A 71,164-nucleotide genomic window follows, 5' to 3' on the forward strand; every position below is an offset into this window, starting at 1 on the left:
CTATAAGTCGCTCATACTTTTTTCTTTACGTCAATTTTGTTATGTATCTAGATATATCTTGGGGCTGCTCTGTTGGTTGTCATTTCGTCCATTAATCAGTTAATAGTGCAACACATGTCATGTACATTATTTCTTACTTCTTGTTTATACTGGCTAATTATGCTGCAATGGCCATTGCTAGACTAAACTCTCTCTATTGCTACTCATGCTAGTGAAACATTTACAGGGTTTAGGTTAAGATCTTCTGATGAACTTTTTTATTTTACTCCGAAGACTCCCCTAATTGCAATTTTTCCACTTTGGTTTTCCCTTTCTATGTCTTCGTTCCCACCTCTAGATTCTAAGATTTTGTTCTACTTGCATGCTTTCATATTTTACTTACACCTTGTAGTTAACACTCCATTGCCCCATCTCATTAGTGCTTCTGTTGAGAGATTTTGATGTTTTTTTCGTGTTATCAGTTTGTTTGTATGAATTAGCTTTGCCAATTGGGGGCTTGTCTGTTCACACTGCTCTCTATTTGGTTGCAGGTTCTTATTTGCTGATTTTCTTTGTACCGTGTAGCACATGCCTTGTGTATGTAATTTAGAAAGGTATAAAATAGCTCTCGGTTCATTTTAATGCCTCTCCTCCATCTAATTGGACCCATCTAGTATTTTATTAGCATTTTTTTACTACATGTCATGACTGGGTTCTGCAGCAAAATTGTAAATTATGATTATGAAAGTCTGCAAAATTGTCGAAAGAAAAGCTTAAGGTCTGCCTGCTGTAGCATGCACTAGCCCATTTTTGTCTCTAATTTCTGTTCTCCAGATCTTCGTCGATGGTAATTAATTAAGAGACTTATGACACAACCTCTGAATTGAAGCTGCTTGCGTTGGAGATATTGTCCTCTATACCGCGAAATGCAACCTCCTTATTATAGGCTTGCCATATATAAGTAGATGGCTTGTGGCCAGGGGCGGATCCAACGGGGGGGGGGGGGGGCTCGAGCCTCCCCTACTCATACCGGAGCAGTGGAACCCCTGTAGAACACCCATGAATTTTTAGATAAAGTTCTATTGTGTAGGGGGGCTGAGACTTAAGATCGAGCAGCAGTGTTATTCAGCCCCCCTGAAATATTTCCTGGATCCGCCGCTGCTTGTGGCATCACGCAACAGGGTCTCAGTTCTCCAATGGCACGTCAATATGATAGTTGGCACCAAAAACAGTAGGCCACTTCTGGGCCGGTTACGACTTACGCGCGCCATATGATGCCAGCCAAGGAATTCCGGCTGAGTAAGATCATTGATCATCGATCTGTTCTATATATGTAGATGCCCTCTCCACACATGCACATGAAGCTGTTGCGACTTGCACAAATCGAAGGTACAAAAGTCAATGAAATTAAATAGGCAGACACCAACTAGCTCCCTAAACTCACATACATACATTATTATATATGCCCAGTACAGAGGTAAGGCTAATCCATGCCAACATTAGGCAAGGGGAGAGTACGCACGCTAAGAAAACGTACTACTATAGTAGTGTACAACTGAGAAGCCTTCACAAAACCATTTTAAGCAATCACCATAATTCCCGAAATAAACTGAGTTGCTATATTTTCTTCCGATGCTCCTCTGTGGATTTATGTTCACATTCATATATCGCATATATGCAAGAGCCCTTAGCTAGCTTTCTTAAAAAAAAAAAAAAAAAAAACTCTGTGCATTTCATTACTAATAAACGGATCCAGCCAAATCGTCGGTCACCAAAACCTCAATCGCTTGAGGTACATATATCATCCCAAGTGGATATTTGTCCACTGAGCAAAGCACAACTAAAAGCAGTTAAGTTAATCATGAGCTACCTTATTACAATTTACAATCACGTACGCTTGCACACACTAACTTTACAGAATACAAAATCAAGACTCAACATAACATGCTTGATCTCAGTAATAATCCCGCCTCCGGTTGCAGATAGTCTGTAGGAGTCCTCCATCCGTCAGTGCTGCTTTGACAAGGGTTGCATCCGTCTCTACGCATACACACGCGCGCCATCTCCAGTCTTGCTGTTTCCTGCATTCCTGCCTGGCACGCCAAGAGTTCCGCGTGGAAAGCATCAAGAAGGAATTCCTCCCGTCCTACACAGTACACACACCTGCCCTCACCACTCGGCCTCGCTCATCTCTAGTCCACAACCCCCTTGTCAGCAAGTAGCGCTGTCAAAAGCCCCATCAGAGTTGATTTTCAGTTCCCCAGCGCACGGGTCTTTGCCAGTGGCTTTTCTGACAATTATCCGACAACAGGCTGTTACAGTAATCTGTTCCTTCCCTTTGACTTTGAGCTTCAAAATCAACCTCCGTTGTCCCTTTTGCGGACAACGCTTCTGCATGCTAGCCTGCCTCTTATTACAGCTTCGAGGTTATATTCAGCTCTCTCCAAAGCTTCTTCACTTGTTTGACCCATACCAGCCTCGAACTGAAACCCTCCAGAGCATCTGGTGCATTATAAATACGCCCCTTGGGCGCCGGCCTCTCTCCACTCTCCTCCTGCGAACCCAGGCACTCACCATAGTTCCCAGTCCCTTGTGCGCGCTAGCTAAAGCAATGCGCACCATGAGTCTCAGCCTCACCGTGGCGATGCTCCTCGTGGTCGCCGGCCACGTCGCGCAGCCGGCGTGGGGCGACGCATCCCTGGGCAACTCCACCGTACCATGCCCGTCGTCGAGGACTCGAGGTCGAGGCGCAGCTCCCCAGGAAGACGACGCTGGCGCCCGGCAACGGCATCATGTGGTGGCCCGGCAACAACGTGTCTGCGTGCCTTAGACCCCGACATTATCAAGTATGTAGGATACGATCGATCGAGTGGTTCTACTTGTATCCTATCCATCCCTCTTTGCATTGCATTGTTTGCCTGCGGGCGGGAGCTTCTTTCTACTACTCGAGCTTTATACTTAATTACCTAGCTACTAGTTTTTGTCCCCGCCTAGCCTGCTGCTGTCAATTTTCTAATTTCTGCCGCCGGCGTTCGTTCGTTCATGTGCAGGACCACCATCGTCTCAGACTCCTTCGACCTCATAACAAGCACCAGGGACAAGTACATGGCCTTCATGTCCGATTTGGACTACCACGTGAACGCCACCATGCTGTTCTCGGGCCGCAAAACCTCGGACACGCGCCGGCGACCTGGTTCACGCTCACCTTGACCGGCCTCGGCGGCGACCGCCTTATTTTCTTCATGAGGTCCGACAATTTGTACATATCAGGATTCTTGAACAAGCACGGCTTCTTTTCGTTCAAGCCTCAGGATGGCCATTACGGGATTCCCGAATCCACTGTCCTCTCGTTCGGCGGGGGCTATAAGGACTTCTTCGGAGAAGGCGTCGGCGCTCGTCAACAAGGGTATGGCGGTACTGTACCACAGCGTCCTCGCCAACTTCCATGGCGGTGGAGCAGACGACCAACACCTCAAGATCCCATCGGCGTTCTTCGTCCTCATCATCTCAGAGGCGGAGCGCTTCATTATACTCCGGCTCGCTGTGTCTCTTCTCTGGGCCAGCACAACGCCGCGCAGCATTGACGCCCGGTATTCACCGCAGACGTACTACAACCTCGTCGTCAACTGGCGGACTTTTTCCTGTGCAATACTGAGCTGGAATGAACATGGTCAGGCCAGGGGTGCCTGGGCTCGAAACGTTGAGGCCACAAGGATCACAAAATTTGATGTCCATACCCCCGAAAGCGCCATAGCCATGTTGAACCCCATCCTCCAGCCAGCGCGCTCTAGATGCACCTGGACGCCAATTAGGCCATAATCCTATGTGTGCTTGCTTCTGACGACAGCAGCGGCGCAGCTGTAATTTGCTGCTGAGTGAGTATGTATGCTCTTCGTAGAGCGAATGATAATTAAGTAAATAAAATGATTTGGTCCGTGAATAATTCTTTGATGCGAAAATTACAGCTGAAGTGCAAACCTTATTATTTCCGTCTACTTCAAAAATATTCATTGTAAAGAGAACGATCACATCGAGGGCTTTGTACGACAGGTGTGATCTTTCATCGTGTTCTTTTTTTTTCTTTCCACTCGGGAGAACCCATTTCCATTTCATATAAACGGAAATACACAGCAGTCAGATAAGATACAGGAAACCGGAAGAAAGGTAGAACCTGAGCTAAACTCTCAAACTGAAAACTGAAACAAGCAAACCCCTGATGCAACAAGCATCACCCACCCAGCTTTTCCAGCAAACTGATCACCTCGATGAAGAAGTTTGCCCTTTGCTCTTACAACTTGATTCAGACCAGTTCAAGGAAGAGAAACCAGCACCCACTAGGGCCACACCCTCCTAGAAACGACTTCATTATATATTACAAGACAGGTGAGGTGATTCGTTAGATTTGATCTAACTACCTCAACAAAAGTTTAAAGACGACAGTCAGAATTCTTCAGATTGACCAGAATAGAGAGCTTGGAGTCCTGGCCTCCAGACAGGCTGCACTTGCACCTGGAGATCTTCATGCCCGATCCCCATCGGAGTCAGTTGAGTCTCCCTCATGTAGCAACAGGCGATCCACCTGTCTGGAGGTCTGAGCCGTCATGACTTCTTGCACAATCCTCAGCATTGTTTTGGCTCCTTCCATCTGTTCTTTGTCAAGTTCATTATACAGACCTGACCAATACATCATGAGTGAATACACATAACAGATAATCTCCATTGGATTTTTTATTAGCTTTTTGTCAAAGACAGCTTTGTTCCTGCACTTCCATATTGCCCAGCAAACTGCTCCAACCCCCCAGGAGTGGAATTTTTCCCCAAATGGGAACCATTGCTCACACCATAACCAACATTGATCCAAATTCAGAGGCACATTTGTAGCACCCAGACATTTAGCGATGATCAGCCAGACAATTTTGGAAACAGGGCATTGGAAGAATAAATGATGTATGGTTTCTACACTATCACAAAAGACACAGCTAGGGTCCCCATCCCAGTTCCTCTTTCTTAAGTTTTCTCTTGTTAAAACTGCATCATTAGCCATAAGCCATAGTGTCGGTGTTTCGTACAAGCACCGGCAAGTAAATTTATAGTAATGCGCGTTAGGCTCGGATGGTGCGCTAAAGAACACAAGATTTATACTGGTTCGGGCCGAATGTCCCTACGTCCAGTTTGCTGCTGCTCGTGTTATTAGCACCGTGGACGGTCTGTAGCTAGGGGTACAAACGATCGAGAGAGGGACTGGTCCCAAGTCTCTGATGGAAGGGTTCAAAGGAGGTCAAGAGCTTCATAGCTGCTTGACTATGTGTCTGTGTGTTCTTTTGTTCGGTCACAAGTCCCCCCCTTTTATGGAGGAAGCGCATCCCCTTTTATAGATGAAGGGGCTGGCTTTACAAGGGTGAGGGCTTTAGGATGCGTACTCTACTTAGTCTTGTGACTCACGTCTACCCGACCTGGTTCTTCATTCTGATGAGTGCGAAGGAAGATAAGCGCCTACAATACTGTTGATGCCTCTGTAGAATGTCAGGTCGATTACAGAATGCTGCCCTGCGCAGGGTGTGGGCTGTAGTACCATGGTTTTGACTTATTGGCCTCTTCCAGCCTTGCTCCGCACGCCTTCTGGTTCCTGTGAGTCTTCGTCGGAGGGACGAGGGGTCGGGGTCCGGAGCGACGACGTGGTCAAGGCCTTCTGACTTGGCGGACCTGAGGGGTCGGGAAGTGGGTGCCGCTCCCTTAGGTCCATAGTATGATGATGGAATGTCCGTCGTGCGTGGAGATATCAAATCCTTTTCTGGAGCGTAGCGGTTCTCGTATATCTTCGTCAGGTTCCGTGTCCCAGAGCGGAAGGCGGCGCCTACAACTCTACAGGGTGGAGTGCACGCACCCGTAACACCTTTCGGGCTCTGCGGCGCCTGGAAGGGCCTAAAGCGCCCGTCCCGTCATCCCCTAGCAGTACTTTTCCTGCCAGGGCGCAGGGTATGGTGCTTGGAGCCACGGTTGACCTGAACGTCTTGTCTTGCCCTGTCTCTATCATCTTGAGGGAACAGGGAGAAGTGGTCAGGTAAGATGAATCCAATCCTTAGATATGGAGCAGGGTGAGACTCGTTCCTTGCCATCGGGCGAAACGGAGACCAATTCCTATCTCTCGGGTGAGACCGACCTCGCCCCCCCCCCCCCGGGGGGTCGGGCGAGGCGGAACCTATCCCTCAGCCCTCGGGCGAGACCGAGCCCGCCTTCAAGGCGTCGGGCGAGACGGAGTTTATCCCTTGGCCCTCGGGCGAGACCGAGCCTGTCCCAATGGCGTCGGGCGAGACGGAGATTAACCTTGAGCCCTCGGGCGAGGCAGAGTTATCGCCCAAAGGCGTCGGGCGAGGCGGAACCAAACTCCCGTTACCCGAACAAGAGATGAAACGGCGCCCCTATGTGTCTAGAAGTTTTTCACGTTTGGTGGTTATTGGTTCCACCTTCTGGGGTACCCCGGTATTAGGTCCCCGACAGTAGCCCCGGAGCCTCTAGGTAATTCGAGTAGAACCGCCTGGAGAGTGTTTTTTGACTTCGTCGAAGTTACTTCGCCAGAGGGTGTAGCCCCCGAGCCCCCGGGTGATTCGAGTAGAGTCGCCCGGGGGGTTGTATCGGTCCCTTCGCGGGCAAGGCTGAAGGACTTAGTTTTTTATCAACTGGATGTTTTTCCGAGTGGGTCGCGGCATCCCGTTCGCTGGGAACTGATTCAGGGCTGACCTAACTGGTGCTTCTGCCCTTGATTTCGGATCGTTCACGGATCCCTTCTTAGTTGGGCCGGCCGGCGAGCTTCTGGGCCCTAGGTGGGCCAAAGAGAAAAGAACAGGCCTTTGTGGCTTGCGTTTCCCAGGTGGGTAGAGAGTCCGGATTCGCCTGGGGAAGGCGAACCGTCCGCCGAGATTTTTTGGGGTGAGAGGATAGGGACTGCCGGCGCGTGTCCCGCGACGTGACGCGGTGGCGCGCGTGGCAGGCCCGGAGATCGAGGCGGACGGTTGCCCTTCTCGCGTCCGTAGCCCCCTATAAAACCACGGGGTTCGCCCCCAAGGTTCCGTATTTCGCTCCCCTGCCTTTGCGTTCTGAAACATCCGCCGCCAATCGTCCCAGCCTCTCGCGCCCGCATCGCCACCATCGACCGGCCTGCGTTCGTGTTCCAGCCACCGTCAAGCTCGCGCCTGCCCTTCCCCCCTACTGCTTTAATGAAGTTGTGGGGCAGATCAAGCATCACCTCCCGGCGTTTGGAGGGCCTCGTCCGCCGTGGCCTTCTCCGCCCACTGTCCGCCGTCCAGGAGTGGTTGCTACCTGGCGATGAGGGTGAGCCGGTGCCGCCTGAAGGGTATGTCGTCTCTTTTGCCATCTTCCATGAGCGGGGATTCGGGGTACCCGCGCATAGATTCCTTCGGGGGCTGTTGGATTACTTATGAGGTAGAGCTGCAGCATCTAACTCCCAATGGGATTCAACACATGGCAGCGTTTGTTGCCCTGTGCGAGGGTTTCCTGGGGATCGATCCCCATTTTGATCTGTGGCGGTATTTCTTTAATATTAGTCTGTCAAAGAGGAAAATTGGGGGAAAAGATATGAACGCGCTGATGGGATGTGCCAGCATCCATCTGCGCCATACCCGGTCGAGGGGTTACCCATACATGCGTCTGGCGACATCCAACAAGGGATGGCATTCGCAGTGGTTTTATGTTAGGGATGATATGAGTGCCACCCTACCGAGGTACACTGGACGCCTTATTGTGGATGCTCCGGAGTCGTGGAGCTGGGGCGTCCAGTCCAAAGACAAGAAACACATCTCCGACCTTCTTTCCGCCCTCCAAGCCCTGAAGGATCGGGGTGTGAAGGGGACGGGGATTATCGGCGCCTACCATGCGAGGAGGGTGGCGCCACTGATGGCGCACGTGCTTCCCCTGCATCGGATGATGCCCGGGATGTCGTTTGAAGGGACGGTGCTTGTTGACGAGGCGCTCCCTTACTCGGAAGTGGCGCAGCGCATCAAGGAGGCGACGGAGCCGACGAAGGATTCCGCCGGCAGGGTCCTCGACATCGTGTATCCGGTGCCCGGACATCCCCCAATGCGGCCGGAGCCTGGGTTCTTTGAATTCGTAAGCCCTTTTGTCCCGTGCTCTTTTCTTTCTCCTGAATCTCCCTTTTTTAATACTTGCTTTTGTGACGTTGGGATCAGCCGAGGGGGCTAATCTTCAAGAATAGTCCGGTTTCGCTGCCGAAGGACAAGGCCGTGGCGGCGGCGAATCGACTCGCGGCCGAGCGGGACAGGAAAGCAAGGGAGGAGATGAAGAAAGCGAAGCGATTGAAGCAGGAGGCACGGGATCGGGGGGAGGATGTGAGCAGTGAGGATGAAGACGACGACGATGATGATGACGACGAGGTAGCCGTCGGCGTGGATTGGGACGTCCTGGAGGACGAGGACACGCTGACAAGTGACCACCCATCCGTGCAGGGGCGCTTCCCTTTCCACACGGAGGGATGCGAATCGATGAGGTCGGTGGAGGCCGGCGAGTCCGCCGCTTCGCACGGCGTGCCGGCCGAGGACCGGTGGGTGGAGGAAAGCGGGCCTGCCGCTGCCGACCCCAAAGCGACGGGGGAGGGAAGTGGCTCTGGTGCCGCGCCCCATGAGACGATGGGGGGGAGCGGCTCCGGTGCCGCGCCCCATGAGACGATGGAGGGGAGCGGCTCCGGTGCCGCGCCCCATGAGACGATGGAGGGGGGCGGCGGGTCTGGAGCCGCGCCCCACGAGGTAAGCCTCCCTGCCCCGGAGCAGGGAGTAGGCTCGAAACGGTCCCGCCCAGATGAGTCGGGGCAGGGATCTGGGAATCCGTCCTCAAAACGCTTCCGCCGGCCGAGGACGTCAACGTGAGCTGCTGATTCCCCTGTTTCCATCCTTTTTCCATTTCTATTTTGACTCTAATGGTTATTACCTTTGTGCAGGTTCTTGCGGACGGGTCACCCCCTGGGGCTGGCGCCCAAGAAGAGTCTCGCCCTTCAAGCGGGGCAGACGGCATCGCCTAGGGTCACCCCCGTTTCGAGCAGGAGTGGTGCCGACGTCGGGGCCGCATTGGCCGACCCGACGGCGCCTGTGGTGGCTTCCACGCCCGCGGAGGTCACTGAGCGAGCGGCCTCCTTCGTGGCGGACGTGAAAAAGCCGGCCGAGGGGCGCATACCGCCGGTGGAGGTGGTTGTGACCGCGCCAAGCCAGGATCAGCCGGGCGCGGTCGTGGTCGCGTCCGAGGGCGTAATGCAATCCGCGCCACCAGACGCCCAGGTGGATCCGTCCGTGGCGCTCGAAGCGGCCCAGACGGAGGAGGGTCCAGCCGGAGGGTCCTCGAGTGCGGCGGTGGTGCCGCACAGGGTCAGGAGGGAGCCGCCCCGGCCCCTTTGTCGGGAGGAAGCCGCTCCCCTGCGCGGGGGGAGCCGCCGCTCCAGTGGATGGCCGCTCAGGACCCGACGTCGACTCTTTTCTCGCTCGATGATCATTCCGAGAGCATGGAGCGGGAGGGTCTTGACATCGGGATCTCGACCATGCTGAACGCCCTGGATCAGGCCAGAGGAGCCCTCCGTGAGATCGTTATCCCTACCACTCAGGTATTTTCTGGGCTTTCTTCTTTCTTCGTATGTTTTTGTGTTTTCGCATTTCTGATGCCAGTCTTCTTCCTCTTCAGGTTCTTGTTGCTCGTAGCCGGAATAAATCCCAATTCCTCCGCGAGCAGAAGGCGGAGTGGGATCGCCTCTCCGAGGAGGCCCGGCTGCGAGCAGACATGGCCGCCCAGGAGCGGGAGGCCCAGGCGCGTCAGGACGCGGAGGAGGCCCACGGGATGTTCGAGGATTTGTCGGCGAGGTCCAAGCTGGACGGGGAGATCGTCAGGCTCCAAAAGGAGCGAGACGAGCTGCTGCAGAGGAATGCCGCGGCCAATGAGAAGGCCGGCGAAGTCCTTAAGGAGCTGGAAATGGAGCGGGACCTCCGGCGGAAGGCCGAGAGTAGGGCCGCAGCCCTCCAGCAGAAGGTGGACGAGGACGTCAAGGTGGTCCGCTCTCTCCGGGCGGAGCTCGGTGACGCAGTGAACCGAAGGTTGAGCGCTGAAAACGTCTCCGTCAAGCTGGAAAAAGAGGTTGCCCATGCACGAAGGGCCCTTCAGGTTGAGAGCGATGAGCACGATCTTCTGCAGGCTGCGGTCGGGGTGGTCCTTAATGCCCTGAATGTGACGGAGCCGGTGGAGACCAGCCCGCTCGTGGCTCGTGTCGCAGGTATCACGGCTCGGGTGGGCCAGCTTGAGGAGAGCGCCTTTCACGCCGGGATCACCCAGGCCTTCACCGTCGCCCATGCTCATTACGAGAAGGAAATCAACCTGAAGGTGATGAGCGAAGGCTTCCCGTCCACCTATGAGGATGAAGAGCTGGAGAAAATGGAGGAGATGGTTGCTCCCCTTGCGAAAAACCTAACAGACAATCTGAAAGAGATGGTTCTCCCTCCGCGGGAGTAATTAGTCGAACAATTTTGAGAACAACTTATATGTAATATGTGGACAAGTGTCAGTATTTTTCGAGTCTGGACGCTTTTCGTGATTTTGCGTCGTAATTTCGTTTTGTTTGATTTTTTACGATCTTACCAATCTGTTCCCCTGAATTATACCGCTAGTTATAATGCGAGGAGATTGTTCCGAAAGAAAGAAAGGAGGTAGCCGTACCTTAACCAGCCCCCGAGTAAGGTCCGACCCCCTGCATTTGCTGGGGTCGGGGGTTACTGGAGATCGGAACTGTGGTTTTGGTGACAGGGTTGACGAAGTCCATGGATGTCATCGCAATATTCCCCGCCTTGTCTTCCAACAGAAATCCCCAACTGGGGACTCTATGGGCTCGGCAAGGTGGGGCCTTCGAACCTGTGTCCCTGTATTGTTTGGCTCAAGCCCCCGAGCCTTGTTAGGGTCTAATAGGGGTCGGCCGTTATTTGCGTGTTACCCCATCCTCGGTTTTCGCAATCGGAGGGGCTGAGTGAACGACACTTGCCTCGACGGCTTGAGTGTCGTGCTCAACGAGCTCACTAACGGGTACGTTCGTGTGGAATCCGGGTCCATCATTTGCTGATGGGGTCGGCAGAGCCCTCTGGTGGCACTCCACAACTTCTTAACCCGCCTCCCGGCAGATGCCTGAGTCGTTCGATAAGCTCAGGGGGCCCGATGGCCTCTCCTCGATGGAGATTCTGTGGGTTTGGCTCGGGGTTAGAATCGAACGAGAGAAGGTCGAGACGTCCCTGTTCGCTTCTTAGCGGGGTCAGGCAGGGCCGCTGGGGCTTGTCTCGGTTATCTCTCCCTGGCTCTGTTCGGCGTGAGGCGGCCTCGAGCCCTTCGCGGGCCGACCTTCGAACCTCGGCCTATGGTCGCCTATATCGAATGAGGCGACAGCCGTTTCGTGGTGCGACACGAATCGTTGGGATGCAATGTTTTGCATATGTAATGTTTTGAATGCAAAATTTAATCGAAATAAAGGCGGGGTCGGTAACGTTACCTTGGTGGTATGAGTGGCGGAAAAGCTCCTACCAGATGGGTTCGGGCCCTGACGTTTGTGACAAGGTTGGAATAACCTGCATAAGAATTGCTATTCTTTGTTTTCGTGTCTCGGTGACGATCCGAGCCGTTCGATTAACTTGGGCAACCTGACAGCTTCTCCTTTGGGGGAGATTCTGTAGGCGGACCCCTCCGATCCCTTCTTTGAGAAGGCAGACGTCGAAACTAGAGACGCGGGGGGCGTTGAGTATGATTTTTCTGGTGAACAGAAACACCGTAGCTAACAGGGCGTAGGGTTTGCTAGTTCGTCCAGTTTTACTCAAAGCTTTGTGCCCGTATGTCACGCCCTTAGTTTCAAGCGTACGGAGGGGTCGGGTGAGGGGGATGTCTAGACTGGTTGACATCCTCGGCATCCCCTGAGTGATGTTCGTGTCCCCGCCGTTTGACGGGGTCGGAAGCTCATGAATTAATTTTAATGCATAAAGTAAGAAAGCTGAGATGCTTATCTTTCTTTGGACGTTCGTTCGTCGTGTCTTCTGGGCCGAACGGCCGGCCCAGGAGATCCGAAAGGTCCTGTCGTCGGGGCGTCCGTGGTTCTGCATGGGGAGGCGAAAAGTTGTTTGCCTATGTGGGCGCCTTAATCGCCGCGTCCGGAGCGGGTCAGTAGCGGGCCATACCCAGGCAGTGATCAGTTTGACCAAAGAGGGACGCCTCGTCGACCGGGGTACGTCCCGTCAGTTCCGACGCGTCCCCTCAGATATCAATCAGCATTGATTCCGTATTTAAAGAGGGGAAGGGAGAGGGTTTTTCGTCCAACCTTTCGTCTTTCCTTAGCTACCGCGTTTCCTCTTTAAATAGGGAGGGGGCGAGGAGTTCTCATCCCACCTCGTCTTCTGCCTCCGAGCCGCTATCTCTCCTTCTTCTTCCTTTCCGCCGAACGCGTCTGTGCGTCGCGGCACTTCCTGAGTGAGGAAGAGTAATGCTAGAGAGAGAGAAAACTCACAAATTTGCTCGCGAGTCTGGTGTGTGATGTCGAGCCGGAGGTTATCCAATGTAGATGAGATGGTGCGTGCTGCCCTTGCTGAGGAGTCGCTGTTGTCGAAGGAGAAGAGGCGCCGGTGGGCGTCGTACGTCGTCGACTGCGCCGTTGTCCGTTGTGCTCCTCCTTTGGCGGGAGGCGTTTCCTGCTCATACGCCATTGTCAGGGTTAAGGCTGGGGATGATGGCGTAGTCCCCAGACGCCATGGCGGTGGCGTCGCTGTCGAGGTTGCGGCTGACGACGATGGCGTAGTCCCCGGACGCTCCGACGGAGGCGTCGTAGATGGTGGCGCCTTCGAGGATCCAGCGAAACGGCGGGATATCGGGATGCCGCCGATGGAGAGCGTGGCGCGGCGACCGCAGTAGCACTTGTAGTAGAGCTGAGCAGAGACTGTAATGAAATAACCTTGTGGGGAAGCCCCCGAGTAAACAGTCCTCTGAATTTATAAGTATATTGTTCCTTTTTGTAATGAAATCACTTTGTAAGTGATGAATTTGTGCAAAAAACGAACAAAATTGCATCCTTTGCTTATGGCAAGCAATTTTTTATCTTTCTCCCTTCTGTAGGAATAATTTTAGCGCTTTCCGACCCTTCTCATGGTCTAAGTCATAAGAAGCTAGGAACGTGGGTGAACTAATTCTGATTGAACTGGTGAGCAAAGAGGTTGCAGCCGCTGGGGCGTGGGTGTCTCGCAGTCCTACCAGTTGTATTCAGAATTGGTTCCCAAAATCTTAGCCCTTGGGACTCGTTTATGAGGTGAATGAAAAACTTAGAGAATGTTTGTAAGTATAACACAGGAGTTTTTTGCAAGCGCAATATTTATATCACATATGTCACATGTTATGATCACATGCCAGCCCCCGAGTGAGGTCTGACCCCTCGCCACTTGCAGGGGTCGGAAGTCACTAAGGGTCGGGGTTTTGTTATGACAAAATCTGATAAGGAAAAGTGTAAGCTTATTATTAGGCAATAGGAGATTGTATATTGCATATATTAGGCAATAGGAGATTGTATATTGCATATTTAGGCAGTCCAGTCAATTAGGATCAGAGATTTACTCCTGTCCTTGTATTTGTAAACTGCCATATATAGCAGCAGCAGCTGCCCTATAATACAGGCGCCCCTCTCCCATTGAGAGTGTGGCTTATTGCCCCAACATCATTTTCTACATGGTAATCAGAGCAATCTGATCTTGGCCCTCCCTCTCCTCCCTCAAGCCTGCGCCGCTCTCTCCCTGAGTGCCGCCCAACCTTGCCGCGCCGCCAAACAGCCGCGCCATCATGACCACAGAATCCTCCACCACCTCCGCCACCTCTCCAGCCATGGCTGAAGCCATCAACCCAACCGTTTGCCCATATGCTCTGGTAAACGTCAAGACCCACATCCCCATGACCCTCGAGCTGCGACCCTCCAACTACACCAAGTGGTCCACAGCTTTCAACGCCATGTGTGGCAAATTCGGGCTGCTCTCGCACCTTGACGTCGTCTCCCCTACGCCCACCGATGATGCATGGGTGCAGGCTGACTTCTGCATCCGCAGTTGGATCTTCGGCACCGTCTCCGACTCCGTCCTCAACCTCGCTATGACCGGCGCCCAGCAGACCGCCGGCCAGCTCTGGACAGCCATCGCCGCCCTATACCAAGCTAACAAGGCGCCCCGCGCCGTCTTCCTAAGTCACGAGTTCCACTCGTTGACCCAGGGCGACTCCTCCATCGACGAGTACTGCGTGCGCATGAAGGAGGCTGCCGACAATCTTCGCGACGTCGGGCAGACCATCACCGAGCCCAACCTCGTCCTCAACCTGCTCCGCGGCCTCAACGAGAAGTACCAATCCTGTCGCCGACAACATCGCCGCCCAAGAACCTCTCACTTTTGCTGTTGCCAGGAACCAACTCCTCCTCAAGGAGCTGCGTCTCAAGAACGAGGACAAGGTCCGCGCCGCTTCGGCCCTTCTCGCTGCCTTCACCGGCGCCCCTAGTGGCGCCCCCCCGGCCGGAAGTCCCAGCAGCAGCAGTCGCGCCAGCGGCAGCAACCGCGCCAGCAACAGCAGCCGCGCCAACACCAGCACGGCAACGGCGGCCGCCGCGACAACCCTCGGCGTGACAGCAAGCGTCAGCCCTGGGGTTTTGATCCTTGGACTGGTGCACGTGTCAACCCCGGCGAGCGCGTCATACCTCCCTGGGAGCGCGACCAGGGCGGTTCCGGCGCCCCTGGCAGCCACACATGGCAGCCCCCACGCCAACAGGGGGTGCTCGGTGCCTCTCCTCAGGCGCACACGGCGTTCGCCCCCGTCCAGGCTTCCTCCAACAACACTGGTGGACCGACATGGGACTCGGCCGACCTCATTGCTGCCCTGCAGCACTTGACTGTCCAGGGCAGCCCCTCATGGGTTGTTGACTCCGGCGCTTCATCCCACATGACGTCCTCCGATGGTATGCTCCTCCAGCGCCTACCCCCCTCCACCTCCTCTATAACAGTAGGCAATGGCACTAGCATTCCGGTCACGTCTAGAGGTCACTCCATCCTTCCCACCGCCACAGCAAACTTCTCCCTCAATAACATTCTCGTCGCCCCTTCCCTCGTCCGTAATCTTTTATCCGTTCGTCAATTCACCCGTGAAAATCGCTGCTCTCTTGAATTTGACGCTCTTGGTTTTTCTGTTAAGGATACCCAGACGGGACGCGTGATTCATCGCTGCAATAGTACCGGTGATCTCTACACCATACCTGCTATCCCTCCGACCGCTGGCGCCTCCTCACATGCTCTCCTGGCTGTTTCGTCGACCCTGTGGCACCAGCGTCTCGGCCATCCAGCCCCTGCTGCATTAGAACAGTTAAATAAAATACATGCTGTTTCCTGTAATAAAGTAGACCGCTCCCTCTGTCATTCATGTCAACTAGGCAAGCATACGCGTCTACCCTTCAGTGCCTCTCAGTCTTGTTCTCATGCCCCGTTTGAACTAATTCATTGTGATGTTTGGACCTCTCCAATACCTAGTATATCTGGTTTTTCATACTATTTAGTCTGCCTGGATGATTACAGTCACTATTGTTGGGTTTTTCCTCTCCGACGCAAATCCGAGGTCCACCAACACTTAGTTGAGCTCACAGCTCTTGCACAAACCCAATTTAACCTCCCTGTAAAATGCTTCCAAACCGACAATGGCACCGAATTCGTCAATACAGCCACCACCACCTTCTTCGCTGCTCGGGGAACACTTCTCCGTCTCTCCTGCCCATACACTTCCCCTCAAAATGGCAAGGCGGAACGCACCATCCGCACCCTCAACAACTCAATTCGCACCATGCTGCTCCACGCTTCCATGCCGCCTGCATACTGGGCTGAGGCTCTTGCTGCCGCCTGCTACTTACTCAATAGGCGCCCTTCCTCCTCCATATCCCATGAGGTTCCCTTCACTCGCCTCCATGGACAGCCACCCACCTACAGCCATCTTCGCGTTTTTGGGTGCCTATGCTACCCAAACCTACAGGCTACCTCCCCACATAAGCTCGCACCTCGCTCCGCGGCATGCATTTTCCTTGGGTATCCATCCTCTCATAAGGGTTATCGGTGTCTTAACCTGGAAACTCAACGCATCATTATTTCTCGTCATGTTGTGTTCGATGAGACTGTTTTTCCTTTTTCCACCGCCAGCGTCCTCCCATTCCCTCGCTCCCTGGATTTCCTTCTAGACAACGATTCGGTTTCGGTGCCTTGCTCTACTGTTCCTGCAGGTGGAGGTCCCTCCTCAACGCCCACGGTTGCTCCGTCCACCCTGGACGGTGTGCAGCCGCCCCCTGATGATGAGCCGGACCCGGCTCTTCTCCTGCCTGGGGGGCGCGGCCCTGTGCCCCCTAGCCCCTAGTTCGGCTTCTCCACCACCGGGCGGGTGTGGTCACGTGCCCCCGCCTGGCCTTCCTGTGGCTCCGTTCCCACGGACCTACAGTCGACGACCCCAGCCGGTGCCAGCGCCATCGGCTGTCCCTACAGCACCGGCTGCCTCAGGCTGCAACCCCATCTCCGCCACTCACGCGCACCAGGACCGGCGCCATCCCGCGTGTGAGCTACGAGGGGCTCGCTGCCACCTCCTCGCCCTCACCATCGCCTTTACCGGCGAACTACCGCAGCGCCCTGGCCGATGCCAACTGGCGGGCTGCGATGATGGCTGAGTACCAGGCACTCGTCGACAACGACACCTGGCGTCTTGTTCCGCGCCCTCCTGGCGCGAACGTTGTGACGGGCAAGTGGATTTTCCGGCACAAATTCCATGCCGATGGGTCCCTCGCTCGTCACAAGGCCCGCTGGGTGGTCCGCGGGTTTTCCCAACGAGAAGGTATTGACTACGACGAGACATTCAGTCCGGTGGTCAAACAGGCTACCATTCGGACCGTTCTCAGCATTGCCGTCTCCCGCGCCTGGCCGAATCCACCAGCTGGATGTGAAGAATGCCTTTCTTCACGGCCACCTCGACGAGACGGTCTACTGCCAGCAGCCACCAGGTTTCGTCGACCCCGCCGCTGCAGATCACGTCTGCCTCCTGCAGAAGTCCCTGTACGGACTGAAGCAGGCCCCGCGCGCTTGGTACCAGCGGTTCGCGGCCTTCCTTCAACAGCTCGGCTTCGTCACCTCCGCCTCCGACACGTCCCTCTTTGTTCTCACTGAGGGGACGAGTCTCGCCTACTTGCTGCCCTACGTCGACGACATCATCCTCACCGCCTCAACTCCCGCTCTTCTGCAGCGACTCATGGCCCGACTCCAGTCTGAGTTCGCCATGACAGACTTGGGTGCTCTTCACCACTTCCTCGGCGTCGCCGTCACCCGCACCCCCGACGGCCTGTTCCTGTCACAGCGACAGTACGCCGTCGATCTCCTCCAGCGGGCGGGCATGGCTGAGTGTCATCCTACGTCAACCCCTGTTGACACTCAGGCCAAGCTCTCCGCCCATGACGGCGACAAACTGTCAGACAAGGACAGCTCAGAGTTCAGGAGCTTAGCAGGGGCTCTTCAGTACCTGACTCTGACGCGTCCTGATCTGGCTTATGCAGTTCAACAGGTGTGTCTCTTCATGCACGCCCCAAGGGAGCCCCACCGTGCGCTGATCAAGCGCATTCTGCGCTATGTGAAGGGCACGCTATCCTCCGGTCTTCACATTGGCGCCGGCTTCAGTCCAGACGCTGACCGCATACTCTGATGCTGACTGGGCTGGTTGCCCTGACTCCAGGCGGTCCACTTCTGGTTTCTGCGTCTATCTCGGCGACAACCTGGTCTCCTGGTCCTCCAAACGCCAGACCACGGTCTCCCGCTCTAGTGCTGAGGCAGAATACCGTGCTGTGGCTCACGTTGTGGCCGAGTGCTGTTGGCTGCGGCAACTCCTTCAGGAGCTCCATCTTCCGCTGCCCCAGGCCACTGGTGGTTTTCTGCGACAACGTCAGCGCCATCTACATGACAGGCCAATTCAGTCCACCACAAGCGCACGAAGCATATTGAAATTGACATTCACTTTGTGCGCGAGAAGGTGGCTCTTGGCGAGATTCGGGTCCTTCATGTTCCTTCATCTCATCAGTTCGCTGACATTATGACAAAAGGGCTCCCAACGCCGCTGTTTACAGAGTTCAGAACCAGCCTGTGCGTCCGCAAGCCCCCCGCTTCGGCTGCGGGCGGGTATTAGGCAATAGGAGATTGTATATTGCATATATTAGGCAATAGGAGATTGTATATTGCATATTTAGGCAGTCCAGTCAATTAGGATCAGAGATTTACTCCTGTCCTTGTATTTGTAAACTGCCATATATAGCAGCAGCAGCTGCCCTATAATACAGGCTGCCCCTCTCCCATTGAGAGTGTGGCTTATTGCCCCAACATCATTTTCTACACTTATTTTAAGGATAGAAACGACGTAGCTGCTCGATGTTCCAGGCGTTGGTGAAGACCTCGCCGTTGATGGTTTTCAACCGGTAGGCGCCTGGGCGAAGTACTTCCGCGATGACATAGGGCCCTTCCCAGGGCGAGGAGAGTTTGTGGCGATCCATGTTGCTCAGCACAAGACGGAGGACGAGGTCTCCGACGTTGAAGGCTCGACCCCGCACCCGTCGGCTGTGGTACCACCGCAACGCCTGCTGGTACTTAGCCGAACGGAGGAGGGCGATGTTGCGGGCTTCATCTAGCTGGTCCATGGCGTCTTGGTGAGATGCTTCGGCCCCCTTTTTGTCGTATGCTCTGATTCTTGGTGCTCCGTAGTCGAGGTCCGTTGGGAGAACGGCCTCGGAACCATAGATCATGAAGAAAGGTGTGTAGCCGGTGGCCCGGCTAGGAGTTGTCCTTAGGCTCCAGAGCACAGCTGGGAGCTCAGCTAGCCAGCGTGCGCCGAATTTGTTCAATCGGTTGAAAATTCTGGGTTTGAGGCCTTGAAGAAGCATGCCGTTTGCGCGCTCGACCTGCCCGTTCGTCCGGGGGTGTGCGACGGCTGCCCAGTCGATCCGGATGTGTTGTTCATCACAAAATCGAACGAATTTCCTACCGGTGAACTGCGTGCCGTTGCTTCTTATTTTTTCTCTTGGCCGGACGGTCGGAGGTGCCTTCGTCGGTGGCCTCGTCCCGCCTCGCCTTGCCGTCGGTGCGGTCGAAGATGGCTCCGACCGCTTCCTCTCCAGAGGCGTGACTGGTGGCGATGTCCAGGAGTTCCTTGGTGGTCCGCGGGCCCCTGCGTCCTAGCTTGTTGACCAGGGATTCGCAAGTTGTCCCGGATAGGAAGGCTCCTATTACGTCGGCGTCGGCGACATTAGGGAGCTCGTTGCACTGCTGGGAGAAGCGCCGGATGTACCCGTGGAGGGTTTCATCGGCCTTCTGGCGGCAGTTCTTGAGGTCCCATGGGTTTCCAGGGCGTTTGTAAGTGCCCTGGAAGTTACCCACAAAGATCTCCATGAGATCCGCCCAACTTTGAATGGCGTTGGACGGTAGGTGCTCCAACCACGCTCGTGCCGAATCGGCCAAGAATAGCGGGAGATTGCGAATAATGAAGTTGTCATCACTCGCACCACCGGCTTGGCAGGCAAGCCGATAGTCTTCGAGCCAAAGCCCGGGGTTCGATTCTCCAGAATACTTTAGGATATTTGTTGGCGGTCGGTACCTCGGGGGGAACGCAGCGTTGAGGATGTGTCGGCCGAAGGCCTGAGGACCCGGCAGGCTAGGGCTCGGGCTCCGGTCCTCGCCACTGTCGTAGCGTCCGCCACGTCGGGGATGATAGCCGCGGCGTGCTGCTTCTCCATCGTCGTCGTGGGCACGTCTCTGAGAGTCGATGATGCTGCGTACGTCGCGGCCATGGCCGAGGCGTTGATGTACTGGGATGACGGAGGGCTGCCCGCCGGCTGGCGGTGTTTGGTGAACGGACGCGTCTTTGGTGGGACGCACTGAAACCGTACGCTGGCTGGTGTCGGGTTCGCGTCGTCGAGACAACGAACTTTCCGCCTGCTGCGCCGCTGCACGCTCGAGCAACGTGCGAATCTCCCGGCAAGCGCGGCGATCCTCGGACGTCGCGGCCTCCGGAAGGCCATGCAGCAAGGCGGTTGGTGCGGCGATGTTCTGACTGGCTCGGGCAAAGTGAGGAAGGGCCCCATCGTCAGTGAGGATCCTTTGGTGTACGGTGCGGGTCGTGGCGCGCGCGCGCCCCCCGTCTTTGCGGCGTTCAATCTCGCGATTGATGTCTGCGTACTCCCGGACGAGCCCTTGCCCGGCCTCATCGATCTCTTGCTGACGAGCCCTTAGCTGCTCCATCCTCAGGCGAGATGGGGCTGTCATCTCTTCCCCGGATCTGCTGTCAGGGTTGTTTGTAGGGGTGACCTCTTCCCTGGAGGCGCTTTCGACGTGACCTTCGGGGGTCTGCGTCATGAAGCACTCCCGGGAAGGGTGGTGGCTCCCCCTACTGGAATCCGAGCTAGAGAACGATCCCGGCTCCTCGTTGAGGAGCCCGTAGAGGGTCTCCGTATCATGTTCAATCGCCCCCACGAAATCGATGTCCGTGGGTGAATGAACCATCCGTAGCGCCAGAAGGTGGCCAGCGGTCGCCGCAGCGTTGCGGAGACCGAACGGAAACGCTGTCGGGGCGCTCCGTACGGGACCTTCTGGACATAGGGTGACGTTGTGCGAGACCTGTGACTGGACTCCCAGGGAGTTGCCCGACGGGCCCTCAAGCCTAAGACGGCTGAGGTTGAGGGAAGGGAGAGATGAGGCGGCAGAGTGAGTCAGTGCCAACTCTCCTTCTAGTGTGATGATGAAATCTAGGTCGCCGAAACGCACGTGTGCGCCCGGGACCCAGGTGATTGCGTGGGTGGCCATCCGAGGCCTGATTTGGAACGCGCAAGCCCCCTACCTGGCGCGGCAACTGTCGGTGTTTCGTACAAGCACCGGCAAGTAAATTTATAGTAATGCGCGTTAGGCTCGGATGGTGCGCTAAAGGACACAAGATTTATATTGGTTCGGGCCGAATGTCCCTACGTCCAGTTTGCTGCTGCTCGTGTTATTAGCACCGTGGACGGTCTGTAGTTAGGGGTACAAACGATCGAGAGAGGGACTGGTCCCAAGCCTCTGATGGAAGGGTTCAAAGGAGGTCAAGAGCTTCGTAGCTGCTTGACTATGTGTCTGTGTGTTCTTTTGTTCGGTCACAAGTCCCCCCCTTTTATGGAGGAAGCGCATCCCCTTTTATAGATGAAGGGGCTGGCTTTACAAGGGTGAGGGCTTTAGGATGCGTACTCTACTTAGTCTTGTGGCTCACGTCTACCCGACCTGGTTCTTCATTCTGATGAGTGCGAAGGAAGATAAGCGCCTACAATATTGTTGATGCCTCTGTAGAATGTCAGGTCGATTACAGAATGCTGCCCTACGCAGGGTGTGGGCTGTAGTACCGTGGTTTTGACTTATTGGCCTCTTCCAGCCTTGCTCCGCACGCCTTCTGGTTCCTGTGAGTCTTCGTCGGAGGGACGAGGGGTCGGGGTCCGGAGCGACGACGTGGTCAAGGCCTTCTGACTTGGCGGACCTGAGGGGTCGGGAAGTGGGTGACGCTCCCTTAGGTCCATAGTATGATGATGGAATGTCCGTCGTGCGTGGAGATCAAATCCTTTTCTGGAGCGTAGCGGTTGTCGTATATCTTCGTCGGGTTCCGTGTCCCAGAGCTGAAGGCGGCGCCTACAACTCTACAGGGTGGAGTGCACGCACATGTAACACCTTTCGGGCTCTGCGGCGCCTGGAAGGGCCTAAAGCGCCCGTCCCGTCATTCTGGGGTACCCCGGTATTAGGTCCCCGACACATAGAAAATTTTTAATCTTCTCACGTATTTTGCCTTTCCATATTCTCTTATGGTAAGTCCCAGAATTTGATCTAGTTAAAGCATCATAAACAGATTTGACAGAGAAAACGTTCCCCCCCCCCCCAAAAAACCCAGACCACCTTGTCTTTGGTCTAACAGTTAATGGTTAATAATATCATTGCAGACTCTATTCCATTCTAACCTCAGATCTTCAGTGAGCCATCTCCTAAAAGAACATTGTACTCCATTCTTGTACTGTAACACAGTAACATTCTTATTGTTAGCTAGCTCATACAGGATTGGAACTTTCACAGAAAGAGGCACCTCATATATCAAGGGTCTACAGCCTGTTCGCTTGCTCGTAAACGATCGTAAATTTCCAGCCGGGAACAGTGTTTTTCTCTCACACCAAACCAGCCAGCAGTAAATAATCCACGATACGATACGGCCTCCCGAACAGGCTGCTAACCAGAATCTGGTCAAGCCCCCATTGCCGGTCAGCAAACCCCTACCTTGTAAATAAACCTCTTTAACTTTTAATAAATCAGACCAAACAGGAGAGTCATTCATCTTGTGCCCTACCTCATGAATTGTTTTGTTCTGCATATATTTAAATTTGATAATATTTTGCCAAAGACCATCTTCATTCTCTAATTTCCACCACCACTTGCATAAAAGGCTAATGTTCATTTTTCTAAGATCTTTAACTCCCAAACCTCCCTTTTTCTTACTTTTGCAAATAATTTTCCATTTCACAAGGTGATATTTCTTTTTCGATCCACCCCCTTGCCAAAAGAAGGTCCTCCTGATTTTATCCATACTAGCAACTGTAGACTTGGGAAGCAGATACACAGACATATGGTATATAGGAGTATTGTTTAGACTTGAACTAATCAACGTTTTTCTCCCAGCCATGGACAGTAGTCCACCTGTCATGTGGGGCCGCACTTACGCACGTCAGCGGAGGGCCCGTGATGTCAGGCGGGCCGCAGCACGCGCTGAGGCAGCAGGCGCGGGTGATCAGGAGGAAGGTGCGGCTAAGGAAAGTGGCTGATTTGATTAGATGAGTGATTGGCCTAAAGTTTAGGGGATTCATCCCTAATTAGTTATTTCCTATTTTATTGTTGCCAAGTGTGGCAGCCCACGGGCCTATATAAACTGTACTAGAGGTCATGATCAGGAGGGAATAAAGTTATCCCTAATCTCTCTCTATTCTCTGTAAGCCTACGGTAGAGGGGTATAACCTCACCGGAGAAGACGGCCGACGGCTACGAGCTCCGTAGCCGCGGTCCAGCCAGTCAGGGGTTTGCTGCCCTTGACAACCTGGTATCAGCCTCCAGGCGTTCCCATTCCCGGCGATCCTCGCCCACCCGCTCCACCCAATCCACCACAGCCGCCGCCCACCATCCCAGCAGCCCGCCATCACCACCATCATCCTCCGCGTCCGCGCCGCACCCAGCCACCATGAGTGAGCCGACCATGGCCGATGTGATGGAGATGCTGAAGGCCCTCAATTCGGAACTGTCAACGATGAAGTCCGACATGGCGGCCATGAAGGACAAGGCGTCGTCCTCAACGGACAGCAGCGCCGGCGGCCGCCCAGACGGGGCGCGCGATCTTGATCGCCCTCCGAAATTCCAGAAATTGGATTTTCCCCGTTACGATGGTAAGACCGATCCGCTGCTCTTCATCAACAAATGCGAATCATACTTTCGCCAGCAGCGTACCATGGCGGAGGAGCGAGTTTGGATGGCCTCGTACAACCTGGAGGACGTCGCCCAGCTCTGGTACATCCAGCTCCAAGAGGATGAGGGTACGCCACCATGGGGGCGCTTCAAGGACCTCCTGAACCTCCGGTTCGGGCCTCCCCTCCGTTCGGCTCCGTTGTTCGAGCTCGCCGAGTGCCGGCGTATGGGTACAGTAGAGGAGTACTCCAATCGCTTCCAGGCCCTCCTGCCGCGTGCGGGTCGTCTGGAGGAGGCACAGCGCGTCCAGCTCTTCACCGGCGGGCTCCTGCCACCACTCAGCCACGTCGTCCGCATCCACAACCCGGAGACGTTGGCGGCTGCCATGAGCCTGGCCCGCCAGGCTGGAGCTGATGGAGGCCGACCGCCCGACGCCGGCCCCAGCTCGCGCGCCACCGCGCGGCATCATGCCTGCGCCCGCGCCACGACCAGCACTTCCGGCGCCCCCGGCGCAACTGGCGCTTCCGGCTCCACCAGCGGCCGCCCAGCAGGGCCGCATTGAGGGCAATCACCGGCGCCTCACCCCGGACGAGATGGCGGAGCGGCGTCGTCTGGGTCTGTGTTTCAATTGCAATGAAAAATACACACAGTGGCCACTAATCGGTTCTGCAGGCGCATCTTCTTCGTGGACTGGCGTGGAGATTGAGGACGCGCCGGACGCCGCGGACGACGTCCGAACACGACGCCACGGCGCCCTGTTTTTCCCTACAGGCAGTGGCTGGGGTCCCCGTGGCGGGCACTATGCAGATCACCGTGGTTCTCGGTACCGCGGCCCTCGTCGCCCTGCTGGACTCCGGAAGCACGCACAACTTCATTTCGGAAGGAGGCAGCTCGACGCTCCGGTCTACCCCTCCACCAGCGGCCTCGCCTCACCGCCTTGGTCGCCAATGGTGAGCGAGTCGCCTGCGCCGGGGTCATCCGCGACGCGCCCCTACTCGTCGATGGCGAGGCGTTCCCGGCCGATCTCTACGTCATGCCGCTGGCCGGGTACGACGTCGTCCTCGGTACCCGGTGGCTCGGTGAGTTGGGGCCCATCGTCTGGGACCTTGGCAACCGGCGCATGACCTTCCAGCGCCACGGGCGCCCCGTCGCGTGGACCGGCGTGGCCTGTCCTTCGGTGCCAGCCTTACGCGCGACAGCACAGGCGCCGAGCGCGTCCCTCCTCGATGAGCTGCTGGCCACATTCAGCGACGTCTTCACCGAGCCCACGGGCTTGCCACCGCCACGCGCCCGCGACCACAGCATCATCCTCCAACCTGGCGCACCTCCAGTGGCCGTCCGCCCCTACCGGTACCCGGCGGCCCACAAGGACGAGCTCGAGCGGCAGTGCGCCGCCATGATCGCCCAGGGGATCGTCCGCCGCAGCGACTCAGCGTTCTCCTCGCCGGTCCTCCTCGTCAAGAAGGCGGATGGTTCGTGGCGGTTTTGCGTCGACTACCGCGCCCTGAACGCCGTCACCATCAAGGACGCCTTTCCCCATCCCCGTCGTCGACGAGCTGCTGGACGAGCTGCACGGGGCACGCTTCTTCACCAAGCTCGACCTCCGGTCGGGGTACCACCAGGTGCGGATGCGGCACGAGGACATCCACAAGACGGCGTTCCGCACCCACGACGGCCTGTACGAGTTCTTGGTGATGCCATTCGGCCTCTCCAATGCCCCAGGCAACATTCCAAGCACTCATGAACGACGTGTTGCGTGCCTACCTCCGCCAGTTTGTGCTTGTTTTCTTCGACGATATTTTGATCTACAGCTCCAGCTGGGCGGACCACCTCCGACACCTCCGCGTCGTCTTGACTCTACTGCGCCAACACCGCCTCTTCGTCAAGAGGTCGAAGTGCTCGTTCGGCGTCGACTCCGTGAGCTATCTCGGCCACATCATCTCCGCGGCCGGCGTAGCCATGGATCCCGCCAAGGTCCTGGCCATACACGACTGGCCACAGCCTCGCTCCGCGCGTGCTGTACGCGGCTTCCTCGGCCTGGCGGGCTACTACCGGAAGTTCGTCCACAACTACGGCACCATCGTCGCGCCTCTCACCGCGCTCCTGAAGGAGGGGTTCACATGGAACGACGACGCCACGGCTGCCTTCACCGCCCTTAAGGCGGCTGTGACGTCCGCCCCGGTGCTGGCACTTCCGGACTTCGGCAAGCCCTTCGTCGTCGAGTGCGACGCGTCTACCTACGGCTTCGGGGCGGTCCTCATCCAGGAGGCGCATCCGATTGCGTTCTTCAGCAGGCCGGTGGCGCCACGACACCGCTCCCTTGCGGCATATGAGCGGGAGCTCATTGGCCTTGTCATGGCTGTGCGGCATTGGCGGCCGTACTTGTGGGGACGTCGCTTCTTCGTCAAGACGGACCACTACAGCCTTAAGTACCTCCTCGACCAGCGCCTCGCGACGATCCCACAGCATCACTGGGTCGGGAAGCTACTCGGCTTTCGATTTCTCTGTCGAAGTACAAGTCGGGGGCGACCAACACGGTGGCTGATGCCCTCTCGCGCCGCGACACCGACGAGGACCCGGCGGTTGCACTCATGGCGATCTCGGGCTCTCGCTTCGACTTCATCAGCCGTCTACGCCAGGCCCAGGCAACCAACCCCGCCTTGGTGGCCATCCACGACGAGCTTCGCACGGGCACCCGCGCCGCCCCCTGGGGATTGGCCGACAGCATGGTCACCTACGGTGGACGCCTCTACATCCCGCAGTCATCGCCACTACTGCAAGAGATCCTGGCGGCCGTCCACGATGATGGGCACGAGGGTGTCCAGCGCACCTTGCACCGCCTCCGCCGCGACTTCCATTTTCCCAACATGAGTCGTTGTGTGCAGGACTTTGTGCGCCAGTGCGTCACTTGCCAGAGGTACAAGTCAGAGCATCTTCATCCAGCCGGGCTGCTACTGCCGCTGCCCATTCCCACAGTTGTCTGGGCCCACATTGGCCTCGATTTTGTGGAAGCGCTGCCCCGGGTGAATGGGAAGTCGGTGATCCTCTCCGTCATCGACCGCTTCAGCAAGTACGGCCACTTCATACCCCTGGCGCACCCGTACACTGCTGAGACAGTGGCTCAGGCGTTCTTCACCGATATCGTGCGCCTCCATGGCCTGCCGCAGTCCATGGTGTCCGACCGTGACCCGGTGTTCACTTCGCTGTTCTGGCGCGAGCTGATGCGCCTCATGGGCACCAAGCTGCACATGACCTCCGCCTTCCACCCCCAGTCCGACGGCCAAACGGAGGCGGCCAACAGGGTCATTGTCATGTACTTACGCTGTTTTACAGGTGACCGGCCCCGGCAGTGGCTGCGATGGCTTCCATGGGCTGAGTACGTGTACAACACGGCCTATCAGTCCTCGCTTCGGGAGACGCCGTTCCGCGTGGTGTACGGCCGCGACCCGCCCACCATCCGCTCATACGAGCCTGGTGAGACGCGAGTTGCGGCAGTGGCGCGCGACATGGAGGAGCGCGAGGCCTTCCTAGCTGATGTTCGCTACCGCTTGGAGCAAGCACAGGGTGTCCAGAAGCGCCACTACGACCAGCAGCATCGCCCGGTGCACTACCAGGTCGGCGATTGGGCTGCTGCTGCGCCTTCGACAGCACACCATGGCGTCCCTTCCTCAGGCGCAGACCGGCAAGCTGAAGCCGCGCTACATCGGGCCCTACCGCGTCTGCGAGATCATCAACGATGTGGCTATGCGTCTGGAGCTTCCCCCGCAAGCTCGTATACATGATGTGTTTCATGTCGGTACCCTCAAGAAGTTCGCCTGGCACCCCCCCCCCCCCCCGGACGCTCCACCGGCTCTGCCACACATCCACCATGGTACAGGTGGCTCCCGAACCCAGCAGGGTTGAGCATGCTCGCTTGGCGCGAGGCGTTCGTCAGCTGCTCGTCCATTGGCGCCGCGAACCTCCAGAGTCGGCCACATGGGAAGATGCTGAATCCTTCCACGAGCAGTTTCCAGACTTCCAGCTCGAGGACGAGCTGACTCTCGAGGGGGGGAGAGATGTCATGTGGGGCCGCACTTACGCACGTCAGCGGAGGGCCCGTGATGTCAGGCGGGCCGCAGCACGCGCTGAGGCAGCAGGCGCGGGTGATCAGGAGGAAGGTGCGGCTAAGGAAAGTGGCTGATTTGATTAGATGAGTGATTGGCCTAAAGTTTAGGGGATTCATCCCTAATTAGTTATTTCCTATTTTATTGTTGCCAAGTGTGGCAGCCCACGGGCCTATATAAACTGTACTAGAGGTCATGATCAGGAGGGAATAAAGTTATCCCTAATCTCTCTCTATTCTCTGTAAGCCTACGGTAGAGGGGTATAACCTCACCGGAGAAGACGGCCGATGGCTACGAGCTCCGTAGCCGCGGTCCAGCCAGTCAGGGGTTTGCTGCCCTTGACACCACCCTTCCAAATATCTAGCCTTTTATTGCCTTTTTCTACCAATGGAAGCCGGTCACTAACTTTCAACCTGCTAGGACTGACAGGTACGCCGAGATATTTAATAGGAAATAATCCCACTTGGCAATTAAAGATCTCAGCATATTTTTGACCCCACTCTTCATTATCATTAATCATGATTACTTCGCTTTTGTTGAAATTAATCTTAAGACCAGCTAGCATCTCAAACAAGTATAATAATAACTTCATATGATTGGCATTATTTATATCATGCTTAAGGAAAATGAAAGTATCGTCTGCGTACTGTAAAATAGCCACCCCTCTATCAATTATATGATCAATTAGTCCAGTAATTAACCCATTTTCTTGGGCCTTGTGCACCATTCTTGTGAGGCAATCAGCAACAAAATTGAATAAGATTGGGGACAGCAGGTCTCCTTGTCTGACCCCTTTATAGCTCTTCACATAAGATCCAACTCTGTTATTCATCTTTATACTCACAGTCCCGCCAGTAACTACTTTTTCAATCCAATTACACCATTTTTCACTAAAACCTCTTTTCTGTAAGCATGTAAACAGTAATTTTCAGTTAACTTTATCATATGTTTTTTCAAAATCTAATTTTAGTACCACACCCACCTCATTTCTCCTTTTGGTTTCATGCAATATTTCATGCAGACACATAATACCTAACATAATATTCCTCTATTTCATAAAAGCAGTTTGAGTGGCGTGAATCAACTTGCCAGCAATTTTTTCCAACCTGATTGTCAATGTTTTTGTTATTGATTTGTAAAGACAATTCAGCAAACAAATGGCCCTGAATTGCTGGATTTTAGAAGCATCCTTAATTTTTGGAAGCAGGGAAATGATCCCATAGTTGATCCTACTTATGTTCACTTTATTTTCATAGAAATCTTCAAACAGTTGTATCTGTTGGCTGCCAGAGGGCAGCTTGGCCAACAGGCCGCTTGGATTGTATTGAATTGCAAAAAATGACAACTTAGATACAAGAAGATGCTAACAACTGCATATATAAGCAAGTGGTGTACCTCCTCCTTAGCATATTCTAACTGCATAAAGCAGATGCTATGATTCCTACTTGGTTGCCAAGGCACCATGATCAACTTGGTTGCCAAGGAACCTGAAAATTACATGACAGTAAATAGTAAATAGCTATAGTAGGTAACTGGAAAACATAACCACTAGGCTAACTATTGACAATTCTCCCCTTTAGCCTTGTGGTCCTTGGAAGTGATCTGCTTGAGTCCAATTCTTCTCCTCATCTCTTCAAATTTTGATCTTCCAAGAGACTTGGTTAGAATGTCAGCTAGCTGATCGGTGGTGGATATGTGATCAGCCCTGATACTTCCATCTTCCAAGCAGTTTCTGATGAAGTGATACTTGATTCTGATGTGCTTACTGCGCTCATGAAAGACTAGATTCTTGGCTAGAGCAAGTGCAGACTTGCTATCAACTTTCAGTTCAACCACTTCCACATTCCTTCCAAGGAGGTCTGCCAGCAGCCTGAATAGCCAAATAGCTTGTGTTGCAGCTGTGGTAGTGGCAATGTACTCAGCTTCACAACTAGATAGAGCCACCACCTTCTGCTTCACTGACTGCCAGCACACAAGATTGCTTCCCTAGAAAGAACAAGGTGCCACTAGTGCTCTTGCTGGTGTCAATGTCCCCAGCCAAGTAACTGTCGCAGTACCCAACAAACCTTGCTCTCCCTGGAGCCTTAGTGTAGTGCAGGCCAAACTCCAGAGTACCAGCCACATATCTCAGGATGCGCTTGATGGCAGCTTGGTGCTCTGCAGTCGGCCTCTCCATGAATCGACTGACAAAGCCCACTGAGAAGGCTAAGTCAGGTCTTGTGTGGACCAAGTAGCGCAGGCTGCCCACCAATCTTTTGTATTGGGTAGGATCAACTTCTGCAGACGTGCTCTGCCTGCTCAACCTCAGCCGCTCCTCCATTGGTGTATGGGCGGGGTTGCAGGCATCCATACCTCCTAGCTCAAGGATCCTCTTGGCATAATGGGTTTGCCTCAGAGTGATCCCAGCTGGATCTTGGTGTACTTCGACCCCCAGGTAGAAGGACAGGAGGCCGAGGTCGCTCATGTCGAAATCCTTCTTCATCTGAGCCTTGAAACCTTCTATGGCTTGAGTGCTGGCACCGGTGATGATCAAGTCGTCAACATAGACTCCGATCAGCAGCAGCTCCTCCTCTGTTCCTCGCCTGTACATCGCGGCTTCATGATCGCTTTGCTAGAAACCCATCTCCTTGAGGGTGGCGTCCAGCTTGGCATTCCAAGCTCGCGGAGCCTGTCGTAGGCCATACAAAGCCTTGCGCAGACGGTATACCATCTTCTCCTTCCCAGCGACGGTGAAGCCAGGCGGCTGCTTCACGTACACCTCCTCCTTGAGGTCGCCGTTGAGGAAGGCCGATTTGACGTCCATGTGGTGGACGTGCCATCCTTCTTGGGCCGCCAGCGCGAGGAGGACTCGGACGGATTCCATGCGCGCCACGGGAGCAAACGCGTCGTCGAAGTCGATCCCTTCTTGCTGGACGAAACCCCGCGCCACCAAGCGCGCCTTGTACTTGGTCACCCCGCCCCGCTCGTCCTTGAGCTTGTAGACCCACTTCAGAGTGATGGGCCGTTGACCGGGAGGAAGCTCCACAAGCTCCCACGTGCTGTTCTGCTCAACCGCCTTGATCTCCTGCTCCATGGCGGCCTGCCAGGCAAGATCGCCTTCAGCCTCCGCGAAGTTGGCCGGCTCGCCGGCGTGCGTGAGGTGAAGCTCGGCGAAAAGACGTGAAGCCGGCGGCGGTGTGGGCACGTCCCCGATGATGTTGGGCATGGTACGGTACCGCAGCTGCTCGCCGTCGTAGACAGCGTCAAGGCGATCGTCGTCGTCCTCGAGCGGTGACGCGAACTCAATTGGGTCCGCCTGCTCGGTCTCCGCTGCTGGTGAAGCAGAGGAGGCCGATGGATCGTGCTCCCCTGGAGCTGGTGACGGCGCCGCTGCTGGTGAAGCAGATGAGGCCGGTGGATCGTGCTCCCCTGAAGTTGGTGACGGCGTGCGCGGCGGAGCTCCGTCTGCGTCGACTCCCCAGAACTCGATGTCGAAGTCGCTGGAGGCGGAAGCAGACGTCCCGGCGGCCGAATTGGACCAATCCCAGCCGCGCCCTTCATCAAACACCACGTCGCGGCTCACCTTGACACGTCCTGTCGCCGGATCGAGGACCCGGTAGGCCTTGGCGCCCTCGGCGTAGCCGATGAAGACCCCAGCCTTGCCGCGGTCGTCGAGCTTGCGCAGCTGCCCGAGCTCCCTTGTGTAGGCGACGCAGCCGAATGTACGCAGATAGCTCACCGCCGGCGCTCGTCCGTGCCAGGCCTCATAGGGGGTCTTGCCTTGCAAGCTTCTTGTCGGCGCGCGGTTGAGCAGATGCACCACCGTCATCACCGTCTCCCCCCAGAATTTGGCCGGCATGGACCTCTGCTTCAGGAGCGCGCGTGCGGTCGCCACGACCGTCTGATTGCACCGCTCCACCACACCGTTCTGCTAAGGTGAGTGTGGTGCAGAGTAGTGCCGCTTGACTCCTTCGGCGGTGAAGTACTGCGCCAGCTCGCCGACGGTGAACTCTCCTCCATTGTCGGTCCGCAGCACCTTGAGCTCACGGCCGGTCTCCTTCTCTGCTTCGGCCTTCACCCGCTTCACGGCATCCGCAGCAGCATCCTTGGTCGGCAGAAGCACCGCCCACATGAAGCGGGTGGCGTCGTCCACCATCAGCAAGAAGTAGCGGCGCCCTCCTGGCGTCGCCGGCGTCACCGGCCCGCACAAGTCGCCGTGGACGACGTCCAGGGGCGCCTGCTGCGGAAACGGCTTGCGGCGGAGCTTGGTGGTGACGTAGGTATCGCAGACTTGCTCCGCATGCTTGATCACCGGCATCCCCCTCACCATCTCCTGCTTGCCGAGCTGGTGCAGCGCCTCGAAACTGAGATGCCCGTAGCGCTCATGCCACCTCCATGACTCGTCCTCCTTCCTGGCGGCAAGACACACCGGCTGTGCGGCCTCCAAGTGCAGGATGTACAGCCGACTGGGTCCGCAATGTACCTTGGCGAGAAGACGACCACGCCGGTCCCAGATACGGAGCACTCCATGATCAATCTCCACCCTGGAGCCTCCTTCGTCGAGCTGCCCCAAACTCATAATCGAGTTCCTGAGCGCTGGGATGTAGAAGACGCCATGGAGGACGCGCTGCTCCGCGTTCTTGGCCTGGAAGACGATGGAGCCGGTCCCCTTGATCTCCACTCGAGACGAGTCGCCAAAACGCATCGTGCCGCGCGCCGTGGTGTCGAGCTCGGCGAAGAGCTCCCGACGGCCGATCATATGATGTGTGGCCCCGCTGTCGAGGTACTAGCCGTCGAGCGCCTCCTCGATGGCGCTGGTGTTGAGGAAGACACGCGCGCGCGGCTCATTGATGTCGAGGGAGGCCGTGGCCTTGGAGCAGACGGCTTCGGCCTTCTCGTCGAGCTCGAGGAAGCCGTGGGCGAGGAACAGAGCACCATCATCGTCCTCCGCCTCTGCGACGTGCACAGCACCGTCACGCCCACCACCGCGCCGTCCACCTCGATCACCTCCAACGCGGTTGCCTCCTCCGCGTTGGTTGCCACCGCTGCCGCCGCGGTCACCACCACCACGACGCGGCTGGCGGCAGTCGCGCGCCCAGTGGTCGCGATCACCACAGTTGAGGCAGGTGTCGTCGTCCGCCCCGTGATCGTCGCCACCGCCTCTGTCTCCTCCGCCGCGATTGCCCTTCCCGCGCTGCTTCTTGCCGCCGCGTGGACGACGTCGCGGTTCCTTGCCTGACGCGGAAGCGGCAGCCTCCTTCTCCTTGGCATGCCACTGCTCCCTTGTCAGCAGCAGACCGCCGATGGCGGCCGGTTCTGCGGCCAGCGCCTCCATGTCGTCCACCGTCTTCAAACGCCCAGACACCTCCTCGATGGTGAGGTCCTGGAAGTCGAGAAGCGTCTCGATGGCGATCCGGAGCTGGGCATACTTCGGCGGCACGGCGCGCAGGAGCCTCTCCACCACGCGCTCTTCATCGATGTCGTTGTCGCCGTGGAGAAGAAGCTGCTGCTTCAGGGCCATCAAGCGAAGGGTGAAGTCCTCGATCTGCTCACCCGGACGGAAGGCGAGCTTCTCCCAGTCGCTGCGGAGTCGCTGGAGCGTGGCGCGACGCACCCGATCGACGCCGATCCGCACGGCGGCGATGGAGTCCCAGGCCTCCTTGGCCGATCCCTTCTCGGACAACGGCATCTGCATCTCCTGCGGCACAGCTGCGATGATCGCCTCCACCGTGCGCCTATCCTCATGGTACGGCAGGTCCTGGTACTCGATCGCGTCCCAGAGTTGCCGCGCCTGGAGCTTCAGCTTCATGATCGAGGCCCACTCATGGTAATTTGACTTGGTGAGCATCGGCCAGGTGGAGCTTGAGCCAGAATCCTTGTATACGGTCTAGATCACCGGCGAGCGGCCCCTGGCCCGTCCGCGGCGGCGATCCTGATCCCGATTGGGCGACTGCGTCTGCCTGCGCTCGCGCTCCGGGCTCCTCCGCGGAGGCGGGCGGCGATCGCGCGGCGGATCCTCCTCCACCAACTCTCGACGCAGAGCCGCGGTCGTGGCGGCCGCATTCTAAGCTGCTGCGGCGGCGGCCTCCGCGGCCTGCTGCGCCTGCGCGGCTGCGGCCTCTGCCGCGGCCAGACGCTGCGCACGCTGCTCGGCAGCGGCGGCGGCTACGGCTGCTCTCTCTGCGGAGGTGGCCATGCCTCTCCCTTTCTCTCAACCGGCTCTAGATACCAATTGTTGGCTGCCAGAGGGCAGCTTGGCCAATAGGCCGCTTGGATTGTATTGAATTGCAAAAATTGACAACTTAGATACAAGAAGATGCTAACCACTGCATATATAAGCAAGTGGTGTACCTACTCCTTAGCATATTCTAACTGCATAAAGCAGATGCTATGATTCCTACTTGGTTGCCAAGGCACCATGATCAACTTGGTTGCCAAGGAACCTGAAAATTACATGACAGTAAATATTAAATAGCTATAGTAGGTAACTGGAAAACATAACCACTAGGCTAACTACTGACAGTATCAGATCAGCTTTAACAATATTCCAACATCCTTGATAAAATTCAATAGGGATTTTATCCGGCCCGGCTGCTTTGTTGCATTCCATTTGATCTAGAGCTTCTTTAATCTCTTTTTCATAAAAGGGACCTACACAACCACTCATTTTCTTCTAAAGTAACCTGGGGGATACCTTCCCAAATGCTCTCATCTATTCGCAAATCATATTCTTCAGGAGGACCAAATAGGCCAGCGTAATATTCTGATGCATGTTTCACTAAGTTCTCATCACCTTCAATTACTAGGCCATCTTTCTCCAAATTAATTATTGTATTCTTTCTCTTCCTACCATTTGCGCACATGTGGAAATAGGCTGTATTAATATCGCCCTTGAGGAGCCAATTTTCATGAGATCTCTCACGACAATAGGATTCTTCTTGTTCTAAATTTTTCATATTTTCACATAGAAGCCATACTTTTCTACCAATCTGATCATTATTCAACCCAGTCCTTTCTTCAATTTCTTCCAGATTAGAAAGTTCAGCCTGGAATTCTCTTCTTTGTTTTTTCAGTACTCCTTGCAGATTAAACCCCCATCCTTTAAAGATTTTTTTGATCAGCTTAATTTTTTGTGAAATTCTATCCAAAGTAGTTTCAGCTTACATGGCTTGTTTCAGATCCTTTCAACATTTAGAAAGAAATCTGGATTCTTCAGCCAATTCAGATCAAATCTAAACTGGATGTAAGGGAGTTTTCCACTATCCCCCGAAGAGATGATCAAGGGGTTATGATCTGACACTTCTCTTGGTAATTTTTTCACAATTGTTGTAGGAAACATGTCTTCCCATTCCTTAGTTACTAGAATTCTGTCTAACTTTTCCAGGACAGGTGGATTTTGATTATTTGACCAGGTGAACATTCCACCAGTCATTTCTAATTCCTTCAATTCATAGAAGTGAATTAGAGAATTAAAAACAGCAGTATGTCTGTGTATCCTATCCATAGGACTTTTCTCATTAGAATATCTGATTATGTTAAAATCCCCTCCAATTAGGAGAGGCTCATTATTTGATGCACAGAATTGAGATAACTCTGCCAGGAAGGCCAATTTATTTTCATCTTGTGCTGCACCATATAACACCAAGAGGTTCCATTTAACCTTCAAAATTTTGTCCCATAGATTCATTTGAATCATAAATTCTCCTTGTTTAAAAGAGCCAACATCAAATCTTTCTAATCGAGTTCCTACTAAAATCCCACCAGATTTGCCTTTTGAAGGGTTCCACAACCATAAATATTCTTTATCATTGTCAAATTTCCTCAAAAGTGTATCATTACAATCAGCTATCATTGTTTCTTGTAAACCAACAAAATGAAATTTGTGATCCAGAATGAGATTTTTCAAGAAGGTAGCAACCACTTTCTTTTTGAGGCCTCTACAATTCCATATCAAACCTTGGATCATCATTTTTTTTCTTTTTCATTTTTCTCTTTTCAAGGTTCACAGGAATACTAATGTTCCTTGAACCTTGCAAGCCAGGATTTTCCTGGTCTTGCTTCTTCCCCATTGGGGAGAACTTGATTCTTTTTTTCTTTGAACCACTTTTCCTCATTGATTTTTGAACTATCAATTCTTCCAAATCATCCAGTCTCATTAGAACTTCCATTCTCATCAATACTACACAGATCAGGAATAAACTCACCCAACTCTACAGAACTAACCATATCATCTGTTTTCAAGTATTTATCAGCAAGACTACTTCTAGCATTTTCCAAATCTTTAATCATATCAAAAGTAGCAAATTGATCATTCTTGACAACAATTCCCATAGACTTAGCTAAAGAATGTAAAACAACATTATCTATGTTGGCAAGTTTTGGTGGTTTGGTGAGGTTACCTTCCAGTGATCTTTTCTTTGCCATGGCCTCATTTTTATCCATGGTGGTGAGCATGATATCCTTCTTGAGTCTTGCATTTCTCCTTCTTTCAGCTCGAATGACTTGCTCCATCATCTCTTCATGAGTGGTATCTTCCATAATAACTTTGTCTTGTATCTCTTCAACAGGTTCTCCAGTCTGATTAGTTATCACACTTTCCTGAGAGTTGATGATGATATCAACATCCATGTTTTGTTGCTCTACAGAAATTGCAGCTGAGGCATTTCCCCCCTTTTCTGACTCTTTTAGCACATTATTATCAGTGTTCTGATTCTTGATCATAGCATTGATAGCCTGGTGACCTTGCTCAGTTTCTTTGTCAACATCCATGTGCCAGAATTGCTTATCACCATCACTGATATGCTTCTCATCATTAACAAGCCCATAAGCATCAATCTTCCTGAGCTTCTCACTAAGAGTATCACTGTCATAGTCATATTCTTCAGAGGTTTCCAGATTTGGTATCCTCTCCTCTTGTGATGCATTCTCAGTAGGTTGAGGTGGCTTCTTGCTTGCAGGTTGCTTGGATGACTCTACAGTCTTGTCTTGATCCATCTTGTTCTTTTCCCCCCCATCAGCACCAGTGTTGTGCATCTTTGGGGGAGCAGAATTGACTCCTTGATTTCCACATTTGGTATGGCCCAATTTGCTAGGATCAGCCCCATCTTGAGATTGTTCAGATTGATTAACACTTCCAGCAGTATTGGGTTGCTTGTTTGTCTCATCATGCTTATACTTTTTGACTGGTGGTTCCTTTTCACCCACCTTGATGCCGCTAGTAAGCATCCTGCCAGTTTGGGTCTCAGGGACTTCTCTTTCAAAAGAGAACTCAAATTCATAGATCCCCAACATTGCATCAGCAGTTTTTGGCACTTTTGTTACATCTCTGCATGCTATTTTCACCCTTACATAGTCAGCCTTGAACCTAGTTCTCTCGTCAATCTCCATTGCTTTTCCAACCAAGCCACCAACTTGAGAGATGGTCTTCACAGATCTTTGGTCCGCCGGGATATTCCCAATACGAAACCAGGCTAGCTTGTTGCATGACCCCTTTAGCACCTATTCTTGCTGTCCATGGCTCTACTTTCATGAAAGCGTCCACCTCATTCATCGCCAGAGCCTTAACTCTACTCCACTCCCTGAGCATTGGAGCATTAGGGAATCTCATGACAAATCTTTTTTCACCAACCTGCCTAGCATTCCATTTCCAAGGACTAGATCCAGCCAGAAACATCATCTCGCGTTCCACATCTTTTGCAGTAGCAGACCCCTGAATTATATTGATGACTCCTATACATTCCTTCTCTTACTTTAGACATCCTAGGGTCGATACATTCAGGTATATAAAAGAAACTTTGATCCTCCACTTGTGCAGTACACAATTCAGGTCCAGTGTTCCAAGGAACACACCTCTTGCACTCGTAGGTGGTGTGATTGTTGAACCCACAGGTCTCACAAATTAGCCTTCTACAGTCATTTGTCACATGATTGAACAGGCCACAAATTTCGCAGGCAACTCTATTCTGAGCAGGATTAGCTGGATTAGTAGGATTTGACTGCGCCTCATCATTACCTTGTTTAGTGCCTTGTGTCTTAGGTTGATTGCCCTGATCAGCAACCTCCTCTTGAACCTTCTTTCCTTCAGCTTTCTCTGCCTCTTGATCCCATTTTGCTTTGTCATTGTCCTGTGATGCCTGAGCTTCAATATCAACCTCTGCCTTTTTTGCTTCCTTCTGATCAGCATTGCGATCCCATGTATTGCGTCCATGGCCTCCGCCCGGACCTCCCCTCCCAGCACCACGATTTTGATTTCCACCCCATCTCCCTCCACCTCTCCACTGACCTCCTCCTCCACCCCACCGTCCGCCGCCACCTCCACCACCCCACCTCCTGTTACCAACCCCTTGATTCATCTTCACGCTCACGGTATTCGCAAGGTCGGTGCGAACAGCCGAAGCGAAGGACTTGATTGGTGCCTTCCAGAAATGACCAACAAAACGTGATATATTAGCTTTGTGGGTGGATTTTTGAGGAATTTGGGGCGGCAGGGGAGGAGACGAGCTAGGGCTCGAAGGCCCCCCAATATGGATCTGGGGAAACGAAGCGGAGAGGGTGGATGGGGTAGGTGGGGTGTTCCAGTGACTGGAATCAGCTGCATCACTCACCCTTGGTTCACCCCCTTCTAGATGTGCGACGCGTGGCCCAAATGATGGGATCGGTCCAAGGATTCCTGGGATTATTTGCACCTTGGGCGGTCTCCGGAACCAGGGGCGCCGACCAGTAGGCCCATTCCTGCCGAATTGCCCTGCTCCCCTTCTCTGTTCTCCCGCCACGGATGGCTGCGCACCCTCATCACCCTTCGAATTCCAGCGGAGAACAATTGGAATCGATTTCAGCTTGACCTCCTCCCGCCCAATGGCCTCAAACGGGATGAACTGCTGCTCGGATCGAAGCACAAATCTCCGCTCCGCCAGATTGATCGGAAATTCGATGCCGCAACTTCTACCAGCACTTGATTTTCCATGGAGGAGCGCGGTTTCGCCGATCGACGGGAACACCGCGAAATAGTCGTCCGAACGCGAATCACCGGGCTTCCGAACCTTCGCCTTCGAGGGTAGGTGGAGTGGGGAAGAGGAGAGGGATGGGGAGGAGAAGGGGGAGCGGAAGGAATGGAGATGATCGGAGGAAACGTGGGTGGGAGAGGCGATGGTATGCGGCGCACCGGCGATCGCCATCACCAACGGTGGCAGCCTGATTGGGATCAAGAAGTGACAGTGACAACCTACATGAAGGGGTGTATACAGAAGTTTTGAGATTGCCATTCTCTATTTGTTTGGACCTAAACCCATCCCACAATTAATTTGCTTGGCGAGTTCAATGTTTTTGTTATCAATCTTAGAGGTCAACCGTACTGATTATCCTACTAGGTACCTCACTATTCATTCTCAGTCGGTAAGTCAGCTAGTTTGTGTCTGGTAATATGAAAGTAATGGACCTATATCACTTTTGGAGTTGAGAAAATTAAATTCTGTGTATGTGAAAATGTGTTTATGTTTCATAGATTAAACTGCCAAGAACTATCATGAATATGTATACCTTTGTAAAATAGGAACTCAAATGATATGAACTTGGGTGAACGAGACGCTTCCCCTCTTGTTTGTGTGCATTGTATTAGCATATGCCCTCCTTCCTGCAGCTTACAGTACAACACTTTTGTCAGAAACATTAGAGTGGAATAATAGAGTTTCATGATTGATGGCAGCTAACTGCATGCTTTCGTCATTTCTGGTAAATGTGCACTACAATTCTAGCCGGTAATGGAATAGTTATGAAACCTACCATTTTGTTTGTTATAATTATTTCTGAGCAATGACCCTAGTGAACTGCGCCACAAATATTTCATACAGATATATGTGTGTTGCTAGCTTTTTCTACTACTGTATCATCATCCAACCTATGGTCACTTATGGATAAGAGAATTATGCCTAAGTTCACAAGATTTCCCAACTCAAGTTCTAATTTACAGATTATTTACGCCAGTATGTTTCATAGCGTAGTGTCTGTTCTTTGCTCCATGTAGGGAGAACAGATACAACCATGTCGATTTCCTAGGTTATATTTAAAAGGGTTAAGTACACTTTACACCCCTGAACTTGCGCCAAAGTATGATTTTCAACCTTCAACTATGAAACCGGTCAAGAAACACCCTCCAACTATCAAAACCGGACAACTTTGGTCCTCGGCCGGTTTCAAAAGCGGTTTTCTATTTTCGGGAGGCGTCGAAATTTTAAATTATTTTTTTGAGCATCTTAACGTTCTCAAATGAAAAAACTCAAAACTACAAAGTTGTAGATCTCATTGAGGTGTACAATTTACATATAAAAATTATCTTCATCCGACATCGTATAGAAGGGTTTTCTATTTTTTGAAATTTGAGTCTCATCACGCGACAAAATATGGTGCTGAAATTTTATATTATTTTTTCGAGCATCTTACTGTCCTCAAATGAAAAAAATTAAAACTATAAAGTTGTAGATCTCATCGAGTTCTACAATTTACATATAAAAATTATCTTCATCCGACATCGTATTGAAGGGTTTTCTATTTTTTGAAATTTGAGTCTCATCACGCGACAAATTATTTGTCGCGTGATGAGACTCAAATTTCAAAAAATAGAAAACCCTTCAATACGATGTCGGATGAAGATAATTTTTATATGTAAATTGTAGAACTCGATGAGATCTACAACTTTATAGTTTTAATTTTTTTCATTTGAGGACAGTAAGATGCTCGAAAAAATAATATAAAATTTCAGCACCATATTTTGTCGCGTGATGAGACTCAAATTTCAAAAAATAGAAAACCCTTCTATACGATGTCGGATGAAGATAATTTTTATATGTAAATTGTACACCTCAATGAGATCTACAACTTTGTAGTTTTGAGTTTTTTCATTTGAGAACGTTAAGATGCTCAAAAAAATAATTTAAAATTTCGACGCCTCCCGAAAATAGAAAACCGCTTTTGAAACCGGCCGAGGACCAAAGTTGTCCGGTTTTGATAGTTGGAGGGTGTTTCTTGACCGGTTTCATAGTTGAAGGTTGAAAATCATACTTTGGCGCAAGTTCAGGGGTGTAAAGTGTACTTAACCCTATTTAAAACGTGGGTTGTCCAGCTAATTGAGCTATGGGTTGCATCCATTGATCATTTTTTTTTTCAAAGGGATTGTAGGATCTCTACCTTTCAAGAAAAAAGAGTTTCCAAACAACAAGGCTGGAAGTTTTTGGGACGCATGACACTTCCCAGAGAAAAACACACGGGTCCACAGCCTAGAAGCTTAGATGTACAAGAGGGAAAAACATAATAGAAACTACCCTGCAGGAGCTCTGTTGGTTATATATGTCATTTCGTCCATTAATATGTTCTTGCATCATATGCCATGAACATTTACCTCTTACTTCTTGTTTATACTGGCTAATTATACTACAATGTCCATTTCTAGACTAAACTTTCTCTATTGCTACTCATGCTAGTGGTTGCAGATGTGCTCACCCGTGTGTTTTTCTATTTGGTTGCAGGTTCTTATTTGCTGATTTTCTTTGTATATACTGCGTAGCATATATACCTTGTGTTTGTGATTTAGAAAGCTTTAATTTTCGTGCCTCTCCTCCATCTAATTGGACCCATTTATTTTTTACTACAGGTCATGACGGGGGTTCTGCAACAAAACTGTAAATTATGATTAGAAATGTGCAAAAATGTCGAAACAAAAGCTTATGTCCTGCCTGCTGTAGCACTAGCCCATTTTTGTCTTTAATTTCTGTTTTCCAGATCTTCGTCGATGGTGATTAAGAGACTTATGACATAACCTTTGAATCGAAGCTGCTTGCCTATACTGCGAAACGCAACCTCGCTCCCTACAAGCTTCCCATATACTGATATACAGTAGATGTTTTGTGCCATCACGCAACAGGGTCTCTGTTCTCCAATGACACGTCAACGGTGCGTAGTCTCCCCTTGCCTAATTTATAGTGAAGCTGTTGGGTGCGGCAGTGCCACATGCCTGTAGCTTTGCCCAGCTAGCTTCTTTTTTCGAAAGTGTGCCTTAGCATTAGCACGTGCTTCATTAAGTGGAAAATAGGGAGTTTACACGTTCCTAACAGCGCAACGGCGAGGCGCCATCCGCATGCCGGAGTGACACACGACACATATCACCAGCAATTGGTGGCCTACTAAGACCGTCTCCAACCGGGAAGGCAAATGGCGACCTATACCCAAAATACCTCGCGCACAGTGTTTTGCGTTCTGAAATTACGCTCCAACGGAGGACGCAAAGACGGCACCCATTTTGCGTAGGAACCGAGTGGGAAGGCAAAAAAGCGTCGTCGTTTTCGGCGACGCAAAACGCTGCAGAGAGAGAGAGGGAGGAGCGACCGACGCTGCACAGGGGCGGGGCCAATGGAGGTCGGTGGAGGCGCGGCTGCCGTCGTGGAGCCCGGATCCGCCCGGCCGCCATCGGAGGGAGCACGGGTAGGCGACCTGGTGCCCCTGCAAAAGCGGATCCCGGCGAGGTCGCGGCGAGCGGCTCTGCTCCCTCGGCGAGCCTGTGTGGATCCCCAGCGAGCGGCTCACATCCCCGGCGATGTCGCGGCGAGGCGTGCCCCTGCCGGAGCGGCTCCTCCGGCGGCATCTGCACCTGCGCGCAGATCCAGAGGGGGCGCTGGAGGCGGGGCTGGAGGCGCTGCGCCTGGGGAGGAGGGGCACGGCCGGAGGAGCTCCTGCCTTCTCTTCCCCGGATCCGGCCGGCCGGCTCCTTCCACGGCGCCCCTGCCTTCTCTTCCCCGGATCCGGCCGGCTCCTGCCTTGGCGCCCCTGCCTTCTCTTCCCCGGATCCGGCCGGACTCGGTTGGAGGCAGCGCGGAGGGCTCGCTGGAGGAAGGGCGTGGCCGTGGTGCTGCTTGGCGATAAAGGGAGGACCAGGCGCGCGGGGACCGGGCTGGGGCCGGAGCAGCGCCGCCGCCGAGGAGCGCTGAGTCTTGTTTTGGGTTCGTCGTTGGAGAACGAGGGATTTGGGTCCGTGACGTATTTTTCTGGACGGGACTCAAATGCGGAATGGGTCTCATATTTGCGCTCTCATGGTTGGAGACAGTCTAAGGCTGTGCTAAGAAAATAAAACTATTGCGCTACGGTGGCGAGTGGGCTGCGACGACCCGGCCTCAAGCCACAAGTCCAGTTAGCACTTAGCAGGGCTAGTCTGCTGAATCCCGCTCCAATCCAGGCGTCTGCCTCCTGCAGGACGGTGACCACAAGCTCAGAGGTTGTGGCGGACTTTCGGTCGAACGTTCGCCGATTGCGCTCCTTCCAAATGGTCCACGAGATGAGCAGTACTAAGGAGTCGAAGCGGCTCAGGAAGATCGGCACGAGAAGACAGCCACCAGTCGCATAGGCAAGAATCCTGGTGCGGAGCCGCCACAGTGATCATCATTGCCGCGAGGAGCCGCGACCAGACCTCCTTGGTGTAGACATAGGAGCATAGCAAGTGATCTGTGGTTTCGTCGTGCTGATCGCAGAGCGCGCAGGGGACAGTCGACTGTAGCCCGTGCCGCGTGCAGCGTTCCGCCGTCCAAAGACGCCCATGCAAGGTCAGCCAGAAGAAGAATTTGACCTTGGGAGGGACAGCCGCGCGCCATAGCTCCTTGGCGCCAGCCATGGTCGTCCAACCTGTGAAGAAGGCCCTGTACGCCGAGCGAACGGTGTATTGTCCGTCCGGCGTCCATTGACAAACGAAGCGATCTGGGACCAAGGGATCAAGCTGTACGCTGTCCACCATAGGCCAGAGGTGGACGTATTCGATGAGCACGGGGGCCGTCCGTGCTCCCGTGATGTCCTGCACCCAGCGTTGTCCTGCCAAGGCATCCTTGACCGAGCGTTTCAGTCGCCGCCGGCCAACGGCCTTGAAGAGGTTAGGGGCGAACGTGGATATCGTCCCCTCAGGTAACCACGAGTCGGTCCATTAGCGCGCTGAGGTCCCATCACCCACTTCCACGGTGACCGAGCACTGGAACATGGAGCTGACCTTGCGTTCGGTGACTGACGGTAAGGCCGCCCATGGCGAGTCCGGCCTGGTCCTCTGTAGCCATTCCCAGCGTAGGCGAAGAGCGTAGCCGAGTATCCTCATGTCAGGGATCCCCAGCCCACCGCGCCCGCCCGAGACGGAGTCGGTCCCGATCCATAGGAACGCGCGTCGCCGGCTGTCAATCTCGTCGATAGCCCAGGCAGACAGGCAGCAACAAATCGACACGTGGATCGGGATAGCGGAGAGCGTCGTCTGGGTCAGAGTCGCGCGACCCGTGCCCGTAAGAAGGCCGCCCTTCCAGGTCGGGATGCACGCAGCGACAGCATCAACAAAGCGTTGCTCCTCGTCTCGGCTGATCCTAGAGATAGCCCAGCTAGCTTCCAAGTTCATGATCTAAATATTCTTGCTTATTAAGACTACTCCATTTATACAGTTTCTTATCAAGTTCTATCTTATGCATAGATGGAGCACGGAGATGACCAAAGGGGAAGAGGAAGATGACGGAGCCGAGAGACAAGCAGGCCCCTCGTCGTGGTCGTGGGAAGCTTGCTGGCAGTAGCAGTGCAGCTCTGAGGTTTGTCAGTGACAGGGGGAGGCATCAGCAGCACATCGAGGGCGAGGAGAGATTGGAGATGGAGGGACACATCATTCCTCCTTGTGGCTGTACTGGCCTCCTCTCTGCACCTGACAAAGTTCAACTGCACCTGACAAAGCTCATGATGCCTCCGGATGACACTTATATTCATCCTCTCACCAAGTATTCCAAGAGATGGAGGGCGACTGAAGAAGCAAGGCAGATCAACCCTTATGCAGTGCGTAAGGACATGGGCATTGACTATAGGTCCTGGAATGTTTTTGATTCCAACTTCTATGCCACTGCTATTTTTTGTGCCAAGGAGACAAAGACTGCAATATGCAATATATTGACCGGGATGAGATACATGACAAGGAAGAGCCTACGTTTAACAATGTGATCAAGGTCTGTGACCGCTTTGAGCTCTCCGACATCATGGGATTCCAGCTGGAATGAGGAGGTTTCCATGCCACCTACTTCTATGACTAGTCCACAGATGAGATACATTGGATGACGGATGGTCGACACTGCCGTGTTGACTTCGTCACCTTCAGCCAGATTCTTGGCTTTGGAGAGGTGCACCGCACCTACACTTATATCCATGATCATTCCAGGGCTGAGTTCGTGACACCAAGTACATGTGGAGGGACAATAGGACTGTTGATGGCTAGAGGAGAGTGGGTTGCAGAGTTACTATTACATCCTCAACAACCTCATTAGCAACACCATCAACTCCAATGATGGAGCAGCCTCGGAGGAGCATGCTAGCTCGGTTCACTCCAGGTGGGGACAAGTTTAATGTTCCTTGGTTCATATGGCACAAGCTGAGGCTTGCTATGGAGGATGGGAAGAGAGAGCTGCCTTATGCTCCCTATCTCATGTTCTTGATTGTGAGGGTCACCGGACTTAGCTTTCCGAAGGACGGGATTCACACCGTCTACAAGATTGAGAAAACCCAGTCTGCTGCAGCTCGCCAGACCACAGGAGGCTCCTCTACTACACATGCGGACATCCCTGAGTCGTCTCGCTCTGGCTCCAGGAAGAAGAAGATGATGAAGAAGTTTGGAGAGTGGCTGAAGGCCATCTTCACCAACTGCACCTATGAAGCGAGGACAACTTATGAGGACCGGTTAGAGAAATTGGAGGCCCACAGGGAGGCTAGAGAGCGTGCAGGACTGCCACCACTTCCTCCAGATCAGTCTCCACCAAAGTTTGATCTTCCTAGCCTCTCAGACAGTGTTCTAGATGATAGTGAGGAGGAGGATCAACAGGAGCAGCATGAGGAGGAGAGTTGGGAGCACGAGACCTGAGTGGGTTTCCAGTAGAGACAGAGACAGGCACAGCGTAACATCCCAAAAATTCAAATAAATAAATCACACGAAATCAAACTATTTTCAAAATCATTTCAAAATTAATTCTCAAATTGAGCTCTATTTTATCCTTGTCCAAACAATTTCTCATCTATCTCAACCCATTCTTAGTCTATCCTGTTCCACCTTCACCTCTCGCTCATTATCTTATTCCTAAATCATCCCGTACACGCACACGTGGCGCACCGTGCACCAGGTGCACGCGTGTCGACGCGGGACCCATGGGGTTCTCCGCGGAGAAGAGAGAAGAAGATCTTGTCCAACTAGGATTCTCTACATGTACTATGACTAGTTGCATGTAATCCTACTATGATCTCTACTTTGTTACCTACTAGGACCCCTGCCTTCTGAACTATATAAAGAAGGGCAGAGCTCCCTAGATCGGCATCCCTGAACACATCGGACCTCAGACCGGAAGATAGAGAAGAGATAGAGAAAAATAGAGAAAACACCACAGATAGCGCAGGGCGCAATATACTATCAACCCCAGACTGGATGTAGGGCGCCGTGATTTCTCGGCGTGCCGAACCAATATAAATCATTGTCTCCTGTGACAAGCCATCGATGGTAAAACATCGACAACACGGTGACGGGGAGGGGCTCCGGCTCCTCTGTTTCTCTTCTCCGGCGCCTTGCTAACGGTGAGCTCGCCCGGAGTGGCTCGGCGGTGGATTATGGCATAGCTACGGCCTCTTAGGGCACTCAGGTGCTAGCGCAAGCACGTTGGAGGGCTAAAGCCGGCGGCAAGCTCGCGCGGCTATGCGTTCCTGGTGTCCCAGAGAGGGCGCTAAGGGTATCTACGGCATCGCGGGGCCATGACGAGCGCGCTGGTGGGCTCAAGGTGGGCACTTGGAGATCTTACTGGTCGGCGTTAGTGAGGTGGCGGACTACGACGGCATGGGGTGGGGTCGACGGGGCCGGCTATTGAGCGTCGACAAGGCTCTAATGATGCCCTATCGGCATCCTCGTTCCACGGCAAGTATGACTAGGGGCTTTAAGGGTGGCTCTAGTGGCCCAGGTGGGGTTGGTTACGCTAGCAATGGCTCAACGATGGTGCTGGGCGATTTGTAGGTTGTGGTGAGGCGGCTACGGCCTCAAATCGGAGCCAAAGGCAGCTTCTTCCTTTTTATTGGGGTCAAGGTAGGGTCTAGATGGCGGCGCCGATGACCATAACCCACGGCGGTATCTACAGCGAGGCGACATACATGGCGGGCTTCGCCAAGCTTGCTGCTCCAGGGAACTAGGGTAGAACAAGTCCTGGGTTCAACCATCTACGCGGCCAGGCTCGTTCGATGTAGCAAACTTCATCGGCCCCTCCCCATGTCGCAAGGTGGCCAGAGTCAAGCGGAACAACCACAGCACGACGGTACTTCAGCGCACGGCCGCACCGGCAAGGCGGTCTCCAATGACGGTTTCAAGGCTTCCTAGGGGCAAAAAGGGGGGCTTGGTACGTTCTGTGGCAAGGCAAACCTCACCGTGGGGGTCTTAGAACCTGTCGATGTTTTACCACCGATAGCTTGCCACAGGGGAACCCAGGACAGTTGTTCGGGCTTCGGCGAATAGCGGAACTCAGCGGTTTACGCAAAGAGACTCACGCTTTATACTGGTTCAGGCCCTCGACTTGGTCGAGTAATAGCCTTTACGTCCAGTCGGCGTTAGCCTGTTTACGTCGTGTTGCTTTGAGTATTGAGTATGCGTTGTTTACAGGGGTGAAAGCTCTAGTTTGCTTTTGGTTAATTGATGAAACCCTAATTGCTAACCTAGTTTATCAAGATGATTATGAGATAGGTAGCACTACTCCAAGTGATGAAGCAATGGCGAAGATCATGACAATGGTGATGGCATGGTGATGGTCAAATGCTTAAACTTTGAAAAGAAGAAAGAGAAAAACAAAAGACTCAAGGCAAAGGTATAAAATATAGGAGCCATTTTGTTTTGGTGATCAAGACACTTAGTGAGTGTGATCACATTTAGGATTGATAGCCGTACTATTAAGAGGGGTGAAACTCGTATCAGAATGCGGTTATCAAAGTGCCACTAGATGCTCTAACTCATTGCATATGCATTTAGGATCTAGTGGAGTGCTAACACCCTTGAAAATGTTTGTGAAAATATGCTAACACTTGTGCACAAGGTGATATACAAATTCTTGTGGTTGGCACATTGGAGCAAGGGTGAAGAGGTTAGAAGTGAAAATGAGTTGATCGCAAAGACGCTGGCGTCGGTCAACTGACCGGACGCTGGGTCTAAAAGCACCGGACCCTGGCAGCGTGTGTCCGGTCAAACTGACGGGTCTGTATAGTACCAAGGGTATTGCACTGGACGCTGGTCTGTGTCCGGTCAAGGTGGACCGGATGCGTCCAGTCGAAGAAATACGCCTCGGGGAGCTTACTGGAAACGACCGGACGCTGGGGCTTCAGCGTCCGATCAGTTTTACTAGAGCGTCCGGTCAACTACGTAGCCGTTGAAATCTGACGAATAGCGTTTGAAGCTAGTGACACGTGGCATGAATCAGTGGACCGGACGCTGAGTCCAGGGTCCGGTCTGTATGACCAGAGCGTCCGGTCAGAGCGCGTTTTGCCCAATGAAGGGGTATAACGGCTCTATTTGATTGGGGCTCTATTTATAGCCCCATGGCCGGCTCAAGCTTACTCTCTTGCACATTTTCATTGACATAGAAACCTTGTGAGCTTAGCCAAAGTCCTCCCACTCATCTCCATCATTGATTCATCATCTTTGTGAGATTGGGAGAGAATTCAAGTGCATTGCTTGAGTGATTGCATCTAGAGGCACTTGGTATTCGTGTTGCGCTGCAGATTTCGCTTGTTACTCTTGGTGGTTGCCACCACCTAGACAGCTCGGTGCAGCGGTGGAGGATCAGCACGAGTTGGTGATTGTTCATGGCCGTCTCCGGTGATTGTGAGGGGAGTTGTACCTTCTCCGGCGGAGCGCCGAAAGGTAACTCTAGTAAATTGCTCGTGTCATTGAGTTACCTCACTTGTGGGTCGGTTCTTGCGGTGTCCTATCGTGTGGACGAGGTTTGTGAAACACCTCTTAGCCGCCGAACCACCAAGTATTGGTCGACACAACGGGGACGTAGCGTGTTGGCAAGCACGTGAACCTCAGGAGAAAATCGATTGTCTCTTGTCTTTGGCATTCTCCCGGTGATTGGCTATATATTCATCTTGTGATTGGTTCATCCCCTACATGTCGGTATAATCACCATACTCACTTATTTACATTCTTGCAAACTAGTTGATACAAGCTCTTTAGTGTAATTAGAATTGAGAGCTTGCTTTATTATTTACATTCATCTAGTTGAGCTCTTTAGAGTAGCAAGGTTGAGAGCTCTTAGTGAGTAATTACATAGCAAGTTTGTGTGCCTAAGTAATCTTTGCAACTAGAATTGTTGGATAGGTGGCTTGCAACCCTTGTAGAGCTAAAGCAAGTTTACATTACGCTATTTGTCATACTAATCAAATTGCTCTAGTTGATTTATAGATTTTTAAATAGGCTATTCACCCCCCCTCTAGCCATATTAGGACCTTTCAAGGGGGTACCCTCAGCAGCCCTTTATAGTCCAGGTGTTGCAGAGGGTTATTTGAGCCCTACTCGGATACAAGGTTAGAGTCCTAAGCTATGCTTTGGGCGTCTTTCCTTGTATAGTCCGAGTTGTAATTTTGGCTCTGCACGTTGCTTTGCTCCATGCTTTTCTGATGATTGGGCCGTGGGCCTATTGGAGACAGCCCACTTCCCTGATATCCTGCCCATGGGGGGTCCTATAGATCTCCCATCGACAAGCCTCCGAGCATTTCATGATTGAGCTTTGGGAGCTGGGTTGTTGTAGACTTGATCCGGATTCTTCTTGAAGTGAAATCTTGAGATGACCTTTCTTGTGGCTGATGTGCACTTTTTTCTAGAAAAAGTGCACTTAGTGAGTGTAGCCCTCGAGCCTCTTATTTTTTAGTACAAAAAGCTAGAGGGTCAAGAATTCAAAAATATGTTTTTTCTATGGTGGGTACTTGTAGCCCCCAAGCCTTCACCGGGTTCTTTTTTGTAAAGAAGCCGGTTGAAGGGTCTTGGATTGTCTTTTAGTGTCTGTTTGTGTGATCACGGGTAGATTCTGTATATCCATGGGTGTATGTTCTCTTGTGCTTCACATGTTGTATAGTTGCCAAGAATCTTGCTTTTTGACACTGTTTGCTTCTTTTGTTGTTTTGCTCTTTTGTTTCTTCCTTCTTTTCTTTCTCGTGATCCTTGGCCTTTCGTGTCCTTCTAATGGCTATAAATACCTCCTTGGTGATCTGTTGTTTGCCTTGAGTAGGAAAATTTTCTGGTTCTTCCTCATTCATGGATATGCTGGTGGGCTTATGCTTGCTTGATAGCACTTGCTTTAGCAGTTAGAAGAGTTCTTGTGTAAGGGATTAGTAGCAGACTAATCCCTCAGGGAGATTTTCCTAAGAAGTTTGAGGGAGCAGATAGAAGAGCCCTTGTGAGGTGGCTTCCATGCCTGCTCTATCTGCTTTTCAATCTTTGGGCTGTCACTGTTGCCGGACCTGGGTTGACAGATGTGGTGCGCTCCACCTTCTTGGCGGTCAATGTTTGCACCGAACTCCTATTATCTCAATATTTATTGGGGTTTGGTTGATTGTTGAATCGGGGTGCTCATCCACGACGTCTCAAGCTTTGACGAGTTGTCTTCCTATCCACAGCCCAGGATTTGCTACGTCTCTTGAAGTTGTAGTGTATCCGGGTTATTTATATTCTGTTAGGCATTCACCAGGGGCTTCGTGTTCTTTACCACGATGATTTTATTGTGGCCTTGGCTCTGCTTTATATTTTGTGACTTGTGGTCTTTAGTGGTAGTCGAATTCCACGGGGCTCCTTGTCATAACACTTAGAGATTCCCTCTGTTTGTTTTTGTAGGTCTACTGTGACTTTGTAAGCTGTGTAATCTTGCATCCTTATGATTAATGAAATAAATGAGTTTTCTTGTTCTGTCTTGTCCTGGTGCTTGACCCTTTTCTGGTGACAAGTTCTTTCTTGTGTTTCGAGTTGTTTGCTTGGCAACTGGTTGCTGTACTTTGTTGTCGTACTGGTTGTTGAATGATTCAATATACGTCTTTACAGGTTGTACTGTTGATGTGGAATATTCTCTTGGATATGCTTTATCTTGTACTGTGGCTATCCTGGGTATGTACTATTCCCTCGTGCTGGTCCAGTCACGTCTGACCTTTCACTGTAGTTCTGGTGGCTCATATGGTTGTCCTTTTAGAGTTTTTTTCTTCATGGACTTGGTGTATGTGCACCTGAGTTATTCTATAAACACTGTTAGCCTGATGCTCCTTGCTGCATATCACTTGTAGTTTCTTTCCATCTTTTGTAGCCATGGGTATTGTATTTTGCGAGCTTGACCAGCCCCCGAGCTTGTTTTTCTTTCTTTGTTGATCCTTGTTGGTGAATGGTGTAGGTCTTGTGATTGGGATTAGTAGCAGGCTAATCTCGAGGTGGTATTTAGTTGTAAGGAGCATTAAGACAAATGGTGTAGGGCTTGTGATGTAGGTGGTGCAGTGTTGCGCTGCCTCATCTTCTAGTGCCTGCCCTCCGTCCTTCTTGTTCTTCTTACAGTGATGATTGGCGCGTGGTTTGGGTTGTTCTTCGACAGTCCAGTGAAGATCAGCCCTTGTTTTGCTCTGTGCTAGTGCCATTTTGGTGTAGTCTAGGTGCAGATCAGCACGTGTTGGGAGTTGATGCCGGGTTGTTGAGGTAGATCGAGCTTTTAACTTGGAGAACCTATGCGTCACTCTGCCACCTATAGCAATCTTGGATGTGCGTCCTTTCTTTGGAGCGAACACATTTAGGTTGTTTTATCCTGCTTTGTAATATTGAATCTTGGTGGAGGGGTTGTAAGCTCAAATTCTACTGTTTTCTTTGCTGCCGCGCTGAATGATTTTCTTTGCTTTCTTTGTCGAATTCATCAGATCTTGTACTCTATTATAATCCCAATGTCTTCTTGACCAGTGGAATAAAGAATAAGGGCATGTTTGGAATGGAGGAATGCAAAACTAGAGGAACAGAGAAAAACACAGGAATAGGAAGGGAATAGAGGTTGAAAACACAGGATTGGAAAAACATAGGAATTTATAGAAATTGGCGTTTGGAACAAAGGAACATGGCTAGCATTAGGAATTTAAGAGTTTTGCTAGAAACTCAATGGCTTAGGCTAAGCATAACAGTAAACAAAATTCCTTTCGTTTTATAAAAAAAGCTACAAATAAGTTGAAGCGTCATGGATGGCCCACAGTGCCAGATATTATCCTTCCTTCCTACTCTAGTTGCTGTGGTTCAATTGAGCACCCCGATCTTTTCTATCTACTGTAGTACTACTTTAGCGTTATTATCCTTTTCCTCGATTCCTCTGCTAATCATGGTTCGTCGTCAGGTTGCAGAGACAGCAAGCACTGGTTCGCTTGGTAATCGCAAAGGAAAAGAAAACAAGGGGTCACTGGTGGATGTTTTCTTTCCTATGAAATCGGCATCCAGCTACAGGAATCCAAAGGAAAGGAAAGTGAATTTCCTCCATTCCAAACACTCAGTCCAGCTTCTTTTCCTCCGTTTTCTTCTTCCTGCGATTTTCCTTCACATTTCTTGCAATCCAAACAGGCCCTAACATTGTTTCTGTTGGAGGCTAGGTTGTTCGTCAGTGTATCCGAGTTCTTTTTCTCTATTTGATCGTTGCTTCTGTTTGGCTGTACTCCGGGTTCTAACGGACTACTTGTATTTATTCCGTCAGCGTTGTTTCCTTGTGAACGGGTGACTCTAGCATCCAACCGTTATATTCTAAACGGATCATTGCTTTCTTTCTGGCTGCGTACAGTATTTGCCGGTAAGTTGAAGGGACATTCTTGGTAACCGCGTCGTCTGGGCCGCGTGGGCCGCATAATTTCTCCTTATAAGAATAACCGTCTTGCTACTGTTTGCTTCACTTGCTCTTGCCATCGGAAAAATTCCCCAATCCACTCAATCCCTAGCTTCTTTTTCTACAAACCCTAGCTCTCTGCTTTCGGTGTCATAAAAAGCCTTAGCTTTCTTCTTTGCTTCCGTCGCCCCCTTAGGATTCGATTAATGGTGAAGAAGGGCAGCAAGGGTAAGGGTAAAGCTGTTGACGAGGAACAAACCCTGAAGGAGATTGTGAATCCGGAGTTCGTCGCAATGAGGCAGATGCAGAAACAATTCCCCAAGCCTACTACCCAAGAGGCTGATTTGGCATTGCTCGTAGAGCATGGGCTTCTGCAAGATCCTACTACCCATAGATCCCCCATCGACAGAACCTCTACCGACTCATGGTGGCGGGAACAAAGCGGGCACAACCTCTCTGCGGTGGCGGCATGGGAACATGGTAGTCAGATGAGGCAAACATGCCCGACGCTCCTAGGTCAAATGAAGGACGGGTTGTTCCTAGGTGAGACGAAGCTCACCGAGTCGGTCTCCCTAACGCCTAACACTATCAGTTCCAGGGGGTTAGAATAGGGACGGTGCCTTGTCTCATGGAGGTGCGTGTGAGTGTGTCGTGCTCTAGGGTGTTGTACTGTCGTGGGGGCCGTAAAGGATCGGCCTTGCATTCCCTTGGTGTGGGGAATGCTGCGGCGCCATGGCGTGAACACGATGGTGAGGATAGGGCAAGGCAGTGGAAGCTCACCACGGGGCTCGGGGTGGCAAGCAACGGCTCAGCGAGAGTCAATGCCGTGGCAAAGTGATGCAGTGCCGGCAAACCTGCATTGGCGACGAAGACGATCAACGTCCTCTTCGGCTCCGGCGAACTCGGGTTCTCCTGCTCCTTCCTTCCTCTTCCTCCTTTCTCTCCCTTCTTCACTCTAGGCTTATTGCAGGGTAGGTGGAAGGGCTCTAGTGGCGGCACGGGGAGTGGGGAAGCCCTAGGGCACTGGATTGGGGCTTTTGTAGCCCGAGCATGGCCGTGGCGACTGTGAATGGTAGGAGATGGGGATGGGGGTACATGGAGGGCAATCAATGGCTCGGCGCTACGGTTTGAGGGTCGCGATGCGAGGCGTCGGGTGCCCTGGCGCTCCCGTTTGGAGTGGCGGCCGGTCAAAAGGAGCACTGGTGGCAGGCGGGACTGGAGCTACAATGGTGCAACTTTATGGTGGCAGGCGGGCACTGCTACAGCTGAGGGGTGCGAGCGGCCACGAATCATGGACGTGGCACGCATCTAGGTGCGCGGGGGGTTGGTGGCACACTGGGTGGATGCCCAGGATGAGTGGCTGGCCTGGATTCCCTCCCTTGGCGCTGGTGCTCTGCTTTCTGCCATCGCAAAAGCAGAGGAAGAGGCGAGGGAAGGGGATGACATGGTGGGGTCTAGGAGTCAGCGACGGAGAAGATGCGACGAGGCTAGCCTGTCGTGATGTGGGGAGGCGAAGTGGAGTAGGCCGAGGTCACGTGCTGGGTTGGCTACGTCCGTGGGCCAACTCAGGGCGCTGACAAGGCGAGCGCGGGATGTGGCGCCAGCGGGGCTGTGGCTGCGAAGGAGGCCAGGCTGGAACGGGGCACCGCGCGTGCGGGTTGGGTCGTGGCTTGGCTGGGCCGATTATGGCCTGCGAGCGGCGAGGGCGCTAGGTGTGTCAGGCTGGGCTGCTTGCTACTGCTACTACCCGCGTGGGCCGAGAAGAGAGGAAGGAAGGAGTGAACTGATTTGGAGAATAAAAGGAAAAACGTTTTATTGATTCAAGGTAATTTTGCATGAATTCAAAAGAGAGTTCGGAGGAATTCAAAGCGGGTTGGAGGGAGAAAAAAAAGGAAAATGGAATCTCCCTTTTTATGCCCCTAGAAACTTGGATGAATTCAAAGAAATTGAAATGGATTCGAAGAGAGTTTGATGGGAGAAATGAAAAGAAAAATATTTTTTCCTTTTGAGACTCACGGAATTTTGTAAAGAATTCCAGAGGAGATTCGAGAGGAATGAGAAGGAGATGAAAGGCAATCGCAAGGATTGAAAGGAGGTTGCTATGGATTTGTGCACTTCGATAAAAAACCTAAACCAATTAAAGAACTCCGACAAACTCCTAAAAACAATTATATATGAATGCAAGCTTGACCTAGCAACTATATGCTTCACACATTGCAGGAAAAAAAATAAAAAGTTTGGATTTTTGGCTTCTCGAAAAACCAAGATTATTACAGCTGCTTGGATGGTTGGGTTCGGTTGACAGAGGGTCTTGCTGAGGTTGCTCCATCAACGGAGGAGTTGGTCAGTGTGGTCCAAGGGTTCTTCTCGGAGGGGTGAGACTAGCTCGTGCCCTTCTAAGAATAGCCTCTGGGGTGGCGGACCTAGGATTTTAGTATAGGGTATGCCTATAAAAAAGTTCTGATGCATTCAAAAAAAATCTCATTTAATTCGGTAAAACCATTTTCAAATCAGTAAAACCACATGCATCAATAATATGATAAGCCCTAAATTCAAAGATTAAGCTATAAACTACGATATAAAGTTATGTTGCATGCTATGTTGCTAAAATGATCTTACAATTTATCTGACCTTTTAGCCAACACGTTTTAAGGGGCATAAATGTCTCGACTATATCATTTTATTCACTACAAAGCAAATATGTCGTTTAATAAATATGACTAAACAATCATTCAAAAGATATCACCTATCTTATTTCAAGTTCATTTTTACTAAATGGATAGCAGCGTAGGAAATACCCTTTAATTATTTTAATCAGGCAGTTAGCATACAACCAGTAGGTAGCAACAGAACAGTTTGGGTGGATTAATTAATGACGTACGCATCGGGACCCTCCAAGGCCTAACTACGTGGTCCTCCCGTGGCTGCGACCGTTCTTGGGCCAGAAAAAGGCTGTTTCGGCAAGGCCGTAGCGGCGGCCGCTGCGTTATCGTCTTCTCAAGTAATTTTTTCTTGTTTTCTTTTTTCACAGAAATAACAGAATACATGTATATGTCCTCTACTGGCTGGAACTACAGGTACCGCCACTTCGTCAAGGAAATCTTCCGACAGATTGAACCCAACCATACTAGGGCGCTAACAGTGCAGAAACTAGAGATGGTTTCTATATTTTAAGACCTTGTGCTAAGAAATTATGCTTCACAATGCAATATTTCTACAATTGAGTCCAGATTAAAATTACCCAATCATTCACCTTCTATCACAGTGAGTTCACCAGATCCTCTGCTCCATGGCTCACCTTAGTCTCGCAGTACTTTTCTCCTTGCAGCAGTGAGTACATCCACCGGCCGGGAGCCTGGGACGAGTACTAGTTGGTCTCGATGGCACCGGAGGAGCCATGGAGCCCGCACGCCGCCCGCTAGATGCAGCAACCCATCTGTGCGTGCTTTCCATGCGCGGTAGGGCAGCGCAGCCGCACAGGTCAGCGAGCGGCAGCGCCTGGCCGGCGGCCGCGATGGCATCCTTGCCGCTGCCGTTGCCATCGGCAGCGGCCCTTGCGGTGCGATAGGCTTGGGGCCGGAGCGAGGAGCCTGCCGCGCGAGGTACCACCGGCGGTCCGCGTGAGCGAGGCTCCGCGACAGCACGCGAGCCGGCGAGTGAGGCCTGCGGCGGCACGTGAGGTCCCACGGGGAACCTGCTGAGCAGCGGCGAGCCGGCTACCGGGGCTTCGCGGCGACGCGCGAGGATGTCGTCGCTGCGTTGCGGCGAGCCGGCAAGCGAGGCTCCGCGGCGGCCGCACGAGCTGTGGCGGCGCGCGAGGTCCTGCGGCGGGCTCGGCGAGGCTTCGCGGCGGGCGCGCTTGGCCGTGGTGAGCCGGCGAGAGTGGGTCTGCGTCCGCGCGCGGGCGCACAGGATCTGCAGGTGCCCATGGAAACCATGAATTCCTTCCCAACGCGGCGCGATATACAGGCTGTTCGCTTGCTCTAATCCATAGTAAATTTTCGCTCGGAAACAGCGTTTTTCTCTCACACCAAACCAGCCAGCAGTAAATAATCCACGATACGATACGGCCTCTCGAACAGGCTGATAGTTTCATGCGACTTCGTGATGTGTGAAGATGTCGAGTCTAAGGGCATGTTTAGATTAAAATTTTTTTGCGCAGTATCTGTCGCATCGAATCTTGCGGTGCATGCATGAAGTACTAAATATAGACGAAAAAAAATTAATTGTTAGGTGATAAATCGCGAGACGAAACTTTTGAACCTAATTAGTCCATAATTAGACACTAATTGCCCAATACAAACGAAAGTGCTACGGTAGCCAAAATCCAAAAAAATTTGGATCTAAACGGGGCCTAAATAAGAGTCGGTTTCTTTGTTTTTGGCTCTCTTTTCTCATTAAATCATGTGGCAATAAATATATATAAAAACCATGATGGTTTGTGCATTGGGAGTGTCCTTATGCTCTAGCTAAGGCTGGACAAAAAAAAACTCGTAACTCGCTAGCTCGCTCGACTCGCTCGTTAATGGCTCGGCTCAAGCTCGACTCGTTTTATAATAAGCCAGCTCGTTTGGTAATGAGCCAGCTCGTTTGGTAATGAGCAGCGTCCGAACGGAAAAAAAAAGTACACAGAAATTTCGTCTTTTTATTATCGGTTGCCGTAGCGCCCGAACGTCCGGCGCACTAGGCCTCATTTAGTTCCACTTCTGACTGTAACATTTCGTTTGTATTTGTTAATTATTGTTTAAACATTGACTAATTAGGCTCAAAAGATTCGTCTCGCAAAATACAAGCAAACTGTGTAATTAGTTATTTTTTACCTACATTTAATACTCCATGCATGTGTCTAAAGATTTGATGTGACGGTGACATGATGGGGAATCTTTGCACTTTTTCATTTTAGAGGGGAACTAAGCCCTCGTTTAGTTGGGTGAAAGGTGGAAATTTGGCTACTGTAGCACTTTCGTTGTTATTTGACAATTAGTATTCAATCATAGACTAATTAGGCTCAAAACGTTCGTCTCGCAATTTTCAACCAAACTGTGCAATTAGTTTTTTTCGTCTACATTTAATGCTCCATACATGTATCGCAAGATTTAATGTGATGGCTACTGTAGCACTTTTTGAAAAAAGTTTTCGTGAACTAAACAAGGGCTAAACAAGGCTAATGCGTCTGGACGCCGGTGCCTGCTGCCCGCCTAGTCCAATCAATCGATTGAGTTATCCCTCGTTTAGTTCATCCCAAACTCCTAACTTTGTCACTATGTAAAAAGAAGATTTCCCGTCACATCAAACTTGCGGTACATGCATGGAATACTAAAAGTATACGAAATTAAAAACTAATTGCACAATTTGGTTGTACTTTTGCGAGACGAACATTTTGAGCCTAATTAGTCAACGGTTGGACAATTATTACCAAATACAAACGAAATGCTACCGTGACGCTACATTACATTTTGCCAACTTTGCACATCCAAAGCTTGGCAACTAAACTAAGGCCTTAGTTCCTCTCTGCTCTCGTTGTTATTTACTCCCTCCGTCCAAAAATGAGTGATGTTTTAAGGTTTTCGTGCCATGAGTTTGACTCGATTTGTAGAAAATACGTGCAATATTAATATTTTTAAATAAATTTGTTAAAAAACTAGACTGAAAGATCTTTTCGATGATACTAATTACTTAGCATAAATATTTATATATTTTAATATATAATTACCGGTAGTCGTTTCTTCGGGAAGCGAGAACGACACTTATTTTGGGACGTAGGAGTATCTATATTTTTTTTTTTCATGTTTCTTGTACCCGCATCCACACTGATGCGCTTGCACGCGCACTCACACTGCTGCGCTTGCACGCTCGCGCCTCTGCCACCCATCTCGCGCCTGCTAGCCCTGCACCGGTCCACAAACACATGGGGCTCGTGGGGACCATGCGTGACACCCAACGCCTCTATGCCACGCTTGACATCGAGGAGAATTATATCGGTCCGCAAGCACAAGGGACTCATGGGGACCACCACCACCTATGCCTAACACCAAACGCCTCCATGTCACGCCTGGCGTCGAGCAGATAGTACAAAGATGATAAGTGAGTTGCAACAATTGATCCAGTTTTGAAACATCCGGTCGCAATAATTACAACATACGTTTGAAGACAAATAAAATATTTAAAATATATGTATGAAATAGTTACAAAAACACCTAAAAACACCATAAACATATTATTACAACAACACCGAACAAACTGCTGCAACAAATAGGTGGAAGTAGTTGAAACGCCATGAACATATTATTGCAACAACACTAAACAGACTGCTGAAACAAATAGGTTGAGGCAGTTGAAACGCCATGAACATATTAACAACACCGAATAAAGTATTGCAACAAATAGGTTGAAGCAGTTGAAACACTATGAATATATTATTGCAACAACACCGAACAAAGTACTGCAACAAATAGGTTGAAGCAATTGAAACACCATGAACATATTATTACAACAACATCAAACAAGCGTTGCAACAATAAGTGTGCAACAACATCAAACAAGCGTTACGCTACTACAACAACAGAAACAAGCTTACAACAACAGAGCTCGTTGAAACCCTAGGCACAGTTGCATTCCTCATATCCAAATCCACAAGAGGTGTACGAAAGGAGGAGAAGGGCTCAGTTACTACCTACCTTGCCATAAGCTACTGTCGTATCAATCATCTACGGTGGCATGGAGGGCGTGGGGACAGGAGGGAGGAAGGGAGGAGGAGGAGGGATGGCACGGCCCGCTAGAAGCCAGTTGCAACATTTCTCTAAAATATATTTGCTTGGACGAATGGTGCTCGTTGTTGTGGAGCTCGAGGCCACTGGAGTGTGCGGAGCTTGCTGCAGAGCTTGTTGGCGGCGCGGACCTCGGCTAGGAACACAGCAGGTGGATGGAGCACTAGCCGCGATAGGAGGCGCAAGCACGGGCATGGACACGCCTGGCTCCTACAGGGTGGCGCCGGCGAGCGGCCCTAGGCGAGGGCGGCACCAACGAGCGGCTCTTTGCGTCTGGCGGCGCCGACGAGCAGGTCAGGGCGAGCGTCCGGCGCCAGGGACAGCGCTGGCCGTTCCGACGGCAAGCTGGAGGCGCGCAGACTAGAGCTACAGCGAGCGACGTGGGCGAAGTCCGCGAGTGGATGAGGATGAGCCGCAGGTCTGAAGGGGAATGAGCAGTGAGATTTTTTTTTCTATAAACGCGGACTGAACACAGGATCCGGATGGATAAGGACGCGTCCGTCCGTATCCGGACACCCGCCCTGGACTATCACCGTTTTATTATTGGCATATATATATTGGCATCTCTCTCTCTCTCTCTATATATATATAGTTAGGTGTAGTGGCAAAGGTGGTATACATCAGGCAATTATGATCCAAATACAACACGTAGTTTTGTACCATGTATAAACAGAGTAAACATAATAACAGATTTTATACAGGAACAATAGGACTACGAAAGTAAGAAGGTTTGGTGATTCGATGGACATGTGCTGATGGTGGGAAGATGCTGATCTTGCATATGTACTGAACCAAAAACGCAGAAATCTACTCTCTTTACACTTGAACCAATTGATACCTGTGTACAGACCAAGGAGGAGGTTTGAAAGTTGATAGTAGAAGTAAAAGAGATTAACAAACAGAGCATTTAACTGAGAAAATCGTCGTTTGGGTGGGTGGCAGGGGGCTTAACACCTGATGACAGCAAAGTGGTGCAATACTATAGATTATGGAGCAAACAGAAACAGGATTATGTAAAGAGCAGGAAACGTAAACCTACGTAGCAACATATTTTATCAGACAGTAGGACTAAAATGGTTTGAGAACATAACCGAGTAACTTGCTCTGAAAGTTTGAATAGTACCACTGTTGTTAGGAACTTAATATTGTACTATAAGGGGTACATATCAAGCTAGTTCGGTACAATTGGGGTAGATATCAAGCTTGGCATGTCTTATTTGCTAGCTCGAGCTAGCTTGTTTCGAACGCGAGCTATGTATGAAAATCAAAAATAGAAAATGGAATTTGGGTAACTTATACTCACTCCATCCCAAATTGTAAGACGTTTGGCTTTTTTGGCCCCAAGTTTGACCACTCGTCTTATTCAAAAAATTTGTGCAAATATAGTCAAATTTAAGTCATTCTTGAAGAATTTTTATTAATAAACCAAACCACGACGAAAGAAGTGATATTTTACACAAATTTTTGAATAAGACGAATTATGTAAAGCATCAACCTCTGCCACCTCATCTTTTCAGCAGAAGTAATAAACGGTAAGGGCAAAATATTCCAGTGGGATAAGAACACCATTGGATCTGAATTATACCAAACAATTGACATGGAACCATGAGATAATGAAGGAAAATAACACCCAAATTAGAAGTGTTTTAAGAAACAGAGACATGAATTTTGGAGGCATCTTGGAAAAAGGTGAGACCTAAAGCATGTCATCGTAGAGCACCAATTTATAACAAAAATAAAACAGGAAGGTACAGACGAACTGGGGCTGAAGATGTTATGGCGCTTAGCCTTGCTGCGTAGGGCGTATGGAGGTGCGTGGAGAGGATGGGGGTGCTGGCGCTGGCGGCGGCTTGGAGCCGTGGTGGCGCTAGGGCAACTCGTGAGAGGAAGTGGAACAGAGGACGCTGGGCGCCCAAGGGTGTCAAGATGACACAATCCCAGGCTAATCTCATTAATTTGCAAAGTTTGATTCTTATACAATCTGACCCAACAACCTGACGCTAGAATTAAGGAAACTTCTAATCAAATCAAATCTAAATAAACTGATAGCTGACCAAGTCTAGCTGACCAAGTCTGGAACCTTGGGCCCTGGCCGGTGGTGTCCGTGCTCAGCCACGTTGCTCCTTGGCTCGGCGTTCATACGTCTTGCCGACCATAACATCTCCCCCCCCCTCGGGGAACAGCTCGTCCTCGAGCTGGAAGGAGGGGTGAGCTTCGCGAAACGCAGGGACCGGCTCCCAAGTCGCTTCAGACACCGGCATGCCCGCCCACTCGACGAGAACGTGCCACACGCCGTGGCGAAGTTCCGATCGGAGCACGCGTTCCGGGCGCTGCAGCGGCCGACCGTGGCGTAGAGGAGGCAGGGCCGGTGCAGCAGAGGGCGGTGTACCCCGGAACAGCTTCAGGACGCCCACATGGAAGACGTCGTGGATGCACGGGCCATCTGGAAGCTGGAGACGGTACGCCACCTCACCGACGCGGCCGATCACCTGGAACGGCCCGGTGTACTTGGGCGCCAGCTTGCCCCTGCCCCCAGGCACCAGGTTCTTCGTGTGGCGGTGAAGCATCCGAAGGAGAACCCAATCGCCGACGGCGAACTCGAGGTCGCGGTGGTTGGCGTCGTAGAACCGGCGGGCATGCTCCTGAGCTTGAAGAAGACGAGCACGCACCTCCTCAAGGAACTCATCCCTGTTGGCGAGCAGGGTGTCCACCGCGTCCATGCGTGCCTGCCCTGGGACATAGGGCAGCAAGTCTGGGGGAGCACGACCGTACACCACCTGGAACGGGGATGTCTGCCGTGTGGTAGGCCGAGTTGTAGCAAAACTCGCCCCACGGAAGCCAGTCGAGCCAGTCACGCGGCCGATCACCTGTCAAACATTGAAGGTACATGGTGATGGTTTTGTTGACGGCCTTGGACTGCCCATCTGTCTGCGGGTGGAACGCAGAGCTCATGCTGAGCTTGACGCCGGCATGACGAAAGAGGTCGCGCCACACATGACCTGTGAACACCGGATCACGGTCGCTGACGATCGACTCCGGAAAGCCGTGGAGCCTGACGATGTCCTAGAAGAAAGTGCGGGCCACCGACGATGCTGTATACGGGTGGCCGAGTGGAATAAAATGGGCGTACTTCAAGAACCTGTCCACCACCGTGAGCAGCACGCTCTTGCCATGGACCTTGGGCAGGGCTTCGATGAAGTCGAGGGAGATGTCGGCCCAAACGCGCGACGGCACCGGCAGGGGCTGCAGCAACCCGGCCGGATGAAGAGTGTCCATCTTGTTCCGCTGACACATCGCGCAGGACCGCACAAAGTTGCCGACGACGCGGCGGTTGTGCTCCACGAAGAATTCCGTGCGGAGGCAGAGTAAAGTCTTCTGAATGCCCTCGTGCCCCCCCCCCCCCCGTGTGGGCGAGCTGGAGGACGTCGTCGAGGAGCGGCGAGGAGCTAGGCACGAAGACGCGGCCCTTGTGCAGCAGCAGCCCTTCGCGGACGCACCAGGAGTCGCCGTGGTTCCCGGCGGCCACGGTGTCGCGGCGAGCGCGCAGGGTGTGGTCGGCCTCCACCTCCCGGCGCAGGTCGTCGAAGAGCCGGAAGGTAGGCACCGAGACAGCCGAGAAACAGGCTGCGGGCGCCCCAGAGAGAGCGGCCCGCAGCGGCTCCTCACCGTCCCGCCTGGAGAGAGCGTCGGCGACGACGTTGGAGCGACCGGGGCGAAATTCGACCCTGAAATCATACCCAAACAGTTTGCTAATCCAATGATGCTGTGGAATTGTAGATAGACGCTGGTCCAGCATGAATTTCAAGGCGTAGTGGTCCGTCCGCACGACGAACGCTCGTCCTCAAAGATAGGGCCGCTAGTGTCGCACCGCCTGGACGAGACCGATGAGCTCGCACTCATAAGCCGCGACCTTCAGGTGGCGTGCTGCGAACGGGCGGCTGAAGAAAGCGATGGGCGCGCCGTCCTGGTGCAGCACCCACGCCAAACCCGGATCCTGAGGCGTCGCAGTCGACGACGAACGTGGCGGAGAAGTCGGGAAGGTGCAGCACCGGTGCCGAGGTGAGAGCGGCCTTGAGCTCGGAGAAAGCCGCATCCGCCGTGTCGGACCACTGGAAAGCATCCTTGCGGAGTAGCTGCGTCAATGGCGCCGCTATGACGCCGTAGTTCTTGATGAAGCACCGGTAGTATCCGGCGAGGCCAAGGAAGCCCCGGAGACCGCACGCCGCTCGTGGGCGAGGCCACGACTGCATGGCCGCCACCTTGGCTGTGTCCATGGCCACCCCATCCACCGTGATGACATGGCCAAGGTAGTGGACCGCGGCTGTGGCGAACGAGCACTTGGACTGCTTGAGGTGGAGCTGGTGCGCACGCAGGACATCGAGGACGGCACGAAGGTGCTCCGTCCACGACACGCTGTAGATGAGGATGTCGTCGAAGAAGACGAGGACGCAGTGGCGGAGGAACAGCTTGAGGACGTGGTTCATGAGCGCCTGGAACATCGATGGTGCGTTGGACAAGCCGAACGGCATCACCAGGAACTCGAAAGTGTCCATGGTGTGTCCGGAACGCCGTCTTGTGTACATCTGCAGTCGCAACACGCACCTAATGATAGCCCGACCTGAGATCCAATTTGGTGAAGAACTTGGCACCATGCAGCTCATCTAGGAGTTCCTCAACAACTAGGATTGGGAACTTGTCCTTCACCGTCACGGCGTTGAGCGCCCGATAATCGACGCAAAACCGCCAGGAGTCATCTTGCTTCTTGACCAACAGCACGGGCGCGGAGAATGGTGACGTGCTGTACTAGATGAGGCCATGTTGGAGCATCTCATCGCACTGCCGCTCTAACTCATCCTTCTGCAGTTGCGGGTAGCGATAGGGGCGTACCGCCACCGGCTCGGTACCCGGCTTTAAATGGATGTGGTGATTGCATGCTCTGGCCGGTGGGAGCCCCACTGGCTCAGCAAAGACGTCCTGGTAGGCCTCGAGCAGGCGCTCTAGTAGGTCGCGCTCGGACCCTTTGTCGGTGTAGAGGTCGGTCGTGAACAGGGAGGCTGCTGGAGTCGCGGGCGGCGCGCCGACCCCAGCCCACACCACGCAGCGGCCCTAAAACGTGAAGGCCATGCGCAGTGTCACAAAGTCCCAGAGGATGGGCCCCAACGACCTCAACCACGTGAGGCCGAGAACCATGTCGTATGGCGCCAGCGGAATGGAGAAACAGTCCACCGTGAAGCGCTCGGCGCTGATCCGAAGTTACACACCGCGAGCGAGGCCTTGGCACTCGACGCGGTCACCGTTCGCGACGATGACGTGGGCACCGGCGCTGTCGGTGAACCGGAGGCCGGCGCGGCTGGCGGTGTCGGGGTTGATGAAGTTATGCGTGGAGCCCGAATCCAGGAGCGCCGTGAACTCGTGGGCACTGATCTTGACGCGCAGCTGCATGGTGTCGCGCGCACGGATGCCCGTTGCTGTAGATAGAGAGATCATGGGCTTGTCGGGGTCGAACTGCTGCTCCTCTACCGGCGGGTCATTGTCCGACTCTTCTGGCTCCTCCACAATGTAATCCGGAGCCTCGAGGTAGAATAGGCGGGCACATTTGTGACCACGGACGAATGGTTCATCACAATTATAGCACAGCCCCAGCTTGCGGCGTTCCGCCATCTCTTCCTGCGTGAGGCGCTTGAAGGATTTGGTGGCGTCCGTCGAGGCCCCTGACGAGCCACTGGATGCCGACGGAGCCGGCAGGGCCCCAACCGGACGGCGTGCGGACCGCTAGGGTGCCGGTAGGGGTGGTCGCTGTGGGGCGTTGCGCCGTTCGAAGGCTTGGGCCAAGTGCATGGCGTGCTGCAGGTTTTGAGGTTGATGGAGCTCGACGTCCACCCGGATATAATCTGGGAGACCCCCGGTGAAGAGCTTCGCGCGCTGCAACGTGGTCAGATCACCGGCGTGCGCCGCCCGGGCCTAGGAAGCTTCCATGTATGTGTCCACGTTCGCCCCGAATGGCAGGCGAGCCAGGTCCGCCAAATGGTTGGTGTTGAGGGCGGGGCCGAAGCACTGCAAGCAGTAGCGGCAAAAGTCCGGCCATGAGGGTCGGCCAATGTCCGTCTCCAGGACGAGGTACCACTACTGGGCGACACCCTTGAGATGATAGGATGCCATCCAGACTTTGTCCACCTCGCGCGTGAGTTGGCCCCTGAAGAATTGCTCGCATTTGTTGAGCCATCCCAGAGGATCCTCCCTTCCTTCGTAAGTTTCGAATGTGATCTTGTGGTACTTCAGCACAATGGCGGCCTCGAACTCCGACGGGGGTGGTGGGTACGGCGGCGAGGGAGCCATGTGGGAGGAGGCCGGGGTCGGCATGGAAGCCACGGCCCCGAACCCTGGTATTGGCGACGGGGAGTGCGGGAAAGCGATCTGGGTGATCGGCACACCGGTGGACGGCGGCGATGGCGCCGGCTGGGAAGCCTGCGGGGCTGCGGCCGGCTGCTGTGGAGGCAGCGGCGCCGGGAGGGACAGCGGCAGTGAAGGTGACACCGACGCCGATGCGGAAGAGTCCGCGGTGCCTACCGCGATCTCCGTGATCACTGGCGAGGAGGTCGTGGGCAGAGTCAGGATTCCCCCATACCCGGGCAAGCCGAATTGCGAGAACACCGGACGCCCATCGAGGGCAGAGAGCCGGGCGCCCTGATGCGCCAGGTGATTGTTCATGGCGGACATCTGGAGCTGCATGCTGGCGAGCATCTCTGCGATGGATGCCAGCGTTGGTGGTGCGGCGGCCGGCGTGGAGTTCACCAGGGCGCCGGTCATGGTGACCAACGGCAGGGACACCCCGGAGGTTGGGACGGTGGAGGAGGCGGGTGGGATCGAGGGCGCAGAGGCGTTGGTGGAGGCGGCCGAGGAATCCATTTGCGGCGAGGTCTCTGATACCAAGTTGTTATGGCGCTTAGCCTTGCTGCGTAGGGCGTATGGAGGTGAGTGGAGAGGATGGGGGTGCTGGCGCTGGCGGCGGCTTAGAGCCGTGGTGGCGCTAGGGCAACTCGTGAGAGGAAGTGGAACAGAGGACGCTTGGCGCCCAAGGGTGTCAAGATGACACAATCCCAGGCTAATCTCATTAATTTGTAAAGTTTGATTCTTATACAATCTGACCCAACAACCTGACGCTAGAATTAAGGAAACTTCTAATCAAATCAAATCTAAACAAACTGATAGCTGACCAAGTCTGGAACCTTGGCCCCTGGCCGGTGGTGTCCGTGCTCAGCCACATTGCTCCTTGGCTCGGTGTTCATACGTCTTGCCGACCATAACAGAAGAACAGCCGGAAACTAATAGAAGTAGCAAGTATCCCAAATATGGCACGCAGAATTTCTAAAACAATCGAACCTAAGAACCAATAGGTTGGGAAAAATACAGAGATCTGAGCATATGAGTTACCTCTTATAGAAATTGGAATGAATCACAGTTCATGAGGAGTCAATTTCATGTAGCACCTAAAGTTGCTCTTTCCCTGGACCAAGAGATAGAATGTATGAGAAAAATGAACTGTGAAGTGAGAAAGCAAGCAGCGTAATCGAAATTGACTGAATTATAACAAAAGCAAAACAGCAAGGTACAAACGAACTGGGGCCAAAGAACAGCCGGAAACTAATAGTAGGTAGCCCAAATATGGCACGCAGAATTTATGAAACAACTGAACCTAAGAACCAATAGGTCGGCAAAAGTATGGAGATCTGAGTATGAGTTACCTCTTATAGAAATCGCAATGAATCACAGTTCATGAGGAATCAATTACATGTAGCATCTCAAGTTGTTCTTTCCCTGGACCAAGAGATAGAATCAGTGAAGTTGTTCTTTCCTTGGACCAAGAGATAGAATCCGTGGGCCTTTCAAGATCATCAGTCTATATTCCCAAGCTACATGGGAGCTCATTTTCATCAGAGGCTATCCAAAAAAAAATTGCATCACATGCACCAAGCATTAGGGAAGAAACAGCAGGTGTTCATTGGCGTAGCACTTGAATCAGTAAGAAATATTGTGCAGGAATGAAATCCGTATGATAAATACGCGCATCAGATAGCAGTATGGAGGTTGTCCGAAGTTAGCATGTCTATGCGATCTTACATGAGAAGAGGAAGCCGGGAAATCACTTAAAAATGAGGCACATGGTCAGATTAAGATGAAACCTGAAGGTGCGAGAGGGAGGGACATACAGAGCAGTCCTCGAGAGCCGGCAGTGGAATGGGCGGCTCCTACATAGGAGAGGCGGCTTAGACCGCAGCGGCGCCCAATCAGTTGCGCTTGCGCAAAGGGAGAAACGGAGGGAGAGAGGATGCGGGGGAGGAGGCACGGGACGAAAGAGGAAAAGGAAGCAGTCACCTGCCTAGGGATCCGATGCCCGAGATGAGCCTCTGCCACCGACAGAGAGGAAGAGACGACGCTGGGCCGGTCGCTGAGGAAGAGGCAGCCAGGGCCGCCTCGGCTGTGCCGCCGGGGTGCCGCTTGCGACGCAGGCGGGGTCGCTGGTGCAGGGTGCGGCTGGCGGGGCCGAAGCCGCTCCGTGCCGCTCGCGCTGGCCGGAGGAAGGGGAGCTGCCGTTGTGTTTTTTTTTGTTTTGTTTTTTTGGTGGGTGTCGGTGGATGTGGGCAGAGGATAAGGGCGAGCGGAGAAAACAGGAGGGGCGCAGCGGGTGCATGGAGCGTGGCGGGCATCCAGCGCATGGGGAGCAGGATCGGACGGGCACGGGCAGAGAACTGTGGATGAACAGGGATTTGGGTGAGGGAATCGGATGGCTGTAGCTAACCTGTCACACATGTAAGGGCTTGTTTGGAATGGAGGATTTTCAAAGGAAAAATAAAGGATTGAATTATATAGGAAAGTTTCCTCCACTTGGTGTTTGGAACAAAGGAATGTTACATTCCTTTTCAAAGGAAAGGCTAACCTTGCTTCACAAAACATAGGGAAAAAAACATCCAAGGAAACACAAGGGAAAAATTCCTACAATATTTTCTCAAGCTTTCAACCATGAAAGCTTTGTTTCTTAGGCACATGTGACATTTTTGTTTTCCTGTGATCCAAACACCTCAAAGTTTTTATTCCTGTGTTTTCAAATCCTATAGTTTTTGACTTTTTGCTCTACTCTATTCCTGTGTTTTTTTCTATTCCTTCGTTTTGCATTCCTGCATTCCAAACAGGCCCAGGCTTTTATAGATTACTAGCAGGTAACCCCGCGCGAAGCGCGGGCAACAGGAAGCGCTCGAGGGCGGGGGAGGAAGGGGTGGTACTGTTCCTTATCGGGTTGAGGACTGGTCATCACGGATCCGTTACTGTAAAAAAGAAGGGGTGGTACTGTTCCTTATCGGGCTGGGGACTGTTCATCCCGGATCCGTGTTCAGCGTGGACCCGATACCCGGTACTGTTGACCCACAGAGATCTGAGTGTGGGGTGTGTTGGATGAACAGTAATCACGATGTGACACCTCCCAAATTTATAGTCTTTTATAGATAGATTACAACGAATCTTCCACTTAAGCCAAATAAAAAAAAGGGCCCAATAGAAAAATGCGACACGGAGAAGACTGCTCGGCACATTCCTCCGCTCCAAACGCTAAATCGAGCATAAAAAAAATTTGTTTGGAATGTAGAAATTTTACAGGATTCATTTTATTTTCACAGAGAAAAAGTACCGAAACGGAAAAAAAATCCAGCATTCGGCCTAAACCGACCAGCCAAAAAAATACCGAGCACTCAAAAGAAAAGAGTAGGCCAGGTCCTTTCTCTCTCCCAACTGTTCGGCCGCTCTGCTCCCCTTCTCACTCGCCGCGCCCGCCGCTACCGCCAGCTCCGGCTCGTGCTCAGGGTCCGTCTGTCCAATGGATCCACACCTGCGTCAAGTCCAAGGTCCATTTCCCAGTCGGTAACCGCCTTCCGGCGCCCACCATCCGCCGTCACACCCTGCTAGGGTTCCCGTCCAAGACAGATCCGTCGCCGCTTGTTGATACGCGTCTCCGGCCGCCGCGCCTCGAGCACACGGCTAGGCAGACAGCCGCTACCCCCTTGGCTCCTCACTACCTCGATCAGCCGTAAGCCCCGACAGCCCTTCTGCAGGACTGCAGTCTGCAGTTGTCAGGCAAGAGCCGCGCAGCTCTCCACTGCTCTTGGTCTCATCTCATCTAGTCATTGATGAAGTGGTGAGGTTCAATTTTAAACTTCTGCTACTTAGACACTGCCATTTACAGTTGAAGCATTTAGTTCAATTCCTAACAATTCCATTTTATGTTACTGCTGCTAGATAGTCGAGGTATTGGAAATATTGCATTGCTCTTTAGGAATATGGATTATTGCTTTTAAGGAAGAATGAAAATACTGTTGCCATTTTATGGGTACTGTTTCAGAATTGAACTTGATACATTTTGAGACCTTGTAAAGTCCACACCTCGTGCTTTTTTAATATGGATTATACTGAATTGGCAAATTTGTACTTGTATAACGTTTTTTGAGTATGGATTATACAAAATTGCATGTGAAACATTGCATAGGACTGCCCTATGTATGCAAGGAATTTTAATCTTATATCTTTTCTGTTCTGACTGCTGTCTTGGTGGATCAGATCGCCAAACGAGAGCTGCAATCACTCAAGATGTCATCGTCTCAGGCAGCTGGGGGCAGCACATGGAAGTGCCGCCACACCTTGGGCCCTGGATCTTGCTGGGTGTCACTGCCTGAAGATCTTATTCATATGGTGGCGTCGCGCCTGCTTGACAGTGACTTTCTGGACTACGTCCGCTTCCGAGCCGTCTGCACGAGCTGGCGGTCCAGCACCATCTCCCCGAGTGGCCGCGGGGTCACTGACCCGCGCTTCCACCCGCGCCGCTGGATGTTGCTTCCCGAGGGCCACTACCTGTACCCAGGACACCCCAACCTGCATGGGTATGTCCACTTCCTCAACCTCGACACAGGGACCTTGGTCTGCGTCCAGATCCTGCTCCTAGGGGATCACTGTGCCATTGACTCAGTTGATGGCCTCCTGCTTCTGCTGCGGAACTCAGACCAGGAAGGCACCGTTTGCCTTCTCCACCCTTTCACCGGCGACATCACTGAGCTCCCACCCCTAGGGACCCTCCTCCCACAGCCACAGGTCGACTCTTGGCTACCCAACGGCCCTACACTACACAGGATAAGAAGACTTGTAAGATTTGTTTGTGCTTCTGTTTCCTTCAAAGCTGGAGCCATGACCATCATGCTTGCGCTTCATGACGTAGCGCGTGTAGCCTATGCTACCTCCCAGGATAGGCAATGGACCCTGTGAAGCTGGCAATGCCCTTTGATCTATTCACCATTGTCGTTCCAGGGAAAGCTATACATTTTTTGCCAAGTGTATACTCCCAGATTAGATGAAATGCACCAGGTCTTCCAGATTGACCCTCCCGAACAGGATGGGGCCGGTGCAGATCCTCAACTACAACCACCGAAGTTGATTGCCACAATCCCCACAGGCAAATTCATCCAGCCTGATGGTCTGGTACAATGTGGCACAGAGATCTTGGTGCTTGGACACAATGACCTTTTAGTGTCACAAATTTTAGTTTGCAAACTCGCAGACCTTGTGCTGCAAAGGTTTATCCCAGTAGACAACATTGGAGGCAATACCTTATGTCTTGGAGAAAGGAACCTAAGTGTCTCCTCTAAGATCCTGCCTACAGTCAAGGGTGACAATGTTGTCTACAAGCGTTCAAGACAACCCTATCTTGCACAGTACCACCTCAGTAGTGGCAGTTTGACACCAGCAATTGATAATTGCAGCCTGTATGGCCGTGCACCGGGACCAAGTAGCCTCATCCACTATATCTTCAGCTGCTGCAATCGTGATCTGTGGTATGTAAGTGTATTTAGTTTATTTTCTTT

The 71,164-nt window shown here is 52.5% G+C and overlaps 1 protein-coding gene, 1 long non-coding RNA gene and 1 pseudogene across 6 annotated transcripts; 1 reads left to right on the forward strand and 2 right to left on the reverse strand.

Moving 5' to 3' along the window:
- Positions 1-4,062: 4,062 nt before the first annotated feature.
- LOC136506624 (uncharacterized) lies at positions 4,063-39,147 on the reverse strand. Of its 2 annotated transcripts, none has more exons than XR_010771680.1 (2): positions 36,022-39,147; positions 4,063-4,653 (listed from the first exon to the last, which is right to left on the reverse strand). XR_010771680.1 is itself a non-coding variant. In XM_066501526.1 (2 exons), exons 1-2 carry the CDS (start codon positions 37,007-37,009, stop codon positions 4,499-4,501), a joined length of 1,143 nt encoding a protein of 380 aa, XP_066357623.1. In that variant the 5' UTR covers positions 37,010-39,073; the 3' UTR covers positions 4,063-4,498. The 2 variants fall into 2 exon arrangements, 1 of the variants encoding a protein (XP_066357623.1); XM_066501526.1 differs by having other exon boundaries at positions 36,022-39,073.
- A 20,675-nt stretch (positions 39,148-59,822) lies between these two features.
- Positions 59,823-67,898, reverse strand: LOC136506609 (uncharacterized). 4 transcript variants are annotated; one of them, XR_010771675.1, is made up of 4 exons: positions 67,645-67,898; positions 67,010-67,513; positions 66,699-66,771; positions 59,823-60,105 (listed from the first exon to the last, which is right to left on the reverse strand). It is a non-coding gene; the product is annotated as an uncharacterized lncRNA (long non-coding RNA). The 4 variants fall into 4 exon arrangements; XR_010771674.1 differs by having other exon boundaries at positions 67,010-67,530; XR_010771673.1 differs by having other exon boundaries at positions 67,641-67,898.
- Positions 67,899-69,027: 1,129 nt separating this feature from the next.
- Positions 69,028-71,164, forward strand: part of LOC136508379 (uncharacterized) — a 5,072-nt pseudogene continuing 2,935 nt past the window's right edge.

This window comes from Miscanthus floridulus, chromosome 15 (genome assembly GCF_019320115.1).
Source record: "Miscanthus floridulus cultivar M001 chromosome 15, ASM1932011v1, whole genome shotgun sequence".
NCBI classification, from domain to species: Eukaryota; Viridiplantae; Streptophyta; class Magnoliopsida; order Poales; family Poaceae; genus Miscanthus; species Miscanthus floridulus.

Bases quoted from the DNA above. Each gene is read 5' to 3' on its own strand.
- LOC136506624 (XM_066501526.1), bottom strand. From the start codon at position 37,009: ATGGAGATTGACGAGAGAACTAGGTTCAAGGCTGACTATGTAAGGGTG. The intron at 4,654-36,021 runs GTAACCTCACCA...TGTATTGGTCAG, and splicing joins AAAGAAAAGATCACTGGAAG to GTCTGTATAATGAACTTGAC.